Source organism: Giraffa tippelskirchi, chromosome 11 (assembly GCF_054371585.1).
Source record: "Giraffa tippelskirchi isolate mGirTip1 chromosome 11, T2T-mGirTip1v1.2.pri, whole genome shotgun sequence".
Classification (NCBI taxonomy): Eukaryota; Metazoa; Chordata; class Mammalia; order Artiodactyla; family Giraffidae; genus Giraffa; species Giraffa tippelskirchi.
In genome coordinates this window covers 99,208,358-99,275,000 of record NC_137285.1, presented here as the reverse complement: position 1 = coordinate 99,275,000, position 66,643 = coordinate 99,208,358, and the positions used below count along the sequence as shown (strand labels likewise).

General features: G+C 48.2%; 1 protein-coding gene and 1 pseudogene across 2 annotated transcripts; one reads left to right on the top strand and one right to left on the bottom strand.

The window, feature by feature from the left end:
• Positions 1–65: 65 nt before the first annotated feature.
• LOC145525309 (lysosomal-associated transmembrane protein 4A pseudogene) lies at positions 66–791 on the bottom strand (annotated as a pseudogene).
• A 5,242-nt stretch (positions 792–6,033) lies between these two features.
• On the top strand, positions 6,034–47,171 carry TMPRSS5 (transmembrane serine protease 5). 2 transcript variants are annotated; one of them, XM_081544731.1, is made up of 13 exons: positions 6,034–6,158; positions 8,686–8,830; positions 9,182–9,280; positions 9,773–9,892; positions 11,019–11,157; positions 11,507–11,620; positions 12,816–12,859; positions 13,462–13,624; positions 14,599–14,777; positions 16,542–16,640; positions 17,064–17,206; positions 17,491–17,646; positions 44,727–47,171. In XM_081544731.1, the coding sequence occupies exons 1-13, from the start codon at positions 6,156–6,158 to the stop codon at positions 44,769–44,771; spliced, it is 1,449 nt and encodes a 482-aa protein (XP_081400857.1). In that variant the 5' UTR covers positions 6,034–6,155; the 3' UTR covers positions 44,772–47,171. The 2 variants fall into 2 exon arrangements, with proteins under 2 accessions (XP_081400857.1, XP_081400858.1); XM_081544732.1 differs by lacking the exon at positions 44,727–47,171 and adding an exon at positions 18,673–21,685.
• The last annotated feature ends 19,472 nt before the right edge of the window (positions 47,172–66,643 follow it).

The following is a 66,643-nucleotide window of genomic DNA, read 5'->3' as shown; positions in this document are numbered from 1 at the left end:
GCTCTGTTTTGCAGCATTCTGTAAAATAAACAGGACAAAAAGCTGGTACAGGGTTTATTGACAAAGGCAGAATTTCTTCAGGCAGGTATATAAGGAGGCGTTGGTTCTTTCTCAGGCATCTTCACTGCCATTTCATAGGTTGGCAAAACATACTGTGGAGGTGCTTCAAAGGCCGGGTACACAGAAATCTCTGGCATGTTGCTGTTGATATATACATAACAGTTCCAAACACAGTTGATCAGATAAGCCTTAAAGTGATGGACAAGGCAAAGAACACAAGAACAATGAACAGGAGGCAGCTGGAGTCCAGTTCCAGGAGGTCATCTTTATAGGGAAAATCAGGTAATTGATCCAGATATTCTTTGATTCTTGGCAAATAAGTGAAAGAACTGATAGCAACCAGGCAGCTGAGAAAAAAGTCAAAAAGCCAGTAGCAGAAGAACGGAATCAACCAGCCCAATTGATAAGAAATTGCTCCATATACCAGCATTAAACTGATTATAAATATAAGAACAGAGACAGCAAAAAAGAACACAGGCGTTATCAGCCATTCTCTCAGACGAATAGTAATTGCCAATGACTTCATGCTGAATGTTGACAGCTGGCATTGAGTTTGGATGTGTTACCTCCACAGTCAGCAGAATTGCCATCAACAGGTTGACCACCACGTATCAGGTTCCCAGGATGATCGTCCCGGTGCGGACATGGCAATAGTCGCAGCACCGGGTGCTGGAGAACTGGTCACTGAGGCTCCGCTTCAGAGTCATGGACACCATTGGGAATGCTGAGGGCCTCTTTCTTGGCCAGGCCCCTAACAAATGCCTTCCGCCCCATGGTTGAATATCGATGGCTCCGTCACTTTGTACAAGCCAAACGACGTGTCTTCCTGGGCTGCATTTTAAAAATGATTGCCATTACTCTAGGGATAAGGCCCAGTCTTTACCTTGGATCTAAAGGCTCTGCCTAGGACTTCCCTGGTGGTCTAATGGTTAAGAATCCATCTGCCAATGCAGAGGATGCAGGTTCAGACTCAGTCTTTGTCTGTTACAAGCTCTCTTTTGCACCTGGTACTTCTCAGAGCACTTCCTCAGAGAAGTAACTGAGCACCTTCTGTGGTTCTTTGGTTCGTGTGTGTTTCTTCCCATTAACCAGGACAAGATCTTTGGAGCAGGGACTGAGGGTGAGTTTTGCTCAGCATTGTATCTTTGGGGCTCTCACAGTGCTTGGCACATAGTACGTTCTCAACAAATATATACTGGCTGACTGGTGGACTAAAACAATTAGTGAAAGGGGGAATGGTCTTTCAGGAATAGAGGACAGCAGGAACACCGGTGATGTGGTTTAGTGTAGGAGGGACTGGTGACTGGCTTATGCGAAAGGGGTTAAGGGGAGAAAAATATTAGGCTAGGAAAGTTTGGAAAAAACCGTCTGTGCCCTGCTAAGAACACCCTGGATTCACGTTCGGTGTTCCCGTTACATCCTGTTCTTCCCTGTCAGAGACTTCACTCTAATTGTTGGCTTGACCCAACTAGACTATAAACTCCGTGAGGGCAGGGGATCTGCCTGACTCATTTGTTAAGGTAACTCCAGAATCTAGAATGGTATATCTGCTACTTGGTAGGAAGTCACAAAAACTTACTGAATGAATAAATGAGTAAATGAATGAATGCTTTTTATCATGGGAGCTTGAGAGCCATGGTAGGTTTTTAATCTGTTTAGATTTGCTCTAGGAAATGCTGCTTTGGCAGCATGGTAGAAAAAAGAAGGGTACATTTTCATTTATTTTACCCTTTCATGTTGATACTTGAGCATCTAGATTTCCTGAAAAGGAAGGAGTAAAAGTACAGACTGATTAGAATGGAATGGATGAGAAGCAGGAGATAAACTGGGTGGGTATTAGAGTCATTCTGGGGAAGATGCTGGTGGATGGTTGGGGGGTAGCTGTGGGTAGTTGGAAAAAGAGGTAGACTTGAGAGGTGTTCAATTTGAATGACTGATGGAGGGTGAGGAGTTGGGAGCAGGTAAAGATGATCCCAAGGTATTCCTGATTTCTATTTGCCAAAGATAAGTCAAATTTCTTGCTGAGGAGAAAAGGGGGTAGTGAGGGGAGAAGACTGAGTGGGAGTCACCTCTCACTCCAGTATTCTTGCCTGGAGAATCCCACGGACAGAGGAGCCTGGCAGGCTGTAGTCCATAGGGTCGCACAGAGTTGGACACGACAGAAGAGACTTAGCAAACACACATGCCAGGCCCTGCAGGACCCTTCTGAGGGGCTGCCCTCCTCTCTTGGAAATGCTTGGGCATCCCCTATTCTAGCCTTCAGGCAAAATAACAAGACAGAAGGGAGTGCTCCGAGACAATATGCTGATGAAAGTAAGCAGCTCATTACCATATGAGACCACACAGATTTCCTTTCCTTCTAAATACACGTTCATCCATTTCTTTGTATTCAAAGCAAGCAATAGGGCAACAGCCACTTGGGGTTTCTTCACTGTTGATTGATATGCAGTAATGGTCTGGAATAAGTTAACTGGATCTAGCGTTTTCCCAATTTTCACTCATTAAAGCTTCCTACTTATTAGACTTGGGAGTCATTCATTTAATTTCTTCATCGAGATAAACACTCTCCAGAGGGTTGGATGGAAGGGGATGTGCTTGGGCCTCACTAGACTGTGGGATGGCAGTAGAGGGACTGGTGGCTTGAACTGACCTCGGTGGGATGATCCAAACTGAACTTGAAGGAGGTGGGGCTATTTGAGGGGATGCGGGGATACTGTGGGTATAGGTCGACCATGCTACAGATGGAGACTCTGTGAGGTTGATTGGCTCATTGCTGATAGACGAAGCTAAAGAGGGGGGATGGATGAGACTAAGGGGGATATACAGAGTGTTCCAGAATCTCAAGCCGGCATTACGTCAGACATGCTTTCCTCCTGGAGCACCAACCTTTCCCTCTCCAGAGGATAAAGTGAGAGCAATTACGGAGGCTGTCTAAGCAAGTCTGAAATCCACAGGGGAGGCAGCCAGAGAAGATCATGGGCAGGCTTAAATCCACAAAGGCTGAAGCTGTCCTTCACAGGCAGATGCGAAGGGGAGATAATGGTCAAGCTGGAACTCCATAGGCACTGGCCGGAGCTGCGGTCACAGGCAGGATTTCTTCTCTTGGAGCCTGCCCATTCAGTGAATATGGAGCTTGTGGGGCATGTTTGGGAGTGGGGAAGACCCTGGGCCAGATGTCTCTTTTAAAAAACGTTATACGTATGAGAAGAAACAGGGAGTGAGCTCCTTGACCTTGGTCATACGTATAAAGTTTTTTAAAAGAGCCCATTGAATCTACCATCTCTCTTATCAAAGGAGAAAACTGATGCTCTGAAAGGCGAGTAAGTCATAGCACATTGGAGGCCATCCAGGCCCAGGTCTCCTGACATGTTGACTCTGGATTGATTTGGGTAGTATGGACATTTTAACAATATTAATTCTTCCAATCCATGAGCAAAAATTTTGTGTCTATTACAATTTTTTTTTTAATCAATGTCATATGGCTTTCCAGTGTACAGAGATTTCACCTCCTTGGTTAAATTTATTCCTAGGCATTTTACTCTTTTTGATGCAACTGTAAATGGGATCATTTTCCTAATTTATCTTTCTGATAGTTAATTATTAGCATGTAGAAACACAATAGATTTTTGTTCATTGATTTTGTGTACTGAAACTTTACTAAATTCGTTTCCAGGCCAGTCTTTACTGGGGCTCTTGTTGTAGCAGCGGGGAGCAGGAACAAACGGCAGGTTCCCGAGCTTGCTTGCTCCGTGAGGGGCAGTGCTTCTTATATGGGGTGAGGGTAGGGGTGTGTCCAGAAGTTGGGTTGGAGGGGTAGCTTAGGTGTTTGGCTTACTCCTTAGGGGCATGGTGTGTGCCGGGGGCAGCTCTTCAGAAGTGGCAGTTGCGTTTTTGGTTTCTTTGTATCTTTTGTCCAGAATTTGCCCTAACTGCATACTCATACCATTATTTTTTGTTCTAATAGCTTTTTGATGGAGTCTTTAGGATTATCTGCAAATAAGGAGAGTTTTACTTCTTCCTTTTCAGTTTGGATGCCTTTTATTATTTATTTCTTGCCTAATATGACTTTTGTTGGCAAAGTAATGTCTCTGCTTTTTAATATGCTGTCTAGGTTGGTCATAGCTTTTGCCTTTGATTATTTTCCAGAGTTCTAAAAAAAGTTGATTCTGACAAATATTTGACCAGTTTTCTTATTGTTATGGAGGAGACCATTTTTGAGAGCCTTTACCCTGCCATTTCACTGGTATCCCTTGGACTATACTTGAAATGCTCTTCTATGTGACTGCCTTCTCATTTCTCAGAAATTCAGCTCAAATATCTCCTCCATTGTGAAGCCATCTCTGGGTCCTCTGGGTAAGGAGTAAGCTATCCCTTTATTCTCCTGTACCTCTGTGTTCATGCCTCTGTTATTTCACTTTTCACAAAAACAATTCTTTATATCTGTTCCCATCTCTCCTCACCGCCTGCAAGCTCCTAACCTGTGACTTATCATTCCCCAGGCCCAGGTTAGTGCCTGACACACAGTAAATATTCAGATATGTAGGCTGAAGAGTATTGTCCGGAGACCTCAGTGCCTGGCCAAGGGCTTCTCAGCTCCAGCCCTCATGTTCTCCTCCTGCTTCTGTGACTGACTCATAGCTGACCTCTGTCTCTTCGTTGTATTGTGTGTGGAGATTTCTGTGTGATGATGAGAATGATGATAACATAATAGGAGCTAATGTTTACACAGAGTCTATGTTAGACACTAGATATAAAGCTAAAAGATTTTTTTTTTGCTGAAAGCTAAAAGATTTTTTAAAATATATTTAAAATATCAACTATTTACGTATGTTGGTTGTACTGGGTCTTCGTTGCTACTCCTGGGCTGTCTCTAGTTGTAGTGATTGTGGTGCGTAGGCTTCTCATTGTGGCGTGGCTTCTCTTGTTCTGGAGCACAGGCTCTGGCCGCAAGGGCTTCAGTAGCTGCAGCACGTGGGTTCAGTAGTTGTGGCACATGGGCTTAGTTATTCCGCAGAACGTGGGATCTTCCCTGTCCAGGGATTGAACCCATGTCCCCTGCATTGGCAGGCCGGATTCCTATCCACTGTACCACCAGGGAAGTCTGCTAAAAGTTTTATCTTCAATAGCTAAGAGTTTGATACCCAGTAACTCATTTAATTCCAGCATCAGCTCTGTGAAGCAGGTACTATGATCATAACTTTACAGGCGAGGCTGGGTAAGGGGAGTGGCAGACCTGGGGTTGGATGAAGGCTGACTGTAAAGCCCATCTTCTTAACTGTCCCATCTGAGGAATCTCTGAGCGGCACTGGAGGAGGAGGAGCCACACTAGCCCTTCCCTCCCCTGGGGCCTCTTCTGCCTCCTTGGCTGAAGAGATGTTGCTCCCAGGTGTGTTTAGCCTGTCCCTTGAAGCAACACGGCCCCGAGGTCTCCTCTAGCAGCTGGTTCCCAGGGCAGTGAGGCGGAGAGGGCCCATTTCCCTGGCATTGGGGTGACAAGCGCAGCCTGGAGAAGAGAGGTGACAGAGATCCCTCGTCATCATCCCAACTGCAGCACGGAGACAGCCCCAGACTGCTGGGGAAGCCAACCCACACAGAGGTGAGAGCTCCTCCACAGGGCTCAGAAACATTTCAACAAATGCTAATGTCAGTCTCCTGAATACAGCCCTGTCAGCAGGAAGGGGGGTGGGGGCTGTATTATGCCAGCATGCATGGGGCACACTTTTTGGCACAAGGGACCTGGTTGCTAAGCAACAGGAACTGGCTTCCCCTCCTCCGTGTAACCTTTTTCTCTGTTTCTAAGCTTCCAGTTAGCAGATGGGAGGGGCTGGGCCTGTCCAGCCCAGCCTAGCCCTTGGCCCCCTTTCCTGCAACAAGGGGTCTATTCATGGTTTCTGAGCAGAGTTCATTGTCTCTCTGGGGTGTGTGTGTGTGTGTGTGTGTGTATGTAGAGCGATGAAGGGAGGAGTCATGTGTGAAGCAGGGAGACCTCAGCCTCCAACCAAGCTGGCCAGGCTATTTAATCAATGCTGATCCAAGAATAGAGCCAGGACATTGCCTAGCAGACCCCAAGGCTTTCATCGGTGCCACTGACCCACATGGTAAGGCCAAATCCTGTTCTGGCCTCTCTCTCTTTCTACCCCACCCTTGACCCCACCCTTGGGCTTCTTTGTTGTTGTTGTTCAGTGGCTAAGTGGAGTCTGATTTCTTGCGACTCCATGGACTGCAGCACACCAGGCCTCCCTGTCCCTCACCATCTCCCAGTTTGCCCAATTTCATGTCCACTGAATCGGTGATGCCATCCAACCATCTCATCCTCTGCCACCCTCTTTTCCTTTGCCTCTGGCAGCTCTGGTGCACAGGCTGGATCCTAGAGGGGGGCCCCGGGTGGCCAACTTCTGGTTTCATTTTCCCTGGGGGCTGACATCTATTTTCCTCTCTTGTCCCCCATATGTCTAGCCAGGTGCTTTGCCCATAGGTGACTCTTAGTAAATCATTATTACTCAAAAGGAGGACCTGTGTCATTAAAGACCATTTTTGCAGGCTACCATGGGAGCCTGGACAGGTGAGTATTGAGTTGGGGCAGTGTCCCAGGTGAGGCCAGTTTGTTCAGAGGCTGAAATGTCAAGCCAGGCTCCCTTGATCTGAGACAGGAAGAAAGGCTGAGAGTGCCCTGGAATTCTCTCCAGACAAAGCCTGTTGACATGGGAAGGCGGTCTGCAGGGGAGATGGGCGTCATTTCAACTTTAGGGACTATTTCAACTTGACTGGAGTATAATTTCATTGAAGAAAGAATCCATAGCTTTTACATATTTCTAATTAATATATTGGGCTTCCCTGGTGGCTCTAACAGTAAAGAATCTGCCTGCAATGCAGGAGACCTGGATTCGATCCCTGGGTTGGGAAGATCCCCTGCAGTAGGAAATGACAATCCACTCCAGTATTCTTGCCTGGAGAATTCCATGGACAGAGGAGCCTGATGGGTTATAGTCCATGGTGTCACAAGAGTCAGACATCACTGAGCAACTAACACACTATTAATATATTATTATATTTAATATTTGTGTTTTACTTTATAAAACCCTTTCAGTCACATAATCTGTTTAGTTTCTTCCTTCTTCCTTTCCTTCCTCTTTTTTTCTCTGTCTTCCTTTCTTCTTTCTTTCCTTCCTTCTATTCAATGTGCATTAACCGAATTCCCACTTTGTGCTAGGACTTGAGCCAGACCCTGGGATTCTAGACCAGAGAGAAAGGGGAGAGAGAAAGACAAGTAAAGGAGCATAGTATAGGGTCACAATAGGTGCCCTATGGGTTGAAGAAAGCTTCCTGGAAAGGTGGCACTTAAGCTGAGTCTTAAAGGGGGTCCTAGGGGTCAGCGTGTGCAGAAGGGGAGAGCAGACCCTATGCCTTCATGGAGTGAGAGCATGTGAAGGTGTGAGAATGGGCATGTGTGTTAACATGACCCCGAGTCCTGCTGTGGAGGAGTTAGCGCTAGCAGGTGAGGATGGAGAGCTGAGGAGGCGTGAGATCACAGAAGATGCTGTGAGTCATGCCAGGGTGCTTCTCCTGAAGGGTACAAAGACCTACTGGGTGCTATGAAGATGAGGTTAACGTGCTCATGTTTGCATTTTAGAAAGATCACTCTGGCTTGGAGAAGGAATGGAGACAGGCTAGAGAGGGGAGGCTAGTCAACAGGAAGCAGGGGTTATCACTCATTTCATAAATGAGAAAATTAAAATTTGGAGGGCTGATGAGTTACCACATTCACACAGTAGGCTGTAGACCCGGCTTTGGACTGCTGGTCTGCTGTTTTTTGCCAAGATCTTATTTTCCATTACTCTTCTTCATGAACTTCAGACAAATGTCTGACCTACCTCCCTCTAAGCTTTCTTACTCCCATTCCTTTGCCTCATCAGTACCTTTTTCCTGGAACACCCAATACCCATATATGTCATTTCAAAACCTGTTCATCTATGAGGGCCTGTCTCAAAGGCTGCCTCTTCCAGGAAGCCTTTCTTGATCGTCCCAATAAGAAGACAGCTGTCCTTTTGAATCCCAGTGGTAGCTGAACGGAACTTCCCTTTTGTCACTAAACACAACTTACCTTCAGGACTTACATGCATATTCTTTGAGTTGGTGGTGGTAGAGGTCCACAATCTTTTATCTTGAACTCCTTATAGCATCCCCTATTGTGGCCTGTCCACTTGGGCTAAATACTATTTACTGGGTGAGTGGCTGTATGGTTCACTGAGGAGGGGCTCTTTTTCCTCTGAGATAGGAGAGAATGATGAAGGTTGGATCTTAGGATCTGATGAGGGATGTTGAGGGATTCAGTGGATGCCCTCCATGCTGGTGATGGGTTGGTGAGAAGTGTGGGCTTCGGAGTCAGCCCAGTCTAGGCTCAGGTGTCTGCTGTGACACTTACTGCGTGGGTGAGAGTAAGATGGGTAGGGCTAGGGGTTCCAGGAGAGCTGGGAGGCCTGAGGGGCCTCTATGGAGACACACATGGCGTCCCCAGGGTGGAAAAAGACCTGCAAGTGGCAGCAAGGGCGTGGCTGGAGTTAGAGTGGGGATTTGTGCTGGGTGGAGATTTTCTTCTTGGTGAGTGACTGACAGCTGTCTCCACAGAGCCCGATGCTGGATGGCCAAGCCCCCACAGAGGCTCAGGATGCAGAGGAGGGTCCGGGAACCGCAGAGTCAGGAGACCCGCTACGGATGCCTGAGACCCAGCAGCAACCCAGTAGGCCAGACTGGGCCATCGGGGAACGACAGGGTGGGGGCAGTGAAGGGACGATCTTCCCACATCCCCAGCTTCTTTCTCCCCAGATCTTCCTAGGTCAGCCTTAAATGACTGATGGCCAGAGGCTTTCTCACTATCCGTCCTAGACCTGCTTTCGCTCTGTTTCCTGTTTGGGGGCTTGAGTGGGCTCTGAGGCTTCAGTGATCGGAGCTCTGCACCCCCCCACCCATCCCATGATAATGGGGCAGGGAGAGGTGGGCAGGTGCAGTGGGGCAAACTCTTGCCTCCACTTGCTGGCTATCTAGCCCCAGGGTGGTGCCTCGGGGTGCAGTGGGCTAGTGGGCAGGGGCAGGGTCCTCAGACACTCCTCTGCCCTCCCCACAGTCTCTGGGGCAGGGTGCTGGCATGCCAGGTGGCGCAGCTGGGCAGCGCTAGGAGCCCTGGGGCTGCTGGCTGGTGCAGGCATCGGCTCCTGGCTTCTAGGTCAGTGCTGGGACCTTCAGTGGCTGGGGGAGGGACAAAGAATGGACTCTGGGGTGCTGGGAGAGAGGAGCAGGCAGTGAGCAGGTGTCTAGGGCAGGTGGGATGACTGTCCTTTCCATCTACTCTGACAGCAAGTGGAGACGGGATGCAGGTCCAGCCGGAGGGACTTGGGCTCTATGCAGAGGAACATTTTCATTCTATAGTGAGAAGTGTGCTTGAGTGGGTGATGCAGGGAGGCCCTGGTCAAGCTTTCCCTGGAGATCTTTCTCAGTGCGAGAGACAGACAGACAGAGACGAGACAGAGAGCGGGATGCCTCTCTGCATGTTGGGAGAGACCTTCCTAAAGCAGGGTGGTAATGAGGAGTCCCTGGAGGCTGCCTTGCCTCCCTCTGCAGCAGGTGTCTTGTTCTGCGCCTGGGCCACCTCCTGGGGGAATCCCTTCCTTTCCCAGCCTCTTCTCTGTGACCCTCTCCTTGTCTTTGTTCTCTGAAGTGCTGTATCTGTGGCCAGCTGCCTCTCAGCCCATTCCTGGAACCCTGCAGGATGAGATGACTTTGAACTGCTCCGAGGCCAGCAATGAGGAAGCCCTGCTCCCCTCGATTCCCAGAATAGGTGAGCCACACCCCCAAGGTGGGGAGACTCCCCTCCCCATCCCCCAGGCCCAGGGCCTCGGCACAGCACTGGGATCCTTCCTTCTGGCTGGGGGCAAGAGGACCAAAACGAAGGGGCACAAGTTTGCAGTCATCCACCTGCGTCTCCTGTGCTGTGAGGGTGGGGCCAGGAGGGTGGTCCAGCCTCGAGGAGCTGATCTCTGATTCAGGGCTTTCAGCACTCCCTGGGGGCTGTTTTGATCCCTAGCTGGGGCACGGCTAAGAACCCAGGCAGCTGGGAGAGGTGGCGACTTGCCATTTGGACACAGGGAGCCTGCTGTGTGGGGGAAGAGGAGCCAGCTGTGTGTGGGGAGCCACAGCGTGGTGGACAGGGGTTTTGGCCCAGTGGCAAAGAAGGCATAGAGGGCTGGAAAGATCACACCACACTGTCTCCCCATCCCCCCACCCCCTCAGTCTTGTCCCCTCCCCTCCAGGTAAGGGTGGAGGGTCAGAAGATACGGTGCTGCCAAGGCTGGGGTTAGAATCAGTTACAGAAATTATTTAGGATCAGCTTGCCTGCCTTTGCTAGCTGTGTGTGCCTCTGAATACATTACTTCTTTGAGCTTCCATGTCCTTCTCCATGAAGTGGAGATAAAAATATTTACTGTGTGAAGCTGTAAGCATAATAAAAGCATAAAATAAAGGAGCTTACTATAGAGCCCGGAAAAAGCAGATGCTCAATAAGTGGGCACCATTACCAGTACCGTCACAAGATTTGAAATCGGATGACCTGGCTTCGTCACTTGCAGATCCTGTGACCTAGGGCAGATCGCCTGACCTTTGTGCCTTCCTTCCTGCTGCAGAATGGGGAGGATGGACATTCTCATGCCTTTGGGTGGCTATGACCCTTGATGATGGAGCTCGTGTGAAAGCGCTTGGTTAAACACAAACCTGAAGGTTTTCACAGAGAGGGGTGCTTTCGTTCTCAGCACCGGCTGGCTCCTGGGGAACAGGGAGCCCGACATTGGGTGAGCCAGGCAATCATGAAGGCCTCTTCAGGCCCCATGGTGAGGGGTCCAGCTCCCCCGGCCCACACCACTCCTCCATCCTGCTGCAGATGGGAAGCGGCTTTCATGCCGTGGTCTCAGTATCTTTCAGAATAAACACTTCTGAGGACTTCTTGCTGGAAGTACAGGTGAGGGCCCGGCCAAACTGGCTGCTGGTCTGCTATGAGGGCTGGAGCTCTGCCCTGGGGGCGCGGGTCTGCAGGAGCCTCGGACATCTCAGGTAACTGAGGCCGGACCTGGGGCCTGGGCAGGGTGGAGGGTGGGTGGGTCGGGGAGGGGCTTTGGAGACCCTGCCTGCTACCATCAGAGTATTCAGGAAATGGCAAGAGGTCATTTTGGTCATCTCCTGGCCTCTGGGCATGTTAGTGCCCCAGCCTGTTTCTCTCCTTTGGGCATCCTTACTTTTCTACAAAATATAAACCCCAGAAGAAGTCATTTCTTGTCAAAGTCTTGCTCAGTCACTACACTGGTGCAGCATCTCCCATACATTCTGTTATACTAACCCCCCTGTGTCTTGTATTGCCATTTAAAGCCAATTTCCTCCCATATTATTCCCCTTTCCTATCAAGACTCACTCACCACAAGGCAGTGAATCTGTCTGACGTCAGGCTCAACAGTTCCAGGGAGTTTGCTCAGCTCTCTCCTAGACTGGAAGGCTTCTCGGAGGAGGTGTGGCAGCCTAGGTAGGGCTTCTCCGGAAGGGGTGGCTTGGAGGAGGACTGAGTGGTGCCCCTCACTTCCGTGAACAACCCAACAAAAATCTTCCTATCATGGGAGCCTAGTGGTGAGGACACCAGAGACGTAAGATAGGACGACAGAGAGGAATACGAGTCTGCCCATATACATTATTTATTTGCCCCTCACAGAAACAGCAGGAGTGGGTGTTACTGTCAGAGGATTTGAAATGGTACTCTTATTCCCATTTCACAGATGGGGAAACTGAGACTCAGTGAGGTAAAGGGCCTTGTGTAAGGTCACAGAACTGATAATCGGCCAAACCATGTCTTGAAACCAGGCTCTTGCCTCCAGACTAGTCCCCCTTACCCCTGCCATACTTTATTTGGATGATTCTGGTATCTCAGGAGAGAGATAGTGGACTGCTTGGAACCCAGAGACTCCAGAGAAGAGAGGACCCTGGGACGGACCTTCCCCCGATCCTGGGGGTGGGTGTCCCCAAGCTTCCCAGCAATCCTCTCATCCCTGCTCTGAAGCTTCCTCACCTCTGCAGCCACTGTGCTCCATCAGGGGAACACAGCGCTTCTGCCTTAGGTATCTGAACAGGCAAAGGGAAATAGCAGTGGACAGACTCGGCCAGGAGAGCCGGAGGGCTGTGGGTTTGGGAAACCAGTAGAAATCGTGGATCCAGGTGTTGGATGCTGGGGGCAAGAGATGAGCAAAGAAAAGAGAGCTTTGGTCCAAAAGGAGTGGAGGTTTATGTTAAGAAAGAGGAGGGGAGAGGAGGGTGAGCCTGTGAGTACACAGCGCTGGGCAGAGGCTTGGATTAAGTGGAGTCAGCTTGGGCTGGAACAGGAGGTGAAGGACTGTGTCTGTTCACTCACTCGCCTATCCACTCTGAGCATACTTGGGGCTTCAGTGGGAACAACTGAATTTTTACATCCATCAACGCTCCATTTGTAATTCTGGGCTCTGCCCAGATTGACCCCCTGAATGGCCAGGCAGAGCCTGCTTACTGCCCGGGAGACCTGCTACGAGGAGGGGTCTGAAGGCTGGGGTGGGGGTGGGAAGTGGACAGCTGTGGCCACAGAGAGGCCCTGTCTGCTCTCCCCCAACAACGCCCCCTCCTCCAGGCCCCGAGGGGTGTTGGGACGGGGGTGGGTCTCTGTCCAGCTCCTTGCTGTCACTGCTTCTGTTTTGCAGGGACCGCTGTGCTTCTGGTCAAATCGTCTCCCTCAAGTGCTCCGGTGAGTCCCCTCCCGGGTCTGGGAAGGAGGCGGTGGGAGAAGGGGGTCTCCCCCATGCCCCTAGTGTGTGAGAGCCCAAGTGGGAGGCTTGCCTGGGTCTGGGGAGATTTCCTGCCTACCCACCCACTGGGCCCTTCCTGCAGACTCAGTTTTGCCAGAACAGAGCCCCATGGATGCCTCTGTTCTGTCCCCCACCAGCCACTGATCTGGGCAGGCAACCTCCTTGCCTCACTGCCCGCCCTGGCCTCTGACAGCCCCTCCCCTTCTTCTGGAGCACCCCAAAGGGGGAGCAGCAGCTTTCGGAGTCTAAGGGGAAGGCCAAGTGGGAGACAGTCCATGGAGGTCTTCCCAGTCATCTAGCTGTCTTCGCGTATCATCTTCATCTGTCCTTCCTCACGACAGGCCCCCATTTGACCTCTCCTATGGCCCAGGCGTTTTCTTAGGTCCTGAGGCTCCATGGACGATGCAGTCACAGTCCCTCCCTTAGCGAGACGGCCTTTTGGCGCCATACTTAGGACCAGGAATGATAAACAGGAGCGGTCCACCCTCCCTGGCAGACCGTCACCTCTGTGTCCATCTCACGGGTGCTTGTCTGTTTGCAGAGTGTGGGGCCAGGCCCCTGGCTTCCCGGATCGTGGGTGGGCAGGCGGCGGCTCCTGGGCGCTGGCCCTGGCAGGCCAGCGTGACCCTGGGCTCCCGGCACATGTGCGGGGCCTCGGTGCTGGGCCCACGCTGGCTGGTGACCGCGGCGCACTGCACTCACAGGCAAGTCTGGGGCCCCCAGATATGGGAGGAGGGCACCTCCGGGGCCTTTTATGTTGGCCGTTGGTATGTCCTGTATAAGATGTCCAACTGTCTGCCTGCCACGTCCGCTGCGAGTGGGCCCCGGGGTGTTTGTGAAATTCCCCCTGTTCGGTGCTAAGCACAGTCCTGTCAGAACGGCAGTAATACGAACATTGGTTCTTCAGCTTCATTTGGTTTTTAAGGTTTTAAAATGCTTTCCTGCTCACAGCCCTCGGTACTTCTTAATGTTTATCAGCACCATAATCAAATGAGTTTCCATGTGATTCTTTATGTCTTTCCTCCCCTTCAGACTGGAAGCTCCATGGGGGCAGGCAAGAGTCTTGCTTACCACTGAGTCCCTTTGTGGATTTCCTTTGCCTTTTTCCCATGGCCTACAACAGTCCTGAAATACTGTAGGTACTTAATAAATACTGGTCGGAAGGAAGGAAGGGTTCTCCGGCCCTCTTCTTGGGCGGCAGGCAGGGCAGGTTGTGTAACCCTGATGTTACAGCGAGGAAGCCAAGGCCAGGAGAGGGGAAGTGGCTCCCCCGTGATCACACCTAGGAAGTGGGGAGACCACACTTGGAAGCGGGGAGATGGTGCTGAGGGCAGCCTCGCTGACTCAGCTTAGAGCTCTCATACCACACGAGGCTCTTCCTCATCTGTTGTAAAACCTGGAAGGGGTGATACTGGGAGGGAGGCAGTGGTGGCCGATGACCATAGCATCTCACTTCTCAGTCCATCAGGGCCTGAGCATTTATTAAGCACCTACTGCATGCCCAGTGTCTTACCAAATGCTGGGGCAGATTCTAAAAGGTCTGGGTCCTAGGAACTTGCAGGCTGGTGATGGGGTCCCACTAACAGCCTCGCTGGTGGCTTCTTCCACCTGCCCCCTCACCTATGTCAGCGTCTCCTGCGCCTCCCTCCCCCGGGCTCAGCGTGGCCTCCGTGTGCAGTTTCAGGCTGTCCCACCTGTCCAGCTGGCGGGTCCACGTGGGGCTGGTCAGCCGCAGCACGGTCAGGCCACACCAGGGGGCTGTGGTGGGGCGGATCTTTGCCCACCCTCTGTACAGCGCCCAGAACCACGACTATGACGTGGCCCTCCTGCAGCTCCGCACCCCACTGCACTTCTCAGGTGAGGCTGCGGTGAGGGGCGGTGCCTGGAGGGTGGGAGCCACGAGGTGAACCTTACAATGGTCACTTCATTTGGGGACTGTCATGGACTCTGGCATCACGGGGACCTTGGGTTGCATCAACTCTTTCACATGCTCTTTTGGGGACAATGGTTCTGGCCCTTTTCATAGCTGGGCGGCAGGTGGGATCTGCCTCGAGGTCCCCAGAGGAGCTTCCCAGTGGCTCCATCTCCAGCAGGCTGCTCCACCCAGTTCCCAGGCTAGTGCCAGGTCCCAGCCAGGTTAGGGTGGATAATAGTTAACTATATAATTACTGGGCTTCTTACATGGCACTAGTAGTAAAGAACCCGCCTGCCAACGCAGGAGATGTAAGAGACACAGGTTCGATCCCTGGGTCAGGAAGATCCCCTGGAGGAGGGAATGGCTACCTACTCCAGTATCCTTGTGTGGAGAATCTCAGGGACAGAGGAGCCTGGTGGGCTACAATCCATAGGGTTGCAAAGAGTCAGACACGACTGAAGCGACTTAGCACACAGCATGTGTAGTTAATCGGATAACAGTTAATAAGTAGAACCATGTCATGGTTAATAAGACTTATTTTACCAAATATCCTTTCACCGAACTCCCCATCCTTGTAACAACCCTTTCACCTCCCCATCCTCATATCAAGCCTGACAGGGAGCTGAGGCAGGTGTGTACAGATGAGGGAAGTGACTCTCTTCCGTTCAGGAGGCAAACAGTTCCCGGGCAGGGCTTCTCCTCCACAGTGTCCGCCCTCAAAGGGTAGCTCTCTCTTCTGCATGCATGTGCCAGGCACAAACACGCACCTGTGCATGCCCTCACACACGCGTGCAAGGCTCACATAAGTACACACACACACCTACTCCTGTGCATGCCTACTCTCACATCACACAAACACACACACACACACTCATATACACTCAGCACTCCTCCCTTCCATTGTTTCCTGTTGGGGTATCCCCAGCAACAGATGTTGCTCTATGCTGTTTACAGAGTCTACCGTATACAAGTGCTCTCTGCACTGTTGTTCAACAGCTAATGCTGCTAAATTGATTTAAATATACTTAAAGGGAAATTTGAGGTTTCCACCAAACTGGAGACCTTATGACTTAGAGTGAATATAACAACCACAAAAATGTACAGACTGGAAGCAAAACAGTGCTCAAGTCCCAGCTTGGCACTGAGCTCTGCAAACTGCTGAGTCGGGCCACTCTCTCTGTGCTTAGAAGGGCTGGACAGAAGTCCAGAGAGGCACAGAGCAGCCCAGACAGCCTGTCTCTTCTCAGCGCAGAGGGGCTGAAAGAGAACCGAAGAGGAAATACTTTCTCCGAGTGAAGTGGTGTTTATCTAATGGCAGGTCTATACCCTCTGTAAAATCAGGTTCGGGCTCACCCATAGCTTTGGAACCATGTCCCAAGAGGGTCCAGACACCCTGGGGGAAATCCAAACTGGGTCCTCATTAGGAGAGGTTAGGTACAAGCGCCCAGCACAAGTTCCCACCCCTCATGGGTCCCAGGTGGAGAGTATCACGTGTACCCCGCCCACAGAAGTTTCCACACAGTCCTCTGCGTGGATGGTGACCCCCAGGTAGTACAGAGCCTGGCCCGCACAGCCACGTGGGAAGCTGGAACTAGGACTGTTTGAAGAAGGGGCGAGGAGGACTGGCGGGCCCTGGTCCTAGCGCCCAGGCTTGGGGGTAGGGAGGCGGAGCCTGAGTGAGGCCCAGGACCGCTGCCTCTCCGCAGACAATGTGGGCGCCGTGTGCCTGCCGGCCGAAGAGCAGGCTTTGCCGAGGGCCTCGGAGTGCTGGGTGTCTGGCTGGGGCCACACTGACCCCAGCCACAGTGAGTCAGCTCCCAGGGCCCCGGGTGCATGGGATGGGGGGCTGGGGGGTGGGAGGGGAGGCATCTTTCCCCAGAAGGGAGGCTCCTCGGCCTCCTCCTCCCTGGCCACAGGGCAGCACGAGCCGCCGTCTCCTCTGGCATCACCCTGGGTTGGACCAAGGGGCCCCCAGGGTCCTTCTGGGAGAACAATCTGGTATTTCCCCCGAAACCCAGGCCCCGTCTTCTCCCTCCCCACCTCCCAGGAGTGCCAGGGCCCCAGCATCAGGGTGTATGTGTGATGCATGGCCCTCCCCTCCACGTCTGATGGACCCTCCTGGCCAGAGGCCTGGGCTTCCATGTCCCTGGCGTCCCTAAGGCCCTCTAGTGCCTCCGCCTCCCCCGTCTCCGTCTGTGACTCTCCCATTTCCCATCTACCTTCCGCAGCCCGCAGCTCCGACGTGCTCCAGGACGCCGTGGTGCCTCTGCTCAGCACCCAGCTCTGCAACAGCTCTTGCGTGTACAGCGGGGCCCTGACGCCCCGCATGCTGTGCGCCGGCTACCTCGACGGGAGGGCGGATGCATGCCAGGTGCAGCGGCCAAGGGCCTGGTGCGGGGCGGGGGTGGGGGGCTACGGGCTGGGCGCCTGGCCGATGTCCGCTCTGGTAGCAGAGAAGGAGCCCAGGCAAGTGGGCAGCGCAGTGAGGGTCGAGGAGGGGCGAGGCGAGACGGGATTCATCCTGGAAGCAGGACTGCTTGGAGTGCAGGGTGCGCGCCCAGCCTGGAGTGGGGGCGGGGAGCACGTGGCGCCCCTCCACCAGGAGGGACTTAACTGCTCGCTTTCGTTTCTGTGTCCGGCGGTTGGATCCCTCAGGGGGACAGCGGGGGTCCTCTGGTGTGCCTGGATGAGGGCACGTGGCGCCTGGTGGGGGTGGCCAGCTGGGGACATGGCTGCGCAGAACCCAGCCACCCCGGAGTCTACGCCAAGGTTGCCGAGTTCCTGGACTGGATTCAGGACACCGCGGCGCAGGTGAGTGGGGGCAAGTGGAGAAGACCGGTTTGTGAAAGACCCAAGCTCGGAAACCGTGACCCTCACCCCTTAGGCCTGGGCCCTGCTGGGGACGGGAAGGTTTCAGACTGCGGGGAGGAAGTGATGCTTATGACGGCTGAATCCATTCTATCAGTTTAAGCATTCACTCGGGAAGAATCGACCCGAGTTTGTAGCCTAGATTCCTAAGCTTGGCAAACTTCAGTGTCCTGGTTGTAACCATCCAGTCTATCTTATATGCTGCGATATGTGAAGATTACATGAAGTAAGGCCTGCCCAGCTCTAGGCTTGGAGTGAGAGACCCAAGTGTTATGATGCATTTATTTATGACCATTACTCTTCCCTGGTCCCGCCTGCCCTCCCTGTACTAGGGAGAGAGCTCAGCATCTAGCAGTCTGGTTTCAGCAACTAATTCATTCTGTGTGGTCCTGAGCTGACCTCTCCACTTCATCCTTATAGTGGGAGAGGCAAGTGAGAGAACAAGAGCACGTGATTTGTATAAAGTCCTTTACAAATGCAGGGCATGCGTCTTTCTGCAAAGCTGGGGTCAGGGCAGGTGGTGGAGAATACACTTTTTAGAGTTTACAGGACACCTATGTATCCATCTTCTCATTCAAACCTTACAAAAACCCTAGAGAAACGGATATACCAGTCCTGTTTGATAGATGTGGAAATGAAGGTTCTGCGTGGTTAAGTGATGTTTAAAAAAATTGTTTTTGGGATACAGTTGATTTACAGTATTATGTTGGTTTCGAGTGTACAACAAAGTAAATCTGTTATACAGACATATATATTCACTCTTTTTAAGATTCTTTTGGACATATACACACTGCTATATATAAAATAAGTGATCTATTAAAATGCTAGCTGCTTGGCTCATGGAGGGAGGAGCCACGCTGTGGATCAGCAACTTTCTCTTTCAGCCCAGGACTGCCTCCCCCAGTCCTATTGATTTGTTTTCTCCATCTCACTACACACCAGCCTCATGTTTCCTGGGCTCTCTGGCAGGTCCACTAGATGGAGGAGAAGCAGCCCCGGACGCAGAAGGCATGGATCTCTTTTCAGTGCACAGGAGACCGTCACCACCCAGCAGCCAGCCTCCAGGCCACTGTGCCTCTCTCCTTGGGCCCTGATTTCCAATCTCTCTATCTCAGCGGAGAGCCTCAGTGACGGGAGAGAAGCTGGGACTGGGCTGGGAAGCTGGGGGAGCAGAGGGCTGGGGCAGGGGGAGCCCTCGTGTATCCTTCCCTCTGTGGCCCTGTGCGCGTCTTTGGGAGGACACCCAGGCCTGCCCTGGGCCTGCCTTCTCCACACTCTCAGACTGGGGAAGTGCCTCCCCAGAGACCCAGACTGGGAAGCTCCTGCGCAGATGGGGTCGAGACTGGGTCAGGCCAGGTTAAGCCCACGGAGTCAGGATCCTCCCCACTCTCCTGTGGATCTCACCTACTTCCTGCTCTCACTTGACTCTGGCTGGCTCTGCTGCGGTGAGGCAGGAGACCACTGTAAGGATACTCTGGTCGGTATTGGAATAGCGGGGAGGTTTTAAAATGACAGTTCTGTGATCTGGTCCAGGACTTCCGGTATTTAAGTGAAGTAAGGTCTCAGTCTCCTCCTCCTCTTCCCCTCTTCTCTCTCTCACACGCCCACATGAAGATGGTAGTAGAATAATTTCCTCCCATGCACGTTTCTTAAAGCTCTGGAGCTGACTCCTGCTCGTCTCTCTAGTACTTTTATATGTACTTCTTTACATTTGTTAGGACTTCCCTAGTAGCTTCGAAGGTAAAGAATCTGGCTGCAATACAGGAGACCCAGGTTTGATCCTTGGGTTGGGAAGATCCCCTAGAGAAGGGAATGGCAACCCACTCCAGTATTCTTGCCTGGAAAATTCCACAAACAGAGGAGCCTGGAGGGCTACAGTCCATGGAGTCGCAAAGAGCTGGACATGACTGAGCGACTACATTTGTTAAATCTACATGTCATGATTGGCAACAAACAGAAAGCTCCAGATATCCAGGTGCTCTGATGCTGCATGTCTGAGACCCACCCAGTCAGTGCTCCCTCAGGGAGGGTCTGGCTGCCCACAAGACCCATCTCTCCCCAGCTCTTGTTCCAGGACTGGGTTTTCTGGCTTAGGGAGATGTCTTTCTGAGTTTCTGCCCAGTTAGCATTTTCCTGGTTAAGCTTCTCTCTAACTCTCTCCTCTCTAGCAATTAAAATGCAGTTGGTATCTTGTTTCTAAAAACTGCAATGAATTTTTTATGGTGCTTACCCAAGGAAATGCAATTAGAATTTAGCAATAACACAACTTTTTCATGAGTTTATCAGCATTTTTTGAGGGGTAGTACAAATGAAGATTCATTTCTGGAGGGTCTGCTTCCTTTGCAGAAAGTGCATTAAAAAATAAGGGCCACAATTTACTGTGGTATTATCACCTGGGGAAGTGGTTGCTGGGAGTCTGCTACCAAATTGCAGAAGCAACTTGGGGGGCCCCAGCAGGTGGTAGGTAGCCTCACCCTGTGTTCTGAGAACCCTAACTTCCAGCCTCCATCCTGAGATCAGCATTTACTCCTCTGCTCTAAGTCTCCACTTCAAGAGGCAGTTCCAGGGCAGCCTATCTCCCCGGGCAGGGAAGAGTTACCAGCAAATCCATCAGCAATGGTCTTTTTTTGTGTTTCTGTTGTCCCCTGCATGCACTTGCTTATTTAGAAAGAGGTTTTTCTTTACCATAGTCATTATGATCTGTTAATAATCAGTAACATTTGGATACTGCTTATCCTGCTCACACATGGTATCTCATTTAAATCTCACACCGTCTATGTGGTGAAGATATTATTGTGCCCATTTCACAGGTGAGAATATTAGTTCAGAAAGATTAAGTGACTTGCCAGCACCAACCAGCTATTAAGTGCCAAAGTTAGAATGGGAACCTTGAGTCTTTTTATGCCAAATCTACCTCACTGATTTGCACACAGATGAACGAGATGGTCCAATATTGCACAGAAGTGTAGAATGGAGGGCTGGTTTAGTCACCTGTCCACAGTAATGCATAGCTATCTCTAGTTTTTATACATGAGGAAATCAAAACCAGGGAAGTTGAGTGGCTCCTGCTAGAGTCCCTTCCTGAGCAATGTTCTTACAGTCAGTTCTGCATGATCTGACTCAAAATGTTACAAATGCGTATTTTCCACAGGAGGACAATAAAGAGAACGCTAGTTAGAGAATTTGCTAATAGCAATTCCCTCTTTGCCTATAGACGGCCCTGGTAGATTTCACCAGGCTACCAGTCAGATCTACAGACTCAGAGGCTCTCATCTGCCCTTCTGGCACTGGCACCTGGCACTCCAGCCCTTAAAAGTGAGGAGAAGTGAATGTCCTGGGCCGGCTGCTTGAGAGCAGGGCTGGAGATGGGAGCGAGGGAGGGTGGGAAGATTCAGGGCTGCAAGGGTTTTTTAATGAGGACCAGCTGGGTTGCCCAGCTGTGTTACACTCGGCAGGGAATTCAGAGGTAGAGAAGTGGCTGCCTTATTGGAGCAATGAGACATTTGCAGTAAATTATTAGTGGCCAGCCACAAAGCTGAGTGCTGAGGCAGTAATTGATAAGGGAGCTCCAAGAGCCTGCTGTTGACTAAGTCAGGGCAGTTCTGTGTGCAGGAAACCTGTCTCTCTCCCCAGGGATTCAGCTTCCCACCTGCCTGGGGAGGGCTTGCAGCCTCCTGAGGCTTCCCAGGAAGGGGGTTCCTCGCTGCCAGGCCCAGGGCAGAGCTCTCCTCTCATCACTCCTTCTCTGTGCTTTGGGGGTCTGGAGGGTACTTCGGGGTGCAGGCTCTCTTCTTGTTAGGCTTTCCATGGAGTCCTGCTTCTCCTAGGAAGACTTGCCATGAACAAGGGGGCAGCCCTGTCATTCCTTGGGAATATTTCTCAGGCTGTTTCCTGCATTTTATTTTTGGAATTGTTGGGCTCACCCACAATAGGAGGAAACTGGAAATGTTATAAATGCTAAAAGCTGGTGTATCGGCTGTCAGGAGATGCTTTTCCCGAGTCTCTTCCTTGTTTCCTCTTGTCTCCCTTCTCCTGACCACACACTTAGGTCCCTCTGGCTGCTCCAAAGAGAACCCACCTACACCTGCCCCCAACTCTTTCGCCTCCCTCGGCATCCTGGGTCTGGATCCCTCTCCACCTCCCTCCTTAGACACACCAGAATGTGTCTTTGGGTTTGCGTCACCCCGGGGCCCTGCTTCCTACTAAACTCACTGGAGCCCAGTGTGGTTGATGGCCCTTTAAACTGTGTCTTGAATACCTCCACCCCTAGGAAGGCTCCTCATAGTAGGTGGGGAGCCGCTTCCTGCTGAGAGGTGAGGCTGGCATTTCTTACACGTTCCAAGGCCAGGAAAGGGAGACGAGAGGTGGAACCTGCAGGCACTCTCTGTAGGTTTCCAGTGCCCTGGAAGCCCCGGGGCTGAGCAGTGTAGGGAAATCTGCTGAGGGTTTTCTCCTGGGGTTGGTACTGGGGTGGACCATGCTGGGGACTCAAACAGAATGGAGAGAGGAGTTGTGGCTCCAGGAGGGGCCATCTTCCACTAATGTGATAGGAAGGCCGGGGCTTCCACAGGAATAGGCTTATCTTCTGAGCGTCTTCTCTTCTGGGGAAGCTCTGGCTCTGACATCTGATGGTGGACAGTCCCTTCTGCCTCTCTAACCACTTGAGAATGTGCTGTCCTGAGCTCGTGACTCAGCCTCCCTGGGGTTTGGTCTCCCATCTATTAAATAAGGAGTCTGGGCAAGGGGGTCTCCATGGGATCTGCCTTGTCAGGCTGGCTGTAACACAAACCTCTGTTGCCTCTGGAGACATCTATCTGTCCACAGTGTCCACTTGGGACCCCCATGGAGAAGGGCCCTCTGCCTGGGACAGATCTAAAGGAACAAGCTTGCTCTGGCTTCATAGGCTCACGCCGGGGCTGTGCTCCCACTGCCCTCTGGGTCCCTGGGAGGCTGAGGCTCCAGGTGGGAGATTTTAAAGCCACCTTTCCCCTTGTCCCATGTGCCCTGGTGAAGGGCTCCAGGGCACGTTTTCTCAGGGGCTCCCCAGCTCACTCCCCAACACCCCAGATTCTGGGTGAGGTTCCATGGTGCTAGCTCCCTAAAGACAGTGAGGGAATTTCCTCCCTGCCCTGAAGACCGTGGACACTTTCCTTCTGCCTACTTTCCCTTGGCATCGCCTGAGCTGCCCACAGGATGCCCTGCTCTCCAGCCTTTCCTCCTCCATGCGGCCCAGTAGCGGAGAAAGTTCTCAGCCTGCAGAACCATGACCAGGAAGCTTGGGTCTGAGCCATCCTCTTTCCAGTGCCATGTGCCAGGCACACTGAGGGCAGAGTCTTTCCCACGGCCCCTCAGTTAGATGACCCCATCTTCCCAGATTGCTCAGGACTGAGAGCTCCATCAATAACCTCAGATATGCAGATGACACCACTCTTATGGCAGAAAGTGAAGAAGAACTAAAGAGCCTCTTGATGAAAGAGAAAGAGGAGAGTGAAAAAGTTGGCTTAAAGCTCAACATTCAGAAAACTAAGATCATGGCATCTGGTCCCATCACTTCATGACAAATAGATGGGGAACCAGTGGAAACAGTGACTGACTTTATTTTTCTGGGCTCCAAAATCACTGCAGATGGTGATTGTAGCCATGAAATTAAAAGATGGTTACTTCTTGGAAGGAAATTTATGACCAACCTAGACAGCACATTAAAAAGCAGAGACATTACTTTGTCAACAAAGGTCCGTTTAGTCATGGCTATGGTTTTTCCAGTGGTTATGTATGGATGGATGTGAGAGTTGGACTATAAAGAAAGCTGAGCGCCGAAGAATTGATGCTTTTAAACTGTGGTATTGGAGAAGACTCTTGAGAGTCCTTTGGACTGCAAGGGGATCAAACCAGTCCATTCTAAAGGAAATCAGTCCTGAATATTCATTGGAAGGACTGATGTTGAAGCTGAAACTCCAATACTTTGGCCACCTGATGCAAAGAGCTGACTCGTTTGAAAAGACCCTGATGCTGGGAAGGATTAGGGGCAGGAGGAGAAGGGGATGACAGAGGATGAGATGGTTGGATGGCATCACTGACTCAATGGACATGGGCTTGGGTGGTCTCCGGGAGTTGGTGATGGATAGGGAGGCCTGGTGTGCCGTGGTTCATGGGGTCACAAAGAGTCGGACACGACTGAGCGACTGAACTGAACTGAACTGAACTGAGGGCACCATGTCTCCAGGAACCTGCAGTCCTGGGCAAAGCAGGACAGTCATGCCAAGTCTGTTGCCACTTTTCTGTATAAAAGGCAAGATCTAGGGCCCTTCAGCCTCCTCCAATCCCTCTTTGGTCTGTTTGAGCTTAAAAGAAGCCCTCCCTGGTGGCCCAGGAGGAGAAGGCTCCTTGGCATTCTCGAGATCTGGACTCTTTTACAAAGACAGTCGCATCAGCAGATGCTACATTGGCCCAGAGGCTATCAGCCTGAGAGTCCCTCCTTCCATGGGGTCCGCAGCTCACCTGACTGCCCCTCCTTTCTCTCGGTGGTCTCTCAGCTGCCACCCAGGGCAGCCACACCTCATCTGGCTTAGTGTTTGGAATAAATAGCCTGGCTTCTCCAGGCCCAGAAGCCCTGCCATCTGGGAGAGGTGGGGAAGGTGAGGCAGAAGCACGACTGCTCCCAGAAGCCAGGGACACTGATGATCGGGTTTCCCCTGGTCCCACTGATGTCTGGTCCCTAAAGCCTGGACCGGGGCTCCGCCTGTGACAGGAGCTGGCTGAGCTCTCGTGGGGGGAGGAGGACAAGGGAGGGGGCTGCCACCCCCATCCGAGACGGGGGCTCTCTGCTCCTGGCCTGTGGCTCCTGGAGGGGATTGTGAAGGAGCAGAGAAGAGACTGCCAGACTGCTGGAGCCCACAGGGATTTGGCGGGGTTTGTTTTTCCTCCGCACTGTCTGCAGAGGTGAGGGCATGCATAAAAGAATGAGGAAGATTTACTGTTCCCACCGCTTGGCAGTAGCCCTGTATTTGTACAGGGGATCCAAGGCGGGAGCAGGTGGGGGTGAGGCTGGCACTCAGAGAAAGCTGGAGCCTTGTCAGGCTTTCTGCCAGCACCCTGGGGTGAAGATGAAGATGAGGCTGGGCACACTGCAGGCTTCCCCCTGCAGGAACCCAGAGCAGACAGCTTGCATCCTTGAGTCTCTAAGTCTGGGTGCATGTGCTGGACCTGAGGGGGTGCTGCAAGTGGGGATCCTGAAAGAAAGGGCCTGAGGCTGGGCTCGTCTGTCACACGTTGTGTCTGGTAATGGACACAATCAGGAAATGACTTTCCTCATGGCCTTGCCTGCCCTGGCACTGGGATCCAGAACCTTTCAGCTGAAAGTGACTGTGGACAGGGTCCACTGTCACTTCTGTGGGTATGTGTTTGTGTTAGTCATGTCTGACTCTTTGTGACCCCGTGGACTGTAGCCCACCAGGCTCCTCTGTCCATGGGATTCTCCGGGCAAGAATACTGGAGAGGGTAGCCATTCCCTTTTCCGGGGATCTTCTCAACTTGGGGATTGAACCCAGGTCTCCTGCATTGCAAGCATATTCTTTACCATCTCAGCCACCAGGGAAGCCCTTTGCATGTATGTCCATGGCTATACAAGAGTGTCTTGATGACGTTGTCCCTTCCTGGGGCCAACAAAAGTTGGGTCACTTTTTGAACCAAGTCACTTTTTATGGGTCACTCTGGTGTTGGGAGGGAACAGAAGAGAGGAAAATCTGAGTGACTGGGGGTGGCCTCTTGGGGGTGATGTGTCTAGATGTCTGTGTGCCTTTGTGTTTCTCTATCTGAGTGTGTCTAATGTGCATCTATGAATGTGTTTGTGTGTATCTGTGTCTGGGTATTTGTGCATCTCTATGCGTGCATGTGTTCTGTGGGAAACTTGGGGGGACTTGAGAGGAGAAGAGGAAAGGGGAGAAATGTGAGGAGTCTGGGGAAGCCTCGGCTGGATAAATTCCCCAGCCCTGAAGAGGCAGATCTGATTCTGGTCAGTTTCCTAATGAAGGGCCCTACCTCCTTTATTGCCCCCTCCATGGTCGATGTCCGAGAGGACTTCTCTGGTTCAGTCTCCATGGGAGCTGAAATTCATTCCTGTCCATTCATCAAGGCAGGAGTAAGATACCAGAAGGGGATGGCCTCACTGTACACCCCCACTCCTCTGAAGTGGGGAGCCTGGCCACATTTCAGGGAGCCTCATTTTCATCAGCCCAGCCCCCATGGTGGTCCCTGGGCTCCTACCCGGTGGAAAAATACCCAGAGTGATTCTTCAGGATTCCCATTCATGAGGTCTCTCAGAAATTAATTGAGATAAACATGGGGAAAAAGACTAGTGTACAAATAGCTTGTGCTCCAGAACTCTCTTACAGAATTCAATAAAAACTGAAGAAAGTCAAAGCTAATTAGGAAAAATGGATGTATAGGGTCAAGGAAAGGCAGTGGGAGAGGAGCAGGGATATGGATCTGTATGTGCTTTGGAGAGATCTGAATTAAAGAAGCCCTGGACTGAAGTATGCCCGCATTTCCTTATTCCTGATGTGCATGTTGAAGCCCTAAGCCTCCGTGTCACCGTATTTGGAGAAGGGCCTTTAGGGAGGTAATTTAGGTTAAATGAGGTCTTAAGGGTGGGGTCCTAATCCCGTAGGATTGGTGTCCTTAGAAGAAGAGGAAGAGACACTGGAGCTCTCTCTGCTTTTCTCATTCACGTGGAGAAGAGGCCATGTGAGGACACAGCGAGAAGGTGGCCATCCACTCTCCAGGAGGGGAGTTCTCACCAGAAACCCACCCTGATGATGGCATCTTGATCTTGGACTTCCAGGCTCCAGAACTGTGAGAAATAGATTTGTTCTTTGAGCCACCCAGTCTTGGTTTTCTGTTATGGCACCCCAGCAGACTCATGGGGAGCCCAGGTGGCTCCGTGGTAAAGAATCTGCCTGCCAATGCAGGAGATGTGGGTTGGATCTCTGGGTCAGGAAGATCCCCTGGAGAAGGGAATGGCAACCCACTCCAGTATTCTTGCCTGGAAACTCCCAGGGATGGAGGAGCCTGGTGGGCTATGGTCCATGTTGCAAAGAGTTGGACACAGCTGAGCAGGAGCATGAGCAGACTAATAGAAAACTGAATCACCATGGGATACACTCATAAACCAGTAGAATCAACACCAGAGCAGCCCGGGGTGTTCCAGCCTAAGGTGGAGCCTGTGGCTCCGGTATTCCTCTTACCATGTGTGGGAAGCATTTAGAGGAAGCTGGGCGGGAGGGGAGAAGCATGCTGGCCCTGGAGCCCTGAAGTCTGGGTCCTAATCTGGCTTCTATGGCTTGTTAACCAAGCCCAGCTGTCACTGGTCCTTGCTGAGTTTCTATTTTCTGCTCTAAGTAATGGGACTAATAACATATGTCCTGTGAAACTCACAGGGCAGATGGGAATACCAGTAAAACTAAATAATGAGAAGGCTCTGGAGATTGCGTAGAGCTAGGCAAATGCGAAGGGTTATTGTTCCCAACCTGTAGCGGCAAACCTGCCGGAAGTCACATCTGTTCAGTCAAACCCAATTTATTGAAGGTCATCTTGGTACCATGTCCCCTCTAAGCCTGGAGTACCCAGAACTGAATAAAGCAGCACTACCTTCAAGGAGTTTGTGATCTAGTTGGAGACAGTCACTAAAAACAGGTCGTAATTATTATTTGCTAAACAACACAAATACGGAATATTTTGAAAGAATTTGCTATAACTACCTTACAACCTTTATAGATAGATGCTTATTGCCAAGAAAGAAATGATATGGTAAATGTAGAAATTTTCCACCTACTATATTAGCATGTAAGCTTTTAAGAAAACCAGTGGAGGCTAACAGTGTTTTGATTGGAACCACAGAAGTGTGGTTTCCATACCAACGTATTTGTGAGAATGAAAAGCTGAAGACAAAATACTGCCTCAGAAATCACAGTTTGGCTAGCTAGCCTTGGCTGAGTCGTGTTTTCAACAGAGAAGGCGAGCTCCCCCTCTGTCCCCCTCAACCCCAGCGCCCATGCCTGGCCGTGGTGTGTGCTCCCAAACATGTACACATGAACACAGCTGTGGGTAAAGAGGGGCCTCTGAGGGGTCAGATCAAGCTCTTCTTGGGATCCTGGATGCTAACCCTGGCCCATCACTTTATGTCCCCGAGTCTCAGTTTCCTCGTCTGTATGATAGGAACAATACTGCCTTAAAAGATTTATTGTCTTGCACCTGAAATGATATCAAAGGTATTATTATCTTGAAAGAGCGAGTAGCATTGTAGTCACACAGGTAGTAGTCCAGAGCACAGCTCAGTGTGGAAGGGCTTTCCCATGCCCGTAGGAGCCAGGCCAGCAAGGCTGTGGAGGCTGCCTGGAGTGTGACCCCTGCCTCTAGCTCTCTGCCTGGCTTGTCACAGCATCTCCCTTGCTGGCCTCTGACCATCCCTTGCTCTCTCCCTTCTCACCTCTTCCCTTTCCTCTTCCCTCCCTGTCTTCCTTTCCTTCACTGTTACTGAATACCTGTGGTGTGCCGGATGTAATAAAGATAAACATCTCACAATTCCAGTAGAAGCTCGACGTCATGCGGGCACTTGGAGATGTGCACCAGTCATTTCAGGACAGGGTCAGGAATAGGGAGCCTGGATTGGGCATGGCGTTGGATAGGAGATTCTGCTTGAGTTGGACCTGGACTGGTGAGACGTTAGCTGAACTGGGGTAGGACTGAGGGAGTGTGACTGTGAAGGGAAGAGAGAATGAGGGCATCTTGGGACAAGGGAAGGGCGTGAAATACCCGATATTTCTGGGCAATGCCAAGTAGTTCTGTGCAAGTGGTCCTACAGTGATGGAGCCAGAGCAGGTCTGATGCCAGTGAACACTGCGTGGGGATGAGCCAGGGAGTCCTCACTTTGTTCTATGGGAAATGGGGAGGAACCCGAAAGTGTTAAAGCTGGGGCGACTTGTAGTCAAGTCTTGTGAGAACCTGTGACTGTAAAATGGAGAGGTTGCTCTGGAAGAGGCATGCACGGGGGCTCTGAGGGTGCACTGGCACCCCATTATAAGCAATTGAGTTGGACTCCAAACTTCTTCTAAAGATAAAATCTTTATTTGGAACCCTTAAATACACGAGGCAAAAGCAGTGTTTTGTTAGTATGCATTTATAGTCCCAAACTGGTGATACTTACTTAGTTTAAAATCAGTGTGAGCGATATCGTTTTGATGAGAATAGGAATTTTTAGTCAGGGGCATGCATCAAATTGCGGAGTAATATCAGTTTCCAGAATCGGTTAACTTCCAGGGTTTGGTTTTGTTGCAAAGCACCAGGAAGTCCTGACTTACACATTTGTGTGCATGCTTAGTTGTTCAGTCATGTCTGACTCTGTGACCCTTTGGACTGTAGCTCAGCAGGCTCCCCTGTCCATGGGATTCTCCAGGCAAGAATACTGGAGTGGGTTGCTATTTCCTTCTCCAGACTTACACATTTAAGTAGTGGATAATAGCAATGGGTTCTTCACAACTTGACTTTTAGTCTCAGTAGACTCTTTAACTAAAGGGAAAACTTCGCTCAGAGACTTGCATAAAAAGGTGTTCATTTTGTATTCTAAATTAACAGGCTGAGGGTCTCCATGTGCCTAAAATGGTATAAAACATATTTTAATTATGATTTAATTCATTAAAATGTCTTAACTTTGGCTACCATAACAAAATACTATAGACTAGGTGGCTTAAATGACACAAATTAGTTTTCTCACACTTCTGGATGGAAAGTCCCAAGATTAAGGCCTAGAAGGGTTTGGTTTCCTGTGAGACCTCTCTTCCTGGCTTGCAAATGGCCATCTTCTCACTGTCCTCACATGATGGAGAGAGAGAGAAAGCTCTAGTTTCTCTTCTTCTGAGGACACCAAGGGACTTCCCTGGTGGTGGGAAGGCTAAGGCTCCATGATTCCAATGCAGGGGGCCTGGGTTTGATCCCTGGTCAAGGAACTAGATCCCACAGGCTGCAACTAAGACTTTGCATGCCTCTCGCTGAAGTCAAAGGAGAAGGGGGCAGCAGAGGATGAGATGATTAGATAGCATCACTGACTCAATGGACATGAATTTGAAAAAACTCCAGGAGACAATGGAGGACAGAGGAGCCTGGTGTGCTGGAGTCCATGGGGTCGCAAAGAGTCATATAAGACTTAGCCACTTAACAGCAAAGACACCAATTCCATCATGAGGCCCTATCCTTGTTACCTTGTCTAAACCTAAACACCTCCCAAAGGCCATCACATTGGGGATTAGAGCTTCAACATGTAAGTTTTGAGGGAACACAAACATTTAGTCCATAACAGTCTTATAGCACCAAGAAATCTTGATTTTCACAGTTAAGTAGTTGTGAATAGCAATAGGTTTTCCACAGCTTGACTTTTAGTCTCAGGACAGTCTCTAATTAAGAAGGGAAAACTTAACTCAAAGGCCTGTGTAGCAAGGAGAAATTTTAGCATCCTAAGTAAATGGGCTGGTGTTCTCCATGTACCCCAACTGGGCATATCACATTCTCATTGTGCTTTATATGGTTTTACTATATTTTAAATGAAACTTAGGGCTTCCCAGGTGGCTCAGTGAGTAAAGAATCTGCCTGCAGTCCAGGAGACGTGGGTTTGATCCCTGGGTTGAGGACGTTCCGTGGAGGAGGGCATGGCAACCCGCTCCAGTATTCTTGCCTGGAGAATCTCATGGACAGAGGAGCCTGGTGGGCTATGGTCCATGGGGTCGAAAAGAGTCAGATATGACTGAAGTGACTGAGCAGGCATGCATGCAAATGAAATTTAAATTGGTTATTTAAGAAATCTTGAGCCACATATGGAAACTGAAGAGACATGAGTTTATTCCTACCTTGAGAGTGAAGGGTGTTGTTTGACTTGTGTGTGCTGGTCATTCCCTGGGGGACACCAGGTGGCCCTCACCATGGCCAAAGTTGGACACGTAGGGTTGCACTAACACCCACTTCTTCAGGGTGGGCATTGAGAGACTTTTCTCAAAACTGGCAGGAGTGTGTGTGTGTGTGTGTGTGTGTGCGTGCACACACATGCCCAGGGGTGGCTACACAGGGTCTGTCTTTCCCATGGACAGCATGTGGCATTTGTGTAATCTTGGTCCCTGTCTGATCTGTGGGCTTTGGGAGAGCCCAGCAAACTGTCAGGCTATTGAGAGAGCTTGTATCCATCCTGTGTACACTCACGGTGATTCCAAGGGCTGCAAAAGCCCACCAACAGGAGAATGACAGCAGCTCCATTTACTGAGTACCTCCTATGTGCTGGCCATGGTTTGACGCACTTTGTATGCACTGACATTTAAAATCTTTGCAACAACCCTGTGAGATGACTGCTATTATTATCACCATTTTACAGATGAGAATATTGAGGCAGCAGGAGGTTAAGCATCTTCTTGCCCCAAATCACACAGCTAATAAGTGATGGGGCTGGGATTTGAATCACCATGCCCTTTAATGTCTCTTGAAGATAAGAATTCACATGAGACCTCTGAGGCCAACTATCTTATCATTGGGAATCTATATAGCATTTCTTAATTTTCCCTACTAATGCCCTCAGTGTTAGTCATAGAAAGTGTGTTCCTCTGATGATGTTCAGGAGGGGGTTCCAGTAGTGATTGGCAACATGCAGTACAACTGAAGAGGAGGACTCAACATATGTGTGAACTTTTTTTAAAGGTATAGATATTTTTTATTATGGAATAAGATTCTTTTTTTGACTGTGCTGAGTCTTCCATGCTGTTCAGGCTTTTCTTTAGTTGTGGCGAGTGGGGGCTACCCTGTAGTTGCGGCGTGCAGGCTTCTCATTGCAGAGGCTTCTCTTGTTGTGGAGTGCGGGCTCTAGGCACTCGGGCTCAAGAGTTGTGGCTCCTGGGCTCTAGAGCACAGGCTCAATAGTTGCTCCCCAGCATGTGGGATCTTCCCAGATCAGGGGTTGAACCTGTGTCTCCTGCATTGGCAGGCAGATTCTCTACCAATGAGCCACCAGGGAAGCCCTGAACTTTTTTGAAGCGTGCTTTTTGGAGCTGGGCTTGAATCCCTAGTCTGGATTCACAAGGCTATCGGAAAGTATTACAGATCATGAAGTCAGTAAACTGTCCTGGTGGGTCTGTGAGCCAGGAAGTCTCTGTTTCTCTTTTAATTGCATGATCCAAGATACAGAAGAATGGGACAGACCTGGTGCAGAGAACTGATAGGATCCTGAGGCTGTGGGTGCAACGTGGTCCTGGCTCCTGGATCCTCTGCACTGCCTTTTTTTTTTTTTTCTGGTCTTTTTTTTTTTTTCTGGCCTTCCAAGTAATGAGAAACAGTCCATTAAGTTTCCACCAAAGAGAGGGGTTTGAAACGCTCTAGAGGAGCCTGGAATGAAAGTGAATTGACAAAGCAACTAAATTGATAGGAAACTGCAGAACGTGTGTGTGTGTTGTGGGGTGGGGGCAGCCATTGCAAGCTCAGTCTATTACAGAAAGATCCCACAAGGCCAGGCTGGATTTTCTCGAGAATGAAAACTAAGCTGAGCAGACTGAGTAAATGAAGACGCCGAGTAAACACAGGCAGTCAGAGCTGCACCGATTGGCAGGACCAGCGCCTTCTAGAATCAGGTCATGGTCCAGGTGGCAGCTGACCTGTTTGCCAAGGTCTCAGAGTGGCCACTGCACCTTGAAGTTGGAAAGAGTTTATTTCAGAGTTTATTTCAAGATTAACGAAAGGAATCTCCTGCTGGGAGCAATTTTATGGAGCTTGTTATCTCTGTGTCCACGCCAAAGGAGAATAGCATCAAGGAAGGACTTAATGAGTTGTTGGGGAGTGGAGGGGGTGCTGTTAAGGGGGGGTCAGGGAGGTGCAGAGAAGCTGACTAAGCTCTTGGGATTGTTGCCGTGAAGGTCAGCAGCCCCTCCGCCCCCTGGTGCCCCTGCACACCCGAGTGGACACAAGTCATGATGCCAAGTGACCCTTGAGGGCTTCTGCACAGTTTCCCGTGTGCAGTACCCACTGCCAGGCTTAGTCGAACATCATGTTCAGAGATCGAGCACCCCTGACTCACAGCCCAGAAAACTCAAGGGCTCAGCTCCCTAACTCATGCTGAGCTCAGGCTTCTCTACGAGCAAGGAACTGGTTCCAACCTAACCATGGCTCTGTGAATTGAGTGTGTGGCCCCCTTTCCCTGTGGCCAGACCATTGCCCCTGGCCCAGAAGAGCAAGGAGCGAACCAGAGCTTTGGGAACACCTCCTTTGTAACAGGCACTTGAACCACGCATGTTAACTACATTGGTTCACTGAATCCTTACAGAAACCCTGCTAGGGGACCATCTGTTCTTTTTGTGTAAATGGGGAAATAGGCTCAGAGAGGCTAAGGAACACATCCAAGATCATATAGCTGGTGAGGCGTAGGGACAGAGATCAAGTACACATTTTGTGTGTGGGGGGTCCCAAACCCCCAAATGTTCTTTGCATTACCCCTGCCTCTTGAGTAGAAGGCCAGAAGCTCACTTCTTTCCCGAAGCCTGGGAGCAGGTGGCACAGTGTTTCCCAGCAGGGCCTGGGCCAGAGTGGTTCCCTCGGGACTCAGATGCTCTCAGTCCTTGCTCTGACTTTGGACAAGTCTTTTGACTGTTCTGGGCCTCAGTTTCCCACATGGCAGTCCCCGTTCCCTTGTAGGACTGTGTATATAAGATGAGAGCAGATGTGCAAAAGCCCTTTGTCACTGTCAGGGACAGGTTTGTACATGGAGCTTTTGGATGACAGATTTAACAGCATTAATCTACCCAATGCGGTCACTCCTCTCTTTTGGAACTTGCACCCTTGGGGGTCTTGGGGAGAATGTTGGTGATGCGTAGACATTCTGGGCTTGAATGATGAAGATCTCACTATTCAACCAAGAGGAAAGTCATTTATAGTTCCTTTCAGGGTCTGCTCTGGTCGTTGTGGGAAAGAGTGGGGAAAATTCCATCTAAGAGGCAAAACTTTTGTGCCAGCACAAGAAAAGAAGTAGTTTTTCGACTGAAGGCCTGGGCAGCCTGCCAAGCTCCAGGGAACAATGGAAGGCGCTCCAGCTCAAGGGGAGGGCAGGCCACGGGTCAGTTCTCTGGGGTGAGGGCAGCAGCTCCAGCCAAAATCTCAGGCACTGGATGGAGGAGGGAGGCGGTGTTGGTAAATTCAGGAGATGAAGGGTCCACGTGGACCTTGGGAGGCCCTGTGGGGCTCTGCTCAGCGGGCTCGGCTCCCTGCTGTTGTGAAGGAGCCCTCCCAGGTCTCTTGCTGTCCCGTTTATTTCCTAGTGGTGAGGTCCCACTGAAGTTACAACCGTGAGTGCTCAGTCGTGTCTGACTCTTTGCGACCCATGGACTGCTGTCTGCCAGGCTCCTCTGTCCTTGGAATTTCCCAGGCAGGAATACTGGAGTGGGTTGCCATTCTTTCTCCAGGAGATCCTCCCGACCCAGGGATTGAACCTGCTTCTCCCGTGTCTCCTGCATCGGCAAGCACAGTCTTTACCACTGTGCCACCTGAAATTGAAATTGCCCGCTGAAATTGCCCCTCTCTTAAAACACTGTCTCTAAAGAGACTTCATTCCTTCCCAGACCACTCCCTTTGTTGCCACCTGTCCCTCAGCTTATTCTTTGCGGACTGTCCAGAACAGACACAATCTGGTCAACACCTCCCACTCTCAGTTTTGATCCTCCAGAGACATAAGGGCTTTTATTGTGCTGCTGTTCTTTATTTTCTGCTAGCATCCACTGAACTACTGCTCTGTGCCAGGCTCACAGGATTGGGATAAATAAATTGGCACTTGTATTAATCATACCTTTTCATTTTCTGGTGTTTTAACCTCTGGGCCTCACTGACTCTGGAGGGGTCACTTGGGACACTATAGATTATATATATATATATATATATACACACACACACACATACATACACATATAAGTATAGTTGATAGTTGCTGTAGAATATAAGTTACAGGTGCATAATATAGTGATTCACATTTTTAAAAGGCTATGGTCTATTTAGAGTTATTTTGAAATATATTGGGCTTCCTCAGTGGCTCAGAAGTAAAGAATCTGCCTGCAATGCAGGAGACACAGGAGGCATGGGTTTTATCCCTGGGTCAGGAAGATCCCCTGGAGAAGAGCATGGTGACTCCCTCCAATATTCTTGCCTGGAGAATCCCATTGACAGAGGAACCTGGCAGGCTATAGTCCATGTAGTCTCAAACAGTTGGACACGACTGAAGCAAGTGAGCACACAAAAAATATGTTACTCATTCTGTACAATATATCCTTGTAGCTTATAGTTGTATCTTATAGTTATACCTTAGTTTATAGCCTTGTAGTTATACCGTAGACCTATAGTTTGTACCTCTGACTCCACTATCCCTATATTGCCCCTCCCCCTCCCCTTTCCCCATTAGTAACCACTAGTTTGTTCTCTGTGAGTGTGCTACTTTTTTGTTATATACACTGCTACTGCTAAGTCACCTCAGTCGTGTCCGACTCTGTGCGACCCCATAGACGGCAGCCCACCAGGCTCCCACGCCCCTGGGATTCTCCAGGCAAGAACACTGGAGTGGGTTGCCATTTCCTTCTCCAATGTGTGAAAGTGAAAAGTGAAAGTGAAGTCGCTCAGTCGTATCCGACTCTTAGCGACCCCATGGAGGAGCCTACCAGGCTCCTCTGTCCATGGGATTTTCCAGGCAAGAGTACTGGAGTGGGGTGCCATTGCCTTCTCCGGTTATACACACTAGTTAGTTGTATTTTTTAGATTCCACATACAAGTGATATCATATAGTATTTGTCTTTCTCTGTCTGACTTCAAGTAGCATTATGCCCTCCAAGTCCATCCAGGTTGGTGCAAATGGGAAAAATTCCATTCTTTTTATGGCTGAATAGTATTCCATTGTATATATGTACCACATCTTCTTTGGCCTTCCCAGGTGGCACTAAAGCTAAAGAACTCACCTGCCAATGCAGGAGATGTAAGAGACTCGAGTTTGACCCCTGAGTTGGGAAGATCCCCTGGAGGAGGGCATGGCAACACACTCTAGTATTCTTACCTGGACCACCCCATGGACAGAGGAGCCTGGCAGGCTATTGTGCACAGGGTAGCAGAGAGTTGGACACGACTGAAGTGACTTAGCGCAGACATGCACACCACATCTTTATCCGTTCATCTGTTGATGGATGCTTAAGTTGCTTCCATGTATCGGCTGTTGTAAATAATAATGGTGTTGTGAACATTAGAGTGCATGTATCTTTTCAAATTACTGTTTTTGTTTTTTCAGAGAGCTATATTTTGGAGAGAGAATATTCTAGGCTTGGTGAAAGAATTGATCAGGGGGAAGGATGTAGAAGGATGGGTGGCAATGTATACAAACCCTGAGGTATGCTGGGTTTCTAACTTGAGCACCTGGAGAATGGGAACATCATTCTTAAGTTGGGCAGACCATGGGAAGAGGAGATTGGAAGGGAAGTTGACACATTCTGATTTGTACTTGCTAGAGGTGAGGTGTTTTCATGATAGGAAACGGCCTTGGTGGAGCAGCTGGAAATCAGACTCTGGGAACCCAAGTAGGTAAGGCTCAAATGTTTCTGGCATGGGGTTGGCACTCCTGGAGGAGAACTTGGTGGTCTGCACTCTTTGCGGGACTACGGGGGCTGCTTCCTTGTGTGCACTAAGGGTTTCTGCAAAAGTTTATTTGTATCATCCAGCAACTTCAGAGACTCTATGGGGAAGGCTGGGGAGGGCTTGGCAGTAGGGAATGGGCTCAAGTCCCTCTCCCTAGGCTGACTACATCCCGTCGGAGGTTCTGGGCACCCTGGAAAGACTCAGAGGGGAGAAGGCAGCTTGGATAGGATAGACCCACTTCATTTAACCATAACAATGCTAAAAACTAATGACTCAGCATCCTAGACTCTGCCTAGAAGTGAGCTAGATCTGCACCCCTGCCAAATCTCCTGTTTTTCACATCAGATACAGTGTTTTTCAGAAATCCCAAACAAAGCCTGAGTATTACTGCTCAAACACCCCGAGCCAAAATGCAAAGAAAGACAAATAAGTCTAAAACTTTGGCAGAACAGCTGAGACCAATAGAGCAGGAGAGAGAGAGAGCTGGCAAAACATCAAAGTAAAGCCAGTTTTCTTCTGCAACTCAAGGATTGTTCCAAAGGCAGTAATCAAGTATCTGGAGAAGCAGAGAATTTGTCCTGAGCTGAGACTGTGATGAGAGGTTCCCGCTGATACATGTGCCCTTGTTTAACCCTTTCCCACATGTTTCTGATGCCGGGTGAGGTGGTGTCTAGCTTGGGCCAGTGGTTAAAACCCCCAAGCCCAAACCAGCCCCAAAGAGAGGCGAGTGATGTAGGGGTGGAGTTGGGGATGGGGTGAGTTTGGAGTGTGGCTTCCCAGGTGGCTCAGTAGTAAAGAATCTGCCTGCCAATGCAGGAGGTTCAGGAGATGTGGGTTTGATCCCCGGTTTGGGAAGACTCCCTGGAGAAGAAAATGGCAATCCATGCCAGTATTCTTGCCTGGAAATTCCCATGGACAGAGGAGCCTGATGGGCTACAGTCAAGAATTAGTCACAACTTAGTGACTAAGCAACAGTGGAGGAATATTAGCTGAAGCAGATATGCTGGTCCATGAGCACTTAGATGTCTTTAATGGAATTCTTTGGCGTGTAAATGGGTCTTATTTGTCTCCATATACTCAGCCTAATGCTAGCTGGTGCAGACTGTTACTACTTGGTAAATATTTGAGGCATTATACTGTGAACTGCTTTATGGGAATAAAGTGGAGGGGATGAAACACTCCAGGCTGGTAGGAGGAAGAGTCTCCATGGAACCAGCAGTGGAAGAGGCTGGAATCTCCCCAGAGGACTTGTTGTGGAAGGTGAGGCTATTAGAGGAATTAAGGGGAGAGAGGAGGACAGACAGAACGAGGGGATAAGGGCTGACAAAGGAGAGCAAAGGAGGAGATGAAAGATGGATGATCGAGATCAAAATGCAGGGACAGATGGAGGTCCTTGCAGGACTTCTGCATGTCAGAAGAAGTAGACATAGCAGTTCCCAGGCCCAGGTTCCTTTGCCTGCCAAGTCCTTGGATGGAGGCCTCAGACACTAGAGCAGAGACTGTACACTAAGTGCGCAACTTTGCCAGCAAGACCACTGAGCAAATCATGGTTCTAATGCCCTTTCTCAGAAAATATCCCCAGATATCATTGTCGTGTCATGTCATTTATCAACTCAGTGGCTCCCCAATGCTTGCAGTTTTAAGTCTCACCTTTATTCCCCGTCTCCTATCTGTTTACTCATTAATTAATTCAAAAATATTTATTGAGTACCTCCTTTATGCCAGGTACACACTGGGCACAAGGATTAAAATAGTGCAATCATTCTCAAAGTGTGGTTCCTGGACCAGCCTCATCGGTATCATCTAGTGTATTAGTTATCTGTGGCTGCCTGACAAGTCACTCAAGACTTAGTGGCCTAAAACAACAAGAACAATTTGCTGTCCCTCATAGTTTCCGTAGGTTCTGACTTAGGGTTTATTGCGAAGTAGCAGTCAAAATACTGGCTGAAACTGCAGTCATCTGAAGGCTTGACCAGGACTGGAGGATCGGCTCCCACGGTGACTCATTCACATGACTGTTAAGTAGGTGTTGATTGTTGGTTGGAGGCTTTGGTTCCAAACCCTGTGATTAAGCAGGTTTGCAGGGGCTGCGCCATGGCAAAGAGCAGGACAGGGTGAGTGAGATAAACTCCAGTTCCTAGTATTACAAGTCCCCACTTTCTGAGACTATGTGACCTACGTGATCCAGACTTTGCAAGGGGCAAACTGAGTTACAGAGGCAGAAGGAGAAGGAGGTTATGTAAAATTTTAACTTTTCCTCTTCACTGTCATCTGCCCTCTTTCTTGTCCCCATGCCCCCACATGGTGCTATTCCCTCTTCTGTATGGGTGTGACAGCATCCGGCATGCTGCCTGACACATAGTAGTCGTTTTATAAATGTGATTTTGGTTCCATTCCTTTGTTCTGGATTTCACATGTCAACTAAAATTGGCACTTGCCAAGGGCTTTGCCATCTGCTGCTACAAAGATTGAACCCTGTGCTGCTGCAGCTCCTGACCTCCAATACCCCCTGAGGGGGATTCAGGGTGGAGAGTGAGGCACTCTGTGTTCCAGGAAACTGGTGGAACCAGTCTTTAGACAATTAGATATTTTCAGGAACTGATTTCATGATTCCAATCCTTGCATCTCCTCATATCTAGAAAAGCACTAAATTCCTTCTAGAAAAGCACTAAATTCCTTCATAGTGATGTCACCTCCTTGTGATTCGCAGAACACTTTTGTAAAATGAGTGCTTGATTGCACTGAACTCCCCCTTCCGCAGAATTGTATATACTGACCTTCCCCCACTGCCTCTTTGGAGCAGTCTCTCAGAGCTATCCTAGGTGCTGCCTCCCGGGCTGCAGTCCTCATTTTGCCCCAAAATAAAACTTAACTCACAACTCTCTAGTTGTAAATCTTTTTTAACCTGATACACATTTGGAGGATCCATCTCCTGTGCCTTCCACCCAATCAGATTCTAACCTTTGTTCAAAGCCTGATGCTGGGTTCCATTTCCACAAACCATTTCAGACATCTCTAGTTTTTCCCTTCTCTGGATCTCTGGGCACTTAGAGTCTGACTCATACAGTCTAAACCTTGTTTCCACTGATGCATTTTGTCCTGTATTTTTCTCCTAAGATTCTCCATTTGTGACCCTCTTTGCAGCCCTAATCGCTGTCTGAAATTGCTTTATTATTCTGCTTTCTTGCTGCTTCCTATCATCACCACCTAGGCCTCAGCCCTTGCCTCCACCAATAGGCTTAAATCACTGCCCCTCCCACTCAGGGCCCCTGGGAGAGAAGAGCTGCCAAGGTCAAATACCTCTAAATTGGTTTGTCTTTGTTAATGTGCTCCTGCTACATGCAAGGCTCCAAGGTAGAACCTGGACTGTTGGAGAGAGTTCCCTCATATCTAGGCTGGTAAAGAATCTGCCTGCAATGCAGGAGACCTGGTTTGATTCCTGGGTCTAGAAGACCCACTGGAGAAGGGATAGACTACCCACTCCAGTACTTCTTGGCCTTCCCTGGTGGCTCAGCTGGTAAACAATCCGCCTGCAATGTGGGAGATATGGGTCCGATCCCTGGGTTGGGAAGATCCCCTGGAGAAGGGAATGGCTGCCCATTCCAGTATTCTAGCCTGGAGAATTCCACGGACTGTATAGTCCGTGGGGTGGCAAAGACATGACTGAGCAACTTTCTCTTTCACTTGTGGTGCACTCACACCCCAAGGCAGACACCTACTGTGGCTGAAAGAGCCCAGGGCAAGAGACCTGCTGGATTACTGGCTCTTCTGGCTGCATAATCCTGGGCAAGCTCTCCTCATTTGTTCCGACTTTTTCTCATCTTTGACACGATGCCCACAGCCACCCCCATCCAAAGGGTCATAAATACCTAAGGAAAGAATGGATATGGAAGAATGAAACTATAAAATTGCCAAAGAAATGAGTTCTAATACTGAAAAGCGTTATCAGTTGTTTATTACCTACATATAACATGTTTACTACATGTTAAGACTTGCCTCAGGTCCTGGATGTAGCATGGTGAAAGATCTTCCTTAATTATCACTTGAGAGTTTGAAATGGTTATCAGGGAGAACAAAGCAGAGCTAGATAGCTCTTATAAATTAATTATTTGCAGTGTAATTAGAATTTAGCTATTTTAAAAATTGAAGTATAGTTGACTTATGGGCTTCCCTGGCGGCTCAGCTGGTAAAGAAACGGCCTGCAATGTGGGAGACCTGGGTTCAATCTCTGGGTTGGGAAGATCCCCTGGAGAAGGAAAAGCCTACCCACTGCTGTATTCTGGCCTGGAAAATCCCATGGACTGTATAGTCCATGGGGTTGCAAAGGGTCGAACATGACTGAGCGACTTTCTCTTTCACTTGTCTTTTACAATGTCGTGTTAGCTTCAGGCGTACAGTACAGTGATTCAGATACCTACATGCTGCTACTGCTGCTAAGTTGCGTCAGTCGTGTCCGACTCTGTGCGACACCATAGACAGCAGCCCACCAGGCTCCTCCGTCCCTGGGATTCTCCAGGCAAGAACACTGGAGTGGGTTGCCATTTCTCTCTCCAGTGCATGAAAGTGAAAAGTGAAAGTGAAGTTGCTCAGTCATGTCTGACTCTTCGCGATCCCATGGGCTGCAGCCTACCAGGCTCCTCCGTCCATGGGGTTTCCCAGGCAAGAGTACTGGAGTGGGGTGCCGTTGCCTTCTCCGCTTAGTCACTCAGTCATGTCCAACTCTTTGTGACCCCATGATCTGTAACCCAGCAGGCTCCTCTGTCCATAGGATTCTCCAGGCAAGAACACTGGAATGGGTTGCCATGTCCTTCTCCAGGGGATCTTCCCAACTCAGGGATCGAACCCAGGTCTCCCACAATGCAGGTAGATTCTTTTTACCATCTGAGCCACCAGGGAAGCCCATGAGAGAGAGAGAGAGACTACTACAGCAATCATATGCCAACAAAATGGACAACCTAGACGAAATGGACAAATTCTTAGAAAGGTACAACCTTCCAAGACTGAACCAGGAAGAAATAGAAAATATGAACAGACCAGTCACAAGTACTGAAACTGAAAATGATTAAGCGACTTTTAACATGGGACTTCCCTGGTGGTCCAGTGGTTAAGAACCCTCCTTGCAAGGCAGGGGACGTGAGTTCGATCCCTGGTCAGGGAACTAAGATCCCACATGCTGCAGGGCAACTGAGCCCTGGAGCTGCAACCACAGAGTCCTGTGCTCTGGAGCCTGCGGGTCACAATAGAGTCTGTGAGTTGCAATGAAGATCCTGCATGCCGCAACTAAGTGAAAGTGAAAAAGTGAAAGTGGAGTCGCTCAGTCGTGTCCAACTCTTAGCGACCCCATGGACTGCAGCCCACCAGGCTCCTCTGTCCATGGGATTTTCCAGGCGAGAGTACTGGAGTGGGTTGCCATTGCCTTCTCCTACATATATTTATATAAAATACATATTTTTCTGAGTTATTTCCTTTATAGTTATTACGAAATATCGAGTATAGTTTCCTGTGCTATGCAGTAGATCCTTGCTGTTTATCTATTTTATATATAGTAGTGTGTACATGTTAATCCCAATCTCCCAATTTATTCTTCCCTGTCTGCCCCCTCTTCCCCTTTGGTAGCCAGAAGTTTGTTTTCTAGGTCTGTAGGTCTATTTCAGTTTTGTAAATAAGTTCATTTGTATCTTTTTTTAAATTCCACATATAAGTGATAGCACGTGATACTTTTCTTTCTCTGTCTGTACTTCGTGCATGTGTGCGTGTGTGCTCAGTTGCTTCAGTCATGTTTGACTCTGCAACCCAACCAGCAGTCCAAGTATTATGGACTGTGGCCTCCAGGCTCCTCTGTCCATGGGATTTGCCAGGTGAGAATCCTGGAGTGGGTTGCCATGGCCTCCTCCAGGGGATATGCCTGACCCAGGGATCAAACCTGTGTCTCCTGCTTCTCCTGCATCACAGGCAGATTCTTTACCGCTGAGCCGCTGGGGAAGCCCCTGACGTACTTCACTTTGCATGATAATCTCTAGGTTCATCCGTGTTGCTGCAAATGGCATTCTGTCATTCTATTTTATGGCTGAGCACTATTCCTCTGTGTATATATACCACATCTTCTTTGTCTGCTCATCAGTAAGTGAACACTTAGGCTGCTTCCGTGTCTTGGTTATTGTAAATAGTGCTGCAGTGAACACGGAGGTGCACGTATGTTTTCGAATTACCATTTTCTCCTGATATATGCCCAGGAGTGGGATTGCAGGATAGCTCTTCGAACAGGTGAGCAGACACTGTGTGTGAGGGCAGGAGGGAGGAATAGGAGCAACAGGACCCTGACAGGCTGGCAGGGACCAGTTGAAATGGTACCAGTTTACAGGCAGCTCCCTAAGACCTTCACCTTCCTTTCTTCCTGCCCCCAAGGGCCCCAGAGCAGTCCTCAGTTTTGCTATAGGACGTGGCTGCCTTGTGTCTTCCCAGTGGGCTGGGCCAAGGAGCGGAGAGGAGGTGGGTCTCTGTGGATTCCTCTGAGTTGGGCTTCATTTGAAAGAGGCTCCTTTGAAGAGCCTTGCCTCACAGGGCTATCCATCTTGCCCCTACCTTTTTAAAAATATGACAGCTGAACTGTAACTCATGTAATTATTTCTCAGATTGTTTTCAATATCAAAAGCAGGTGTCAGTTCTAATTGCCTTGAGGACTGATTCCTCTGTACAACTGACTTAATTGCAGACATAAACATGCTTACCCACACCGCAGGGGTGGGTGTGGGATAAAGAACATACTCCCATGGTTGGCTTCTAATAAGGAGCCGTGTTTGGGCCTCTCTTACTAACATGATGCTCTTGGGGCCCCTCTGGCCTGCTTGGGAAGGAAGGCAGTCATCTGCTTGCCTCTGATGAATTCGTGTTCAGAGAAGATGACAGCTAGGTATAGTGGGAAGATCATTAAAGTAGAGTCAGGAGAATGCTCTTGGTCCCAGCCCTGTCACTAACTAGCTGGTGGCCTTGGTCCAGTCACAGAGCCTCCTCTGTCAGATGGGTGGGAAGAATGGGGGTGACCCCTAAAGTCCCTTGCTGCTTTCATAGTCTGGGATTGTAGGAGGAGCCTCCAAGCTTGTTTCATGATCTCTGATTTTATAACTTCTGTCTGCCTCTCTGCAGTACCTTTCTCCTCCTCACAAGCTGGTATTTCTGTGCACATCAGCATCCCACCAGAAAGGACTCGGTATTATACACAGATCAGAGATGAGTGTTGCAGCATGAATACCCTACCCAGCAGCCTATATGTAATGTGGTATGTCCTCCCTTAAGAGGAATGAAAAGGGAACACCATAGAGGTGAGCTCTGGAGACTGTCTGATAGTAAATTTTATGACTAGTCTCAATTTGTGTCTTTGTCATTTCCAAGCTTAAATTGTCACCTCTCCAAGCCCAAAACCCCGGTATAAGGTAATAGTCTCCAATATCAGTTATTGCTGAAATAGTTTATCTTTGGTCATTAAGGAACTTACCTCCATTTTTCAAAAAGCTACCGAGCTCCTACCATGCGCAAAATCACGGATACTGTAGGCAACAAAAAGGACCTCTTTTGGGGGGACTTGTAATATATGCTATTCACTGACTACCTAAGAGGATAATCGTATGTTTAGAAAATCTTAAGGTCTCAGCACATTGACCCATAGTAACAGCAGTGACTAACTTTTTTTAGTTAATGCAAAACTACGCGCTAGCCACCATGCTAAGCACTATGTAGTTATTTTCTCATGTAATCTTTACAACAGTCCTATTCTAGAGATGTGGAAACTGAGGCCCAGAGACTTCCAATCACTAGCCAAAGTCGTATAACCAGTAATGACAGCATAGGGGCTCAAATCAGGTGGCCCACCTCTAAAACCCATGATATTTATTGTATGAACGGTCTGCTTGGTGTGAAGTTGACAATCCGCAAATATCGCTTGGATGATTGATCAGAGAAGAGTGGGACCTTGGAAGAATAAATAAGTGGAAAGCTTTGCAGGGCAGCCCGAGCTGCTTGGGGTGTTCCGTGCTGCCCCCTCCACCTCAGTGAATGGGGCTCAGGCCCTGCAGCTGATGAATGGCTTCTGGGTCCCTTTTAGTTCTCACCTGCTCTTGCCTCGTGGAGGACCCACCCTGACTCCCAACACATATTCACCTGTATTTATGTTTTTATTTGAGGGCAGCCTGTGCTTTGAGTCCCTCAGATGACTCCTTTTCACACTGTCCTCTCTCCTACCTCTACCCAGGGCTACTTTCAGCTGAGCTGTTATGTAATGTAGTCCACTTCCTGGCCTGAGATCCCGAGATATCCTGGGATGTGCTCTCAGGGTTCTTCCTTTATCTCTCTTGCAGACGCCCAGGATGGAGACCGGCCAGAGAAGCTGGGAGACAGCCTGATTTATTGCCCTCAGCACCCTCGTCCACATTCAGAGACTGCCGAGCTGAGAGACACCCAGAGGCTGGGAGTCACCGGCCGGTGACAGCCCTTCCACTAGGCCTCCACATTTGTGGTGTCAGTCCCTGAAGGTTCAGGGAGCAGGGAATGCCCCTGAGGGCTAGCCAAGAAGTCTGACCTCACCATGAACCGTGGGTCCCGGCCGGGGTGTTCTCTACCCTCGCTCAGCCCTTGTGCTTCCTTTGTGCTCCTATCAGAAGCCTGGTCCCTTGGGCCCCTCAGCCTCCCTGCGGTGTCAGCCCTGCCTCAGGAAAGGCTGAAGGTCTCTCTCCCACTGGAATGCAGAGGCTCCCCGGAGATGGGACAAGGCAGGGGAGGGAAGGAGAGGGCTGGCTGCCCCGAGGGATGATGCTGTAGAGTGGGGAGAATCGGGGCAACTCCCAGAGGGTGAGTAGGCTTCCTGGGCCCTGGAATTACAAGCTGGCCCTCAATGCCAACCGAGGGAGAGAAAGGCGAGAGGGAATACATCCATTGAGAGCTTGCTCCCGGGAGCCCAGGCTGTGCCAGTGCTTTTCCACATGGTCTCACCTTTGACGCTTACGATGATCTTCTGGGTTGGGTTTGATGATTCCCGTCTCACAGATGAGGAAACTGAGGCTCAGAGAGGCTAAGTAATTCAACCATATTTTCACAGCAATTGGTGGATCTGAAGCTTCCTGGCTGCCCCCCTGCAGTTGGCTCAGATGGGCACTTCTAGGGTTGGAGGCGAACTTCATGCTTCTGTGAGTGTGTGTGTGTGTGTGTGTGTATGCACGTGTGTCCTCACATATGGACATGGATGGTGTGGGAAGTACAGAGAAGAGGAGGAAGGCTTATCCTTCTCAGATTTGTGGATTCTGCCCAAACGTAGTGTCCGTGGGGTCTGCAGAGATGCCTTCTCGCCCCACCCCAGCTCCTGTTGCTGTCCACCAGCTCTTCTCCTCCTCAAGCTCTGACTGCCAGGACCACTGTCCCAGGCTGCCCCAGGGCTTTGGTGTTACATGGCAGGCTCTGGTCTCATTCCCTAAGTGGGGGGTAATTGCCGACGACGGTCATGTGGAGCAGTGTCAAAATCAACTTTATTTTACTTAATTCCCCCCTTCTTCTAGGTGCTAAAAACCTTTAGGGGGAAAAAAGCCTCTTGTAGAAAATTACACCCTGCATCTCTCTTTCTGCTGCTCCTAGGAAGTCATTTAAGATGGAAATTAGAGCCCATTATTGCACATTTAATTACCTACCAAATGAATGGCATATTTAATATAAATGGCAAAATCCTCCAACATGTGTTAAGATTTCTAGTTCACACATCTGCAGACGTGTTGTAAAATAATTCATAAACTGGGAGATGTGAGTTGCTGGGGCTTTTTTTGGGGGGAAAGCCAAGGAATAGGGCTGAGGATCCGATGAGCTAACATCTGTGCCCTTGGGATGGAGGAAATACAGAATTTGTTCCTAATATGCTCGGAGGTGGAGGTCCCTCCTTTTCGGGGGTGGGACAGGAAAGCCAGCTCTAGGTGGGGGCCTGGGCAGGCTGCTCCTCGGCTGAGTGGGGAGGAGGAGGGGAGGCTTGCCCATCTCCAGTCCCCTACCCAGCCCCAGCTTCCCATATCACCCATGGTAATGCACATGTTGCAGCCCAGGCAGTCTGCAGAAGCAGCTGTGAAAGGGAAGCCTCTAGAAACGGCAGGGACAAGCAGAGTCTCTGTGATAGTTACTGTGTGGCCAGCTTCATCATCCAGCTCCCCCACCACTGCTCCAGCTGTGTCCTCTCTGGGTTTGGCTCTAAGCTATTGTTATATTTCAGGATGTTTGTTCATTCACTTACCCAGGCAGCATTTATGGAACATCTGCTATTTGTGGAAAATCTATTTGCTCATTCAACCATGCAAATAGGCAACCCTTTTTATTCAATACTATTATTCATTCCTCATTCACTCATTTGTTTTAAGCAAAGAACTAACCAGCCAACACATATTGAATACCTACTGATTCACTTATTTATGTAACCAGTTGGCAACACTAGATCTACTGTTTGACCAGCCATCTATCTACCCACCCATCAACCAACAAACCAGCCAACCACCCAACCAATATTTATTGAATGCCCATTCGTTCATACAATGAACATATACTTTATACTGGACATTGTGCAGACACTAGGGAAACAAAGATCAAGACACTGGTCCTGCCTTCAGGGAGCTTAGAGTCAAGTAATAATATTAATAGCTGACAATTTTTTCAGCATTTAATATATCTGCCCTGCACTGTGCTAAATGATTTACATATACTATCTTATTTGCTATGCTAGGCACCATGAAGAAAAGGGCATAGAGAATTTAAATAAATTTCTCAAGATTACACAACTTTTGAGTGATGGAGTTTCAGAGTTTGAATCCATGCAGATGGATTGGAGAATATGTGCTCCTAACCATGAGCCTGGCTCCCTGTGTGGGATATACATGTAGGGTAAGATATATATTGAATATCTTATGGAGGAGAAAGAGAAGATGAATTGGTTCTGCCTGGAGGAAACAGAGGCATCGGCATCTGATCTGGATATTTTGGCCCAGCCAGGTGCCTTCTGAAATCTTAGTTCCCCTATAGGGATTGAACCTGGGACCTCGGCAATGAGCGTGCAGAGTCCTAACCACTGGACTTCCAGGGAATTCCCTGACGTGTATCTCAAAGGAGTCCATGAGCTCAGGAAAGGAAGAGACATCCCGAACAGGACAGTGTTGGGAACTGGAGAAGGCAAACACATGAAGACACAGTTTCTACTGTGGAACCTTCAATATAATAGGAGAAGTGGTACACAGACACAACTTCAGCACATGATTGGTGGGAACGGATGACGTGTGAGATGGTATGTAATCAATCAGACAGGTGGTCCAAATTAAGTTGTTAGGGGAGGAGAGGGAAGGAAGACGTTCCCCCGGGTGGAGATAATCGGAGATGAGAGTATGGAGGAGACAGAGTTTAAGGCAGACCATGAATTGAGGCTAAGTAGAATCTCCTACTGTTCAGGACAGATTGGGAAAGACTAGAGATCTCTTCAAGAAAATTAGAGATACCAAAGGAACATTTCACGCAAAGATACGCTTGATAAAGGACAGAAATGGTATGGACCTAACAGAAGCAGAAGATATTAAGAAGAGGTGGCAAGAATACACAGAAGAACTGTACAAAAAAGATCTTCACAACCCATATAATCACGATGGTGTGATCACTCACCTAGAGCCAGACATCCTGGAATGTGAAGTCAAGTGGGCCTTAGAAAGCATCACTACGAACAAAGCTAGTGGAGGTGATGGAATTCCAGTTGAGCTATTTCAAATCCTCAAAGGTGATGCTGTGAAGGTGCTACACTCGATATGCCAGCAAATCTGGAAAACTCAGCAGTGGCCACAGGACTGGAAAAGGTCGGTTTTCGTTCCAATCCCAAAGAAAGGCAATGCCAAAGAATACTCAAACTACCGCACAATTGCACTCATCTCACATGCTAGTAAAGTAATGCTCAAAATTCTCCAAGCCAGGCTTCAGCAATACGTGAACCGTGAACTTCCAGACGTTCAAGCTGGTTTTAGAAAAGGCAGAGGAACCAGAGATCAAATTGCCAATATCCACTGGATCATCGAAAAAGCAAGAGAGTTCCAGAAAAACATCTATTTCTGCTTTATTGACTATGCCAAAGCCTTTGACTGTGTGGATCACAATAAACTGTGGAAAATTCTTGAAAAGATGAGAATACCAGACCATCTGACCTATCTCTTGAGAAAAGTGTATGCAGGTCAGGAAGCAACAGTTAGAACTGGACATGGAACAACAGACTGGTTCCAAATAGGAAAAGGAGTACGTCAAGGCTGTATATTGTCACCCTGCTTATTTAACTTATATGCAGAATACATCATGAGAAACGCTGGGCTGGAAGAAACACAAGCTGGAATCAAGATTGCCGGGAGAAATATCAATAACCTCAGATATGGGATGACACCACCCTTATGGCAGAAAGTGAAAAAGAACTAAAGAGCCTCTTGATGAAAGTGAAAGAGGAGAGTGAAAAAGTTGGCTTAAAGCTCAACGTTCAGAAAACTAAGATCATGGCATCTGGTCCCATCTCTTCATGGGAAATAGATGGGCAAACAGTGGAAACAGTGTCAGACTTTATTTTTTGGGGCTCCAAAATCACTGCTGATGGTGATTGCAGCCATGAAATTAAAAGACGCTTACTCCTTGGAAGAAAGGTTATGGCCAACCTAGATAGCATATTTGAAAGCAGAGACATTACTTTGCCAACAAAAGTCCATCTAGTCAAGGCTATGGTTTTTCCAGTGGTCATGTATGGATGTGAGAGTTGGATGGTGAAGAAAGCTGAGCACCGCAGAATTGATGCTTTTGAACTGTGGTGTTGGAGAAGACTCTTGAGAGTCCCTTGGACTGCAAGGAGATCCAATCAATCCATCCTAAAAGAGATCAGTCCTGGTTGTTCATTGGAAGGACTGATGTTGAAGCTGAAACTCCAATACTTTGGCCACCTCATGGGAAGAGTTGACTCATTGGAAAAGACCCTAATGCTGGGTAGGATTGGGGGCAGGAGGAGAAGGGGACGACAGAGGATAAGATGTTTGGATGGCATCACCGACTTGATGGACATGGGTTTGGGTAGACTCCGGGAGTTGGTGATAGACAGAGAGGCCTGGCGTGCTGCAATTCATGGGGTCGCAAAGAGTCGGACACAACTGAGTGACTGAACTGAACTGAACTGAGAATCTCCTAAGCCAGAGATGGGACTGGGGAGAAGTGGAATGGCATGAGAAGATGCAATGGGCTGGAGAACAAGTGGTACCATTTCAGGCTTCAGCGTGTGAGCCGTGAGTGAAGAAGAGTCTGGAAATATGGTGTTGATTGTAGAGGGACTTGAATGGCCATTTGGGGAGATTAGGCTTTATTTAGTAGGCAGTGGGGAGCCACTGGGAGTTTTGAGAGGGGAGAATGCTAATTATTCTGTTTCTTCCCTAATTTGTATGTACCAGGAGAAGGATTCCCATAAGCTGTATCACCCAGCTCCCCTGCTGGCCAGCTTCTGTTAGGCTTGGTCAATGGGTCCCTGGCAATAGATCCAAGTGTGGGAGAGAGAGAGGTCAGAAAACATCTCTGCTCTGTCCTGCTGGTCCAGCTGTGTCCCTCCAGAAATCTGTATTTTTAACATTCACCTCAGGTGACTAATATTCTAGTGGGCCTGGGAATCATTGATCTATACTGTGTACAGGTCATTTTCTCACTAAATCTTGCAACTGAAAACAAGATTCTTATCCATATTTTACAGGTGAGAAAGTTGAGACTCAAAAGGGTTGTGATGTGTCCCTGTCACCAGCTTTTAAGCAGAATAGATGGGATTACAATCCACATTTCTGACTCCATTTTCATTTGTGGGAGAACCAGTACCAAGTTAGAAGAACTCTGCAAAGATTGAGTCATCATATCCTTTTCTCGAACCCGTTTCCTCTAATCTCTGCATTGCCAAACATTGCTCATGTATTCTCTAATGCCCATCTTCTCCTCCATATGGCCTTATATGGTCCCTAGATAATCATAACCTCATAATCTTGCGGCTAAACCTAGTTGGTATATATACGCGACTTCTCTCTGTGGTTTTCTCTAAACTTTAAGGGGCAGTATGGAGTAGTGGTTAGTGCGTGGCTTCTGGAATCTTTGATCTCTTGGATTCAATAATCTCACTCACACCCTCACTCAACTTTTGCATCTCATTGTCAGCTAGATGATGAGTGATTCCATTTATGAAGCACCAGGGTATCATCCTCTGACCACACCTCTGCCTATCCAACCCCTCCCGACTTATCACTCACCATTTACGGATTCCTTGTTAGTAATTGCCCAATTTTGCCATTTTCTTATTAGGGTGAGGAGGAAGAAGACAAACCAGTCAAGTAGAGATAATTACTGGGGGGAAGAAAGAGCCTGAGGGTAGAGTTTATTATATCTTATGTCAGGATGAGGCCAGGAAGGACCATTATTTCATACCTAGTACCTAACAGCTACTTAGTAATATGATTGGATTTCACCCTCAGGACAAAATCCTATGAATTTGTGTCTATTTCCATTTTGCTTAAATAAACTAAAGTTCCGAGAGGTAAAGTAAATTTCTCTAGGTCTCTCAACTCATGGTTGCAAAGCCAGGACTGGAGTTCATATCTGGGTGACTCAGGAGTCCAGGCTCTATCTGCTGTGCCTGTGACCTCTGACATAGGCATGCTGAGATGGAGTCCAAGGCAGAGGGACCGCTGCAGGACAAGTGGGTCTCAGGCCCCAAGCTGTGCCCAAGGATCTCAGTTACCCTTTCCAGGTTGCCAGGGACTAGCTCTGGTCCTGCCCCATTGCTGATTTCTTCCCAGAGACTCGGGCATTGACTCAGCTGGGAGCTGTCCAGCCCCAACTTCCAGACCTAGTAGGAGAGACTTCTGAGGGAGATAATGGCTTTCAAAATGTAATTTGAACTTAATGCATTGCTGTATTGTTACCACTGTAAGCCCCATTGTGTGTCTCTGAGGCAGCCAATTAAAGAAACTTACAGAAGAGAATGTATAAGCCCAGGCAACTGTTACTTTTCTGAACAAATGGGACACAGTTTCAGCCATCTGGCCAAGCGCTGACATTTGTGGCCTCAGTAACTGTATTTGAAATCCCAGGCTTGATCCCCTCCAGAGTGGCATAGGGACTGGGGCTGAGGGTCCCTCTGTCCCCATGCCACCCACCCACGCCCAGCCCATCATGATGGAACAAGGCTGCCAATACCTGCATGGGGATTTTTGTGTGCATGTGGGCTGAATGCTTCACGTGAATAAAAAGGCATCTCAGAAGAAAGGAAAAAGGACTTGTAATACATGTTCTTCAGGTTAAGTGATCAGACATAGTCAGATTGCCAGCATCTGGGGACATTGAGTCAAGTCACAATTCAATGCTCGTCTGACTGGTATACAAAGAAAATGCTTGAAATACACTGAGATAGGGACTCCGCTCACCTCCCTTCCAATTTCTGACATGAACCACCCCTCCCCTTTCCTCCCGCGCCAAAGCTGTCACCGTGGGGTTCCTCTGGGCTCCCTGCAGGAAGCCGCCCTCCATCCTCCTGTTACTCAAGCCACACTTCAACACTCCTGCTCCGGAGGTAAGTTTCAAGGGCCCGTGACCTGGAGGCCAGTTTGTGACCCACTTCCCAGGGAAATGTCTGCCTCGTCACATCCAGGCTGCAGCCCCGTGTGCCTCTGAGATTTCTGAGGGCCGCAAACTGAATTTCAAAGCAGCTTGTATGGAATACTCATCATTTATTATGATGCTGAGAGCAAAGTCATCTGTGCTATCCAATGTTGAGAAACTCTCTGTTTGAGGATGTCAGCTTGGAGAGGTCCTTTCTCTTGGGGGTTTTGGAGGTCAAGGGCTTTTAGTGCCGTTGTGTGACGTGGGACTTTTGGGGGGGGGTTGTATCTGTGTGAAGTGACTAGACCAGGTGAGAAGTGTTGGGTGGACAAGGAGAGCCTCTCTGTGTCCCTGGGATTGGTATACACAGTGGGGAGAGCACTGGGTCTTGGATTCAGTCTCTGCTTTGCCAGCCCTGCTTTTCTGGGACTTGGGAATCAGAAGTAGAACAAAGCCTCACCACTCTGGTGGAGCCCATGTTGCAGTTTTGCTGGAGACCTGGCTGTGATACCCAAGACCTACCCACCCATCACCACTCCATCAATCCATCAGTGTGTCCATCTTTCCATCTTTTCAGCCTTGTTGCCAAATTAGTCAAAAACATCTTTTTCAGGAGATTCTTTGATTCAGGAGAAACTTTGATGAAGTTTACAGGGCTCTTCAGCCTGGCCCCTGCCTACCCTCCAACCTTGTCTCTCTTGACCCTCTGCTCATGGTCTCTACACCCTGCTGAACTGGTCACACTCTCACCTCCCATCTATGGCACACTTTGTCCCCTCACCTCATATTTTACCCTTCAGGCTTGAATTCATATGTCATTTCTTCCAGGAAACCTTCCCTCACATCTGTCCTATTGCCCACATCTGGGTAAATATCCCTCCTCGTCTGTGCTTCCCCATGAGGACACCTGTCACCTCTAGGGGAGGCCATGCGTGTCATCTCAGGGTGGACAGATCTGTTCATGGTCCGTGTCTCTTGGTGTTAGCCCAGGGGCAGGAAGCTGGTAGATGTGGCCGAACCCGGTTCTCAGCCTCCACCTTGGGGTCGTCCAGGTGACTGAAACCTCAGAGAGTGGTCCTCATCAGTGGGTCTCCCTAGAATAGCAGCTTCCAGTCATGAAGAGAACCTCAGATTTTAATCTGAGGTTGGTCCTGGGTATCACAGGGGCCAGGGGGTTAGGGGCAAGCAGAGGGGTGATGATTCATTTTATGTATGAACTTGATTGGGCCAGGGAGCCCGGAGAGCCAGATGGTGCAGTGACAAAGAATCCACCTGCCAGGGCAGGAGATGCAAGAGATGCAGATTCGATTCCTAGATTGCAAAGATCCCCTGGAGGAGGAAATGGCAACCCACTCCAGAATTCTTCCCTGGAAAGAATGGGGTTGCAAAGATTCGGGCACAACTGAGTGACTAAGCACACACATACCCAGATTGCTGGTAGAACGTTTTTTCTGAGTCTGTCCGTGAGAATGCCAAGAGATTGGATTTTGAATTTAGATTGACTAAAGAAGATTGCACTCATCTACGCAGGTAAGTGTCACCCAATCCACTGAGGGCCTGAATGGAACAAAAAGACAGTGAAAGCGCAGATTCACTCTCTGTTTGAACTCAGCCATCTGTCTTCTCCTGCCCTCGGACATCACTGCTCCTGGTCCTCAGGCTTTCAGACTCAGAGCAGGACTTACAGTATCAATGTCCCCAATTCTCAGGCCTTCAGATGTGGCCTGAATTGCTCCACTAACTTCCCTAGTTCTCCTGCTTGCAGATGGCAGATCATGGGACTTCTCGGCCTCCATAATTGAGTGAGCCAACTTCAATATGGCTCAATAAATCTCAATCTCTCTCAATATCTATCTAACATGCTACAGTCCATGAGGTCGCAGAGTCAGACATGATTTAGCAAATGAATAAAAACAACATCTATCTATCATCTATTATCTTTTTTTTTATCATCTATTATCTATCTATCAATCTATTTATTATCTCCCACTGGTTGTGTTTCTATGGAGAACTCTGACGCATGCAGAATGTATATATATATATATATATATATACTCATCCTTTTGTGCATGTCTTGGGTCTGATATCAAGGGCAGTCCAATCCACTCTGAGCCCTGCACTGAGCAGGGGAGGCAGGGAGAGTTCTCTATCAATCCATCTATCTATCGTCTCCCACTGGTTCTGTTCCTCTGGAGAACCCTGACTAAGGCAGAAGGTATATATGTATATATATTCATCCTTTTGTGTATGTCTTGGGTCTGATGTCAAGGGCAGTCCAATCCACTCTGAGCCCTACATTGAGAGGGGGAGGCAGGTAGAGTTACAATATAGCCCTGATTCAGCCATCCAGCACCTTGAAATTCCTTTCAGATGGGGAAGAATGTGAAAGTGGGAAATCCCAAGGAGGTATTTCGGGTAGGATGAGGTGCGGCAGGCAATCCCACTGCCAGGTAGCCTGTTTGTTGGTAAATGAACCCTCTCGTTACATGTTGCCTGGGTCTTGGGGCTTCTCTTCTCTGTCCAGGTGGAATTTCAAAGCCACCTGGAGCAGAGAATCCTGGGACAGAAGCAGGAACATGTCACCAGTTTTTATGAGAGTCATCCCTGGAATTTTAATTACCTTATCTTCACACTATTATATATTTACATATCCTAATGACGAGATTACACATTTCAATTAGTGTGTAATTATGAGTTCTATTACTTAAAGAAAAATACTTGGGGAAAATTACACAATTACGAAGTACAATTAGAAAATGACATATAATTAAATTTAGAAAAGCTTTTGAAACACTCTTCCTACCCTCCCACCCTGCCCTCCTGTACAAAGATTTGTATTTTTTTCTCTCTCTTCTTTCTCTTCTTCAAGAACAAATGCAGCCCAGTCCAGTCTGGTATTAAATAGGGATGGATATTCCCCAGGAGGGTGCAGGGACATGGTATCCTGGGGATGCAAGCCTTCATGACCTCATGGGGGTTTAGGAATAACACCTGACATTGAAAGTTTACCTGAGGTTGTGGGTGGGGGCATTTTTTTTCCAGGCCCTTCCTTGCTATTCCATCTGTGGGGAGTGCAGGAAAGGAGGAAGTAAGATGGGACCTAGCAATTCCGGGGACTGTGAATATTGCAGGCAAAACTAGGCTTGCAGATAGGTTTTGGGCAGGCATCTCTTACATGGCTTACCATGGTGAAAATGCTTCCACTTTCCCCAGCTCATTCAACCCCCAGCACCATCCGATGAAACAAGAAAATGAATTAGGTGTTCTTGCCTCCCTTTTGGACCTCCTTCCTTTGATCTCAATGTCTCTACACTCCTGGCTTTTGTCTTTTGTTCTCTGATTTCCCTTCTCAGGATTCTTCATTGCTGTTTTTCTCCTTGGCTCTCAGATTAATTCTCTCTCCTATTCTTTTTTCTCTCTTTGGCAATTCAAATGGGATAGAGGGTGAGGTTGAGTGGTAGCAGAGATGCTAGATAGCAGATGGTGCTAGGAAGCTCCCTTCCCTGGGGGTCCATCTTTCCCGGTTATTACGTGTGGCACGTAACTGTGGGCAGAAGTAAGGTGCCCTGCTTCCGGGCTTGGTCCAGTAAACTTCTCTCTCAATCCTCTTCTTTCTGCTCCATCATCTGCAGGCTGAGTGTTGATGCCCCAAATTGCCTTCAAAGTCACTTTGAAGAAGGTCTGGACCCCTGCATCTCTAGAGCACAACACTCATATCATTTTCCTCTTGCTTTTCTCTAGTGTTTGAACAAGAAAATCTTTTGTTCCATAAAATTATTGAAATATCCAGGTTTATCTATTATAGCAGCTGCTTATAAACTAACACATATGAATATGAAATACAGCTTGAGCCCAAATATTTATATTGGCAGTATTTTTATTCTCTTTTCTGATAGGTCTATATAGGAAGCAACTTAATTCAGAAGTTGGTAAAAGATGAAGCTCTATATGAGTATGAGTTACTATACTTCTACATGAGTCTAAGGAGCCTTATTTAGCATCTGTTTTTGTCTAAAATGAGGCACGTCTTACAGCTTTTCATCCTCCAGAATTTCTGAATTGCACAAGAAAATGCTATTGCTCTGAGGGAATCAAAGGTCACTGGTTACTTCTTGATTTTCCTGGCACCTGAGGCATGGATCATTTCTAGTTAAGTGGATCATTTACCTTTGTGTGTAGAGTTTTAGTCTTGCTTGTCTCACCACTGTAGGCACCTCCAAACTCTTCCATCTCTCCTTCAGGCTCAATGATCCCAACCCCTTAATTCCACATTCTTGCAGCCCCAGCCCACAGAAGCTGAGATGTGCTGGATATCGACCAGAAGTCCCTAAGTTGGGCCTGACCTGGAGCTGGCTACTTGAGATGTCTTAGCCTCAGGGTAGAAACCCCCCTGGGCACAGCGGCAGGGCCTTGCCTTTTCTGGTTGGCAGAGTGGACAGGAGAGAAGTCCTGTAGGAAAGGTATTGACAGCAACTCATGCCACTTGCTCCCCAGAGATGCCTAGAGCACCCCGGCCCCCTTACTCTGGCCATGTGCTGACTGTGGGCAGGAGAGGTGGGCTGGCTTCTTGGGATGGGGGGATGGTGGTGGAGCAGTGTGGAGAGAGGGGTTCTTGTCATCTTTTGTAAACCCAAACTCAACCTTAGCTGATGGCGTTCAGTTTGACACAGGCTCAGCCTGGGGGCGGCTGCAGGAGGAAGCCTGGTCTGTGTGCAGGGTCACCACTTCTTTCCAGGGAAGGCTTGGAAGCCGGGCCTCATCCTGGAATTGGAGGAGGTGAGGGCATTCCCTTCACTTGTGGATTTTAGGGAGCCTTGGGCCTTGCACAACTTCAGCTGGCTTCCTATAATGACATTCAGAGAATATGACAGAACTCTCCTGTCTACAATCTATTACTTTTGGTTTTTTCTTTTAAAAATTTTTATGTTTTATCAATTGCCATGATACCAGTGCTGTAAGTCAGAGATAACAAAGGGTCCAAGGTCAAGGTGGTGTTTCTAAGCGAAATGATCTAAACTGCAGGCCTGATCGGATCATTTGTTCCTCAGTTCCGTCTTCTTCTTCCCACCTCTGACTCTCCAGATCCTTTTAGGAAAAGGTCCAGACTCTGTCATGCCCCTATTGAAAGGTTGTTGCTGAACCATGATACCACATCGGAATTCTTCGCCTTAGGAGGAGAAGAATTCAATCTGCGGCCAGTGACGAGGCTTGATCGCTCAGAGCTTTTGTGGAATAAAGTTTTATTAAAGTATAAAAGAGATAGAGAAAGCTTCTGACATAGATATCTGAAGGGGGCAGAAAGAGTGCCCCCATGCTAGTCTTTAGCAGGATGTTATATAGCTGCTAGCAGTCTGCTAATTAGAGAAAGAAAATGTCTCAAAACTCAGAGAATGGCACCAGGCCCCTCACACACAACATGCATTGAGATAACATTGGCACCAGGTTAGTCATCCTGGGCCACAAAATGATTGACATGAATCTTGAAGAAAGGCAGATTTCTAAACAAATATATAGTTTCATTGACATAGATTAGGAGAACAATGTATGAGTATAACATACTGGTTTGTCCTTTAGGCAGAACCAACTTGAAGTCAGAGTCTAGGGTAAATACACAGTACATTAACATAGCTTAAGATAAACGTTTCCATAAGAAAAATGCATGGGTTAGCTCAAGGTTTGAGAAAAGTTAAGTTCAAGTGGAACCAGCAGTCATTACGGCAACACAGAATTTTAAGAGAAAACCTCTTTTTAAATTTGTATAGAGAAGGGGAAAAAGTATAACACTAGTTTGTTTCCTCCTGCTGCTTAAGAGAGAGATAAAAAATATCTGCCATTTTCAGCCTATTTCCTCTGTTTGGAGACCCTTGGCCTTCCTGTCTGTTATCCTCTCACTATGATCCCTGTCCAGCTTCTGGTTCCTTCTCTAGACTCATCATCTCTCATCAACCTGCTTCCCCCTTCCTTTCTTCCCAAGCTAACCTGAGTTTCTTTCAATGTCACAGACTATGGCAAGAATCTTGTCACCCCCAGGCCTCAGGACAATTTGTTGGGGGCACCCACTCTTCCTCTTTCCTCCACCAGTTCCTTCTACTCCTTCAGCTCTCAGTTTAGACCTGACTTTCCCCACTTTCTTCATGACCACCTCCTGCCTTGGGCCTTAGGTCTTCCTCCTCTTGTGTGCACTCCACACCTCAACCTGCATGTCTCTGAAATGACACAGCAGATGTTTTATGATCACAAGCAGCAGTATTTCCCCATTAAAACAGTTCTAATATGACAAGGACTGCTGTAACCCTTGACGTATCTTAGGATCTGAAAGAAAGAATGAATGAGTGAATGAGTGCAAACTTGTCCAGTCCAGAGTGGTCCAGCTTTTAAGAAACCCAAGAGGTGATGTTGACTAACATCTGTACTTCCTGGTGGCACTGTTTGTAGATTTCACCTCCCTTCCTCTGCCATTGACCTACCATCTCTCATCCACTGTGCCACTGGAGCCTTTTCAGGGGCTCTTGGAAGCTCTGAAACGGAGTGTTCTTTTAATTTGGCCTTTTAGAATTTGTGGAAGCAAGGCACCCCTTGGGAGGGCATTGCTTTTAGGCTTCAGAATAATGACTTGCAGAGATTCCCCAGGGCAGAACAGAATAGCTCCTTGAATTTTTTCTCCCCTACTTGATATTTTTCTGCTTCTTACCAGTTGATGAAATCTTTTGAATTCTGCTGCAAGCTGCAGGGGGAGAGTGGTCCTGTCTCTTTCCCTAGGGTTGCCCTGCAGGCTGAGCTTTTGAGCAGGAAAGGGGTGGGCTGAGAGGAGATTCAGTATTGATTTTGTAGCTCTCAGTCCTGCCACTGTGGTGGGGGTGAAAGAGCTGTTCCCCTGAGGGTGGTTGGAAAAGAAAACACCGTTGACATTCTGACGAAGACTAAGGTAATGGGCCACTGCAGAAATTTCAAAACCAGCCCAAGAGGGAAGGAGGGAAGGTAGTCACAGGATGATAGTTATTTGAAGCACTGGATCCCCCCAAATTCACGGTGCTGGCCTTGCCTCTGGACTTACCCTTCACAGGATAACAATCTGACTACATCTTGGCCCCAGTCTCTTGCAGGCAGCAGGCTTACACCATGCTTGATTTTGAGCTTAACAGTCAGTCTAATGTTTGAGCTTCATGTCTGGTGGAGAAAATACTGAGCATGTACAAGTTTGTCTGCTTTTTAATCAGATTTAGTATGAATTTCATTATGGCATGATGTGATCTGAGTGCACACAGCCAGTGCCTGTGAAGGCAAAACATAAGCTACAGGAGTAATGGTTGTCGATCTCCTCTCCATCTCCATCTTTTTGGTTTAATGGGCACTTTTTCTTATCCAGCATGACTAGGTACTTATTGTTGGTTGGGAACCATCTGCCACTTCTCACAAGGAGACGTAGAAACCCCACAGCAAGTTCTTTCTCTGATACTCACTTTCTGGCTGGTAATGTGATAAATTCCAAATGTTAGTATTTGCAACCAAGCTTTCATGGTGCTTTGCCCAGAGTGCCCGAGTCCTCTGTGTGTCTTTATTAAGTAATAATAATAAGGTCTGTTTCTGGGGAGGAAACAGGGACTGAACAAAGAGTAAAGGATTCTTCTCCAGCATCTTCAGAGGAGATGGAAGAACTCTGGGAGGGAGAGTAAGGAGAAGGAGGGGTCCTGCCTGGAGATAAAGATCTATTTGAGGTAGCAGAGATTTTTGGTGGAGAAGATGAATAAGATCAGTCTTGGAGAGAGCCCTTTGGAGGCAGGAGAATAGGACAAACTTGGCTTGTACTGAGAAAAATGAAATACTAGTCCCTGAACAGAGGGGACCAGATGGAGGCTTTGCAGCAGAGACGGTTGTTTCCAGGCTGAACAACTTCAACTCTGTGGTTAGAATTTAGGGACCTTCAAGGTCAAACTGTCTGTCTTCTTGCCGCTCACACTGAGGAGGAAAAGAGGCCTAGAGAGTTGAAACGAACAGCCTGAAGTCACATAGCTAGTTAATCAAGGTCAACAGAAGGTCAACTGCACCTTGGTGGGATTGTGAGTAGGGGTGGATGAGAAAGTGATTTAAAGGGGGCTTCAGAGAATGGCACTGGGCTTCGTGAGGATCCCCAGGCAGGCAGAGAAGAGCAAGGTTTGTGGGATGAGAAAATGTGTGGCTTGTTTTTCATCATCCTGGCCTCTGTTAAGTGCTAGGGGGTTTCTAGAAAAGATAAAAGGATTCTTTTGATGTTGTCATTGATGAAAACTTGGAAAGTTTTCTTAAGTAGGTACAATTAAGGAACTCTGCAGGGAAGAATAAAATGACTTAAGGTAGGCTTAAAGAAATACATCAACTCAATGTATTAGGTTTATACAGATTATAGGAACTATACCTCTTTCTCTCACAATGCATGTCAGGAGGTATAGTGGGTTGAATGGTGCCTCCCGGCTCCCAATTTATCTGTGTTCTAATCCCTGGAACCTGTGAATTTGAGCCTGTGGAAAAATGGTCTTTGTAGATGTGATTAAGTTAAAGAGCTTGAGATGATCATCTTGGATTTAAAGGGCCCTAAATCCAATGACAAGGATCCTTTTAAGAGAAGGAAGAGGGAGATTTGAGACACAGACGCATACAAGAGGCTTCTTATGAAGACAGGGCAGAGATCACAGTGATGTTACCATTTGACAAAGAATACCGGGAACCATCAGATGCTAAAGGGTTAAGGAAGAGTTCTCCCCTAGAGCAGAGGGGGCATGGCCCTGCTGACACTTTGATTTCAGACATCTGGCTTCCTGACTGTCAAAGAATTAATTTCTATTGTCGTAAGCCACAAATTTCTTACAGCAGACTTTGCTGAGTCGCTGAGTCACTGAGTCGTGTCCGACTCTTTGTGACCCCATGGACTGCAGCACGCCTGTCCTTCACCACCTCCCGGAGTTTGCTCAAACTCATGTCCATCAAGTCGGTGATGCCATCCAACCATCTCGTCATCTTTCACCCCCTTCTCTTGCCCTCAATCTTTCCCAGCATCAGAGTCTTTTCCAATGAGTCTTTGGAAACTAATTTAGGGTGCTGGGGTAGGCGGATACCTTCTGATTTATTCATTTCTTCTGAGGCCTTAATCTCTTTTTGTTTCTGTAGACTTCAGCACCACCAAGTCTAAATCAGACTATCTCTGACCATCAAGATTTTCCAGAAAGATTCAGCACCTCAGGAGGCAGTAATCAGCAGTGGTTAAGAGTACAAGTTCTAAGTCAGATTGTATAATCTTGAGGAAGTTATTTAACCCTGTGCCTTGATTTCTCATATGTTAAATGGGAACCGTAATTTTATTTAACAACACAGAGAGTTGGTGAGGGTTGAAGAGATTTATATATTTAGAATCCAAACATATATATTTACAATCATGTGCAGCATATAGTATGCATGCATGCTCAGCCACTCAGTCGTGTCTGACTCTTTGCAACCCCATGGACTGCAGCCTGCCAGGCTCCTCTGTCCATGGGATTTTCCAGGCAAGAATACTAGAGTGGGTAGCCATTCCCTTCTCCAGGGGATCTTCCTGACCCAGAGATCGAACCTGCTTCTCCTGCATTGGCAGGAGGATTTTTTACCACTGAGCCACCTGGGAAGCCTCACAACATATAGTTCCTCTTTGAAAATGTCAGATAGGTGGTGTGACCAAATAATTTATTGCTCAAGCTGAACCAGTTTAAGAGTGAAAAAGAAGCTATTAATAATTACATCGGAAACAGACTCCCAAGGAGAGCAAAGGGATGTGGTTACCCTGTGAGACTGTTTTTCAGATCAGGATATAGGTGACAGTTTCAGACTCTTATCCTATCAGGAAGCCTATTATGAAGGGCTTTAGTCAAGAAGAATATGGACGACTCACTGGGATCTTTAAAAACAACTAGCTGGAAGAAAAATAAACCAACGAAAAATATATGTGCATATATTTGTCCATTCAAGCCCTCCTTCTGTAAGGAAATAATAAAATTTCCAAACTGAAGGGTGAGAGAGTTCCCATGTGCACATATGGTTTACTCCTGTCTGCTCAGTGTTAAGCCACCGTCTCCTTAATGCCTGTGAACAAACAGCATGGGGCAGACATTGGGAGGAATCAGAGCATGGGGCAGTCTACAGCAGGAAGTGGAGCCCAGGAGCGCCGTCTGTGCAAGTGTGAGTGGGGTTGTCCTCGGAACACCCTCCCCCTACACCTCCACACGCTGGCTCGGCCACAGGAACGATACAGGCAGTTTTCAGGGATGGACTGTCCTCCAGCCTTGGGCCAGTCAGGCAGATACACTGCCCTTTGATTTTCCAAGAGCCCTTTTCCTCTGCAGGAAATACCCAGAGAACTCTGAGTGTTGAAAGTCAAATGTCCCATTGATGGTTCCTCCAGCCCCGGATTCCTTTTCAAAGTGAATATGAAAAGACTCATGCATTTAACTTCAAGGATTTGTCTCAACATCTCAGAATTTTGATTCTGAGTGGAGGTAGCTCCCTGACCTCTTCCAAGTGCTTGGTCCCCAATAAGCCCTTTTCCATATTTCCCATATTCAGGAGGTCCTGAGCCTGCACAGGTTGTTTCAGTGAAAACAAACTGACATTCTAAGAGCAGAGGGCCATGGGTCCCTGCCTTCCTTGCTGAAACCCCTTTGCAATGACCACAAGGAAACCCAGTGATTATGCAAAACTGGGCTTATTAATTATGCTGAGAAAGAGGAGCTTTATCATGACACAGTCTCTACAGTGGCTCCAAAGGGGGAAGTTAGTGTGGGCTTTTGCGATAGGATGGTAAGTTAGTTAGTAAGTAAGTTCTGGGCAAGGATTGGTCAGAATTAGTAAACCGAGTGAATTGTGGCAATAGTCAGTGGCTTTGTCTTTGGAACTTGAATGCCTATGGAATTAATTTTTAACCTTTCCCCTCATGATCTTATTATGAAGCTTATGGCTCTGTATGAGCTTGTGTTAAAATATTTTGATCTTATTTTGTACTTTAAGCCGTAAGTTCTTGGAATTGATCTATTTTGCAAGTCACAGTACAGTTTTGAAGTTTGTGGTTTCAGTTTTAGTTCTTACCTCTGAGGACAGGGGAATGTGATTTTCAAAGAGCTGTCTCATTTTTGATTCAGTCCAGAAAGAAATGCCTAATAGAAGTGAAAATGAATGTTCATTCCCATTGGAAGCCTCCATCCACTGCCTCCTTTGGCTCTACCAGGAAAGGTCTAACTCTTGCTGAATTAGGGGCCTCCAAGAATTTGGCTTCCACCATCCACCAGCCACTATCATCAGCCACCACCTCCACTGGCACAGCCCACCCTCCCTCACCATCACCCACCACCACCTTGCCCTGCTCCCACTACTCAGATCCATCACTAACCTACCATCTCAACCAGCCCCACTTATGAAGCAAGCACTCTGTGCCATGAACTGTGCCATGTGGGTTGGTCAACATTACTGTATTCCATCACCACTGTAGCTTTTGATATGGATTAGTGGTTCTCAGCTAAAAGATACTGATGCTTAGACTCTAGCCCAGAAGAATTGATTCAGAAGTTCTAGGAGGGGGCTCAGGAATCTGTATTTTAAAACTATTCCATGGGTGATTTTATTGCATACATAATATTCAAGCACCACAGATGTAAACCACGTTAACCTTGTTTTAGAGCTAGGCCAAGGGAGAGGGGATTAAATAACAATTTCCCATGATCCCAGGAATGCCTGCATCTGAGATGAGTTTGGGAAATAGTCTTAAAGAATCAAGAATAAAGAATGACTTCTATTTAATGATCTATTGTTTATCTCATTTTATAGAGGAGGAAACTGAAGGCCAGAAATGTCAAGTAAACTGCCCAAGATCACCTAGCTCACAAGGGCAGAATCAGGATTCAGAAGCAGACACACCCCATCTCATGTACCAAGCTCTTTCCTGCATGCCAGGGCTGTCTCCGGAAGATTATCTCAGGCTGGCCTGGGTGTTTCTTTGTTTTAGACACATACTGCTCATGTTTCTGTCTATGCAGCTGTGGAGACACAGGTTTCCATCTGAGAATGGCCTCCCTGCTATCCTCGCCTTTATGAGCAGACATCTCGCCGTCATCACCTTCCTTCCTCCTCCAGCTGCGCCTCCCAACACCCTTGTCAGGCTCTATCCTTCTCCCTGACACTTGAGTGTAAGACTTTAATATTTTTTCTCCTTTACCTCTACCTAGTTATCACCTTTTGTCTATATTGCCCCCAACACATTTCTTTCTTCTTTCTCCAATTCCACAGCTATTTTTCCAGATCTTCACACTCTCTGAATCCTCATAAATCTCTGAAACTGCCTTAGTGACACTGTCATTTTCTTCCTCATGTCACCTACTGAGAGATTCTAGAGAATATGTATATTGGTCTCTGCCCCTGGTTGCTGGCACAAAACTCCTAAAACCCTTGTAAATTCCTAAGTGATATGATCGACAGGAACATCTTTTGTCCTAATGAGAAGAGTTTCAGTGGGCTCTGTGATGGCTCCTGGACGGGGGCTGGTCACCAGACAGACCAAGCTGGTGGTTAGAAGCTTGGCATTTTCAGCCCTGCACTGCCCCTGGCCCACATTTGTAGCGAGTGGATGGAAATGGAAATGGAGTTAATAATAGATCACGCCTATGTGAAGAAGCCACCATAAAATCCCAATATTATAGGAGTTAGAGAATTTCCAGGGTCACACATGTTGGGAAGGTGACTCATCCCAACTCCTTGGGATTCCGAAGTTTCTGCATTCGGGACCCTCCCAGACCCCTCCCTCTATATCTCTTCCTCTGGCTGTTCATCTGTATCCTTTATCAGCTGCTTTAATAAACTACTGTATAAAATGTTTCCCTGAGTTCTGTGAGCCATTCTAGCAAATTAATCAAAGTTGAGGAGGGACTCTTGCGTACCTCTAACTTCTAACAGATCTGTCAGAAGCTCAAGGGATAATCTGGACCTTTTTTTTGGAATTGTAATTAAAAGATAGTTGATCTACAATGTTGTGCTAGTTTTAGACATACAGCAAAGTGAACCAGTTATACATGTACATACATCCACTCTTTTTTAGGTTCTTTTCCCATATAGGCCATTAGGGAGTACTGAGTAGATTTCCCTATGCTATATATATATATATATATAAAACCTGAACTTGCGATTGGCATCTGGAGTGAGGAGAGAGAGTAGTCTTGTGAGACTGAGCCTTCAGCTGTAGGGTCTGACTCTATATCCAAGTAGACAGTGTCAGAGTTGAATTAAGTCGCTTGGTCAGGGGAAACCCCACACATCTGGCATTATTAAACTATAAAATAAAAAAAGTGTGGAAGTAATGTGAGAGTAAAGGAGAAACTCACAGGAGAACTGGGTTTTCCTCTTCTCAGAAGGAAAGGACTGAAGTTGTTCCACTACATCTACCCTGCACTCAATAAGGGCTTTATCTTCCAAAAATAATTTTGCTGTCACTCCAGGCTCTAAAACCCAGTGGAGCCCAAATTGTTCATGCCAAGTCCTGCCAATGGGAACCCCACTGAGTCCACAGTTTTGTTAAAATAACAAATGATAACAAACCCATTCGTGTTTAAAAATCACCACGCAAACAAGTAACTAAGCTATTTGGACATTCTGTTCAATATTTGGACTCTTACTGACACTTTAACAGATTGCCTCCAACATAATGTCGATGTTGATAAAAATCAGAGTGAATTTGGACATAAACACTTCCCTAAGTTTCATATAACACAACACTTTAATATTTATTCAGTTCTTTTCTTAGTAACCTTTTTTTTTTTTTTCTGTGTAATTCTGGCTCTTGTAATGTTCAATATCCAGCTCTCACTAGTGTCTTTCATAGTCAGTCTTTGCTATTTCAAGAAATGGTTGCTTTTCACTTTACATTCCACTTGAGATAAGATTTCCAACCTAGTACAATGGTATTTAGTAAGGATAAAAAATAGGGGCATTAATTCTAACAACAAATCTATAATCAGCATTTATATTAAAAAAAGTCTTTGGCTGTTTCAAGAAGTGTCTGAATACTGAATATATCACTACCCCTCCCACCAACGCTTGCAAATAATTACTTATTGGATTACTGTGACAATTCTCTAATCTCAGATTCAATTTTCTTCTCTATTGTAATGCAGAACTTTAATTCACCAGTTGTGAAACTAGTTTATACTCATCACATAGAATCATGGCATGATTTATCATGGCAGTATTTTCTGGCAAAAAGTCCTTCTGTTCATGGAGTGACCCTGAGTAATATACAAGCAATGACATTCTCTTACTCTTATTTCAACTGCTCAGAAAATCTCAACTTTTTGGCTTCTTGGGCTAGATTCTAGCTTGGATTGTATGTTAGTTAGAGGTATCTAACCACTATAACTAGTAATAGTCACTGTAACTAGGACTAGCCACTGTAACTAGGATTAACCACTGGAACTACAACCCTCAAATCTCAGAGACTTGCAGGAAAAATTTATGTTGATGGGGTTGAGTCTGCAATTGTGCAGCTCCCCTCCAGGTGGTGACTAGAGACCCAGCCAAGCTCCTTCTGTTTTGTGGTTCCACCGGGTGGCATATTTGGTGTGGGGTTTGCTGGGGGCTGAGT

Bases quoted from the DNA above. Each gene is read 5' to 3' on its own strand.
- TMPRSS5 (XM_081544731.1), top strand. The intron at 13,625-14,598 runs GCAAGTCTGGGG...CTCCGTGTGCAG, and splicing joins GCGGCGCACTGCACTCACAG to TTTCAGGCTGTCCCACCTGT. The intron at 16,641-17,063 runs GTGAGTCAGCTC...TACCTTCCGCAG, and splicing joins CCACACTGACCCCAGCCACA to CCCGCAGCTCCGACGTGCTC.